We start from the raw sequence: 69,269 nt of genomic DNA, 5'->3' as shown, positions 1-69,269 counted from the left end.
TTATTTCCTGGTTTCTTCCGGAACAGTCATTAGTGGAAGCGCCACTAATTGTTGTCCGACTGCTCCCTTTCTCTGCATGCCGTCTCTCATGCACACAATTGGACATGACTATATGTTGATACATTTTAAGACACACGTACAATTTCCAACCACAGGAGACCGCACTTTTATTAATGGGGCGGTCTAGCCGCAATCTAACGGCACCACAAATTACATTGACTTCAAATAATTGATGATATCATAGCTCACTCAACTTATTCTTCTGGTATGTAGTTTCTACCACATTCTGTCAGTGGCGTGCCGTCAGGGCCTGCAAGGCCTTCTCTGCTGGCCTAAACAGAATCACAAAGCTATATCTATTTTATAATTTAATATTTTTTCTTAAATACACTACATGTATGTTACATGTAATTTATAAAAATATTTTTCCCATTATCTTGTTTTCTCATTGCACAGCTACTGTCTTCCTCAGTTGCTCTGCTTCCAGTGCAACTTGTTTTAAGTAGAGCTTTTATCCAATCAGATTTCACCTCTGTGTCTCTAGGTAAGAACAGAGGCCCAGGCCTGCAGAGTCTCGGGTGCATCCAGTGCAGTTTAAGTGAAATAAAAAATGCACAGTATATACAATAAAATAGAATGGTATAAGTTAACCAACTAGGTAAAAAACAGTAGTGCAAGGATCACCAACAGCAAACAACAACAACAGTTAGCAGTGTTATAGTCTTGTGTTAGATTTGGCCAGAGGTGATTTATTGTACAGTCTAATAGCAGAGGGCAGGAATGTTCTCCTGTATCGGTCCTTGTGACAGCGGAGCTGGATCAGTCTGTTGGAGAAAGTGCTCCGCTGTCTCTGCAGTAGGTGGTGGAGAGGGTGGTCCGGGTTATCCAATATGGATAATAGTTTCTTCAGTGTCCTCCTCTCCACCACCTCTTCCAGATAGTCTTGTTTACAACCAATGATGGAGCCGGCCTTCTTAACAAGTTTGTTCAGTCTGTTGGTGTCTCCGGCTCCAATGCTGCTCCCCCAGCAGACTATGGCGAAGTACAGTGCACTGGCCACAACAGACCAATGGAACATCTCCAACATCTTGCTGCACACGTTGAAGGATCGAAGTTTCCTCAAGAAAAAGAGTCGACTCATCCCCTTCTTGTACACAGCGTCGATGTTGGTTTTCCAGTTCAGTCTGCTGTCGATGGAGTCACCCAGGTACTTGTACTCCTCCACCATGTCCACATCCTCTCCCAGAACTCTCAGCGGTTGTGGAGTCGTCGTCTTCCTCCTGAAGTCGACCACCATCTCTCTGGTCTTGGCCACGTTCAGACGCAGGTGATTTCTACCCGCCCACTCCACAAAGTCATCCACTACTGCCCTGTACTCCTCCTCCCGTCCATCCCTTATACACCCGACCACTGCAGAGTCATCAGAGAACTTCTGCAGATGGCATGACCCAGAGTTGTATTGGAAGTCAGTGGTGTACAAGGTGAACAGGAAGGGAGACAGAACAGTTCCCTGTGGGGCTCCAATATCACTGACCACCACGTCAGACAGCACACGGCCCAGTCGGACAAACTGTGGTCTGCCCGTGAGGTAGTCAGTGATCCAGGAGACGGTGGACGCGTTAACCCCCACCACCCGCAGCTTCTCACTCAGCAGCACTGGTTGGATGGTGTTAAATGCACTGGAGAAATCGAAGAAAGTGATTCTCACAGAGCCACCGGTTCCATCCAGGTGCGACTGAGCTCGTTGCAGCAGGTAGATGATGGCGTCGTCCACCCCCACATGAGGCTGGTACGCAAATTGCAGAGGGTCCAGTGAGGATTTCACCTGCGGACGGAGGTGGGCCAAGACCAGCATCTTCATCACATGAGATGTGAGGGCAACTGGTCGGTAGTCATTGAGGCTAGATGGTGTCGTCTTTTTTGGTACAGGAACCAGGCACGACATCTTCCACACCACCGGGACTTCCTCCTGCTTCAGGCTCAGGTTGAAGAGGTGTTGCAGGACATCAGACAGCTGGATGGCACAGGTCTCCTTGGGCTGATGCCATCAGGTCCTTCAGCTTTGCCTTGGTGGAGTCTCTCCAGCTGTCTCCTAACCTGGCCAGTCGTCACAGAGAGGAGGGGGGGAGGGTGGAAGAGCCCTTTGATGTTGAGGGCTCTGTGTCCATGCAGCTCACCAGGGGGGACAGAGGGGACAGAGGGGGAGGTGTTTAGGACGTGTGGTGTGTGGAGGAGACAGATGAGGGCTCTGAGCTAAACCTATTGAAGAAAGAGTTTAGCTCGTTGGGCCTCTCCAGGGAGCCCCCTGGTTGTCTCCCTCCAACCTTGAAGCCAGTAATCTGCTTCATCCCCGTCCACACCTCCCTCACATTGTTCTGCTGGAGTTTGGCCTCCAGCTTCCTCCTGTAAGAGTCCTTGCACTCTCTGATCTTTATCTTCAGGTCGTGCTGGACTCTCCTTAGCTCGTCCCTGTCCCCAGACCTGAAAGCTGCTTTCTTCTTATTAAGAAGAGCTTTCAGGTCACTGGTGATCCATGGCTTGTTGGTATGACGGTTTGTTCACAGAATTAGATGTATTCTGTGATACAGTCCGTCATGCTGTTGATGTCCTCCCCGTGTGGTCCACAAAGCACATCCCAATCTGTCAACTCAAAGCAGTACTGCAGGGCATCATTAGCCTCCTGAGACCACCCCCTCACAGTCCTGGTGGTCACAGGCAGCCTCTGCACCAGAGGAACATACCTGGGTTTTAACAGGATCAGGTTGTGGTCGGACCTGCCAAGGGGGGGAAGGGCAGTGGCACTGTATGCATCATTTTCATTTGCATACAGAAGGTCCAGAGTGTTATTGTTCCTTGTGGGGCAGTCAACATACTGGTGAAAAGTTGGCAGGGCTTTATCCAGAGTGGTGTGGTTAAAGTCTCCAGTAATTGCCAGAAAAGCACCAGCATGTTGACTCAGCAGTCCAGATACAGTGGAGTGGATGGTGTCCACTGCTGCCTCAGCGTCCGCTGATGGGGGGACGTACACAGCCACAACAATGGCGGACGTGAACTCCCTCGGCAAATAATATGGACGCATCCCCACGGCCAACAGTTCAATGTCCGGGCTACAGAAGCGTTCCTTCACACACACATGGTCGGGATTGCACCACCTCTCGTTCACATACACTGCAATCCCGCCACCTCTCTTCTTACCGCTCAGTACAACGTCTCTGTCCACCCGAACGGTCCTGAAGCCGGACACCGACGCACTGTGGTCCGGGAAATCCGCGTGCAGCCATGTCTCCGTGAAACACATGACGCTACACTCACGGAAGTCCCTCTTAGTCTTTACCAGCGCGCCGAGCTCGTCCATCTAATTCGCCAAAGACCTCACGTTCCCCGTTATAATTGCCGGTACCGAGGGTTTGTACTTCCTCGCCTTCGCCCTCCGCTTAGCGCCCGACCTGCAGCCCCGAGCCCTTCTCCTTAGCTCCGCCGGGATCTCAGGCCTGGAGCCGGACAAAAGCCGCGGTTTGCTCAGCGCAATCAGCTGACCGCGGGAATAGACAATGGCCCCACTCATTGTGTGTGGCTCTCCGTACAAACAGGAAGAAAAGTAACAGAAAAGCCACGGGAAAAGTTGAGAAAAAGTTACGGTCTGTTGTCTGACCATAATTTAAACCAAACGTTAAGGAAAAAGAACAAAAGCAGAGAAGAAAAGTGAATAAAAAAAGACAAAAAATTAAAACACAGACAGGGAGCTGCTGCGACAGGCAGCCGCTGGCACGGCGCCATCTTGCAAGAATTAGAGTTAACCCCGTATCGGGCCCGTGAACCCCCGCATCTAACAATATGCAATACAAAAGATATGTTTTGTAGTAGTAATGGCTTCCTATGTATGTTTCTGACTTCAGGGCGTACAGAAACTCCCACCTCCACCAGGGATGCACCAGGGGAAGACGATCAGACAATTTGCTGCTTTGTTTGAACAAGAAAATGGATATGGAGAGGCTCAGGTTTGGTTCTTTTATTTGTGGACATTATAACAGTCAATTAATAAACTAAGATTGAAAAGAATATAATTGTCCTTAGTCTAGTCCTGGATATTGTTGAAAACAACAACTGAGATAAAGAGTTGAAAGATTCAAACAGAATTCAGGAATACATTTTACTAATTGTTGCTTATTTCTTATGTCCAGGTTGTTGAACTGGATGATGCCATTTACAATAACATCTCAAAACAAGACTTTGATTCAGGTAAGGGTACATCTGCTCTTAATTTTAAGATTGTTTTTTATGTTTTCAGTACTTTTGGTTGAAGCTCATTTGATTTAATCAACAGGTGAATGCCAAAGTCAGAACTTTCACTGTACTGTATTTCTTCTGTTGTTTCTATCATCCACACAGCCCTACAGACGGTGAAAGAACTTCAGGATCAGCAGAACTGTGGCCATGAACTCCCTTCAACCTCGGCTCTGTCTGGCGTTCAACCTGTGGACTCCTCAGTCACCCTTAATGCTCAACATGAGGTCTGTTTTATGAAGGACAACTTCCAGGTCAGTCGTTTTGGCATCAATTAATAATTAATAAAATCAGTCAGACTGCATGCTGAGCTTATGAAACGGAAAACAGGAAAATGCTGCATTTTGTTTTCTATGGCAGCTGAAAAATGAGCAGTCTGCTAAATATGGTTGTTTGATTTCCTTTCATAGGTGGTGAAGATGGAGACTGATGATTCAGAAGACTCTGAGGCACAGTCATCCTCAGTAACTACATCAATGTCTGTAATGACTGAAACCACCTCCAATGCATCCAAAGTCCCCACTGAATCAAATGAAGCCCATATCAAAGCCTCAAAGTCACCTGATCTGTCACTTAGTGAGGACAAAGCTGAGATCATTTCAAACACAACTGTGGGACCGTTAAAAATAGCAACCACTTCCAAAGAGGTGGGGAGATCTGAAACGGCAGCAACTTCCGACTCTACTGTAACCACAACCATCTCCAAGTTTACAACCAAATCTTCCAATTCTACTCCAGACACCACCACATCGACAGCACCTATCTCTAAACTCAAAGCCGCCACCTCCAGCTGTACTACAGCCAACAACAAATCGAGAGAAACTGCCAACAAATGTACAGCAACTATCTGCACTGCAACCACCTCCACCTCGAGTGCAACCATCTCAAGGACAACCTCCACCAAAACATCTGCAACGTTGCCCAAAACACTGGAAAGCAGAACTGGAGCTGCAGCTGACGTCAGAGCGGCTTCATATAAAGCTGCCACCCACTCGAAAACAGAATCCACAGTGGGGTGTGAAGCCGCCTGCAGAACTGCACCTGGCTTCAAAATGGAAAACGCATCCAAAAGTTCTGAGAGTGCATCCAAAACTGTGGTTGCATCTCAAACTATGGGGAGATCTGTTGCCTCTGCTAAAATGACTGACAGTCAAACATCAGTTGGCTGTGAAAATACTGGAGCCTCTGTTAAGACTGCACATGTGAAGAGTTCAGTGAGGTCACCTGCTGATGTTGCACCAAATATACCTAAGAGTAAGGCACCTGCAGCTCTCCACCTGACCATGCCCCAAAATCCACCTGCAGAGCCATCACAAATCTGCACAAGTGAGAAGAGGCCAAGTGTAAGCTCTCCTGAAGTTGGTACGTATTATTATTTACATCGGAAAATATCTCGGTATGTCTCTATCGATTGGTCTGTTTTTGATTTTAATCAGAGGTCTGCATTGTTTCTTTTCTTCATAGGCTTAAACCAGCTGATTAAAGTGTCCTGTGGACAAAGGAAACAAGTCTACTGTCAGCTGTGTTCAGTCAGGTTGCTAAAGTCCGACCACACATGCAGCGCTGACCACCAGCTTAACTATGTGGTGCGTGCTTTATAAGTCTCATTGTAAAACGAATGAAGTTTGTAAAGCAGGGCAGTGTTACAGATGGTGATGTGTGCTCTTGATGTTCTTACCAGAAAATAAAGTACCCAAAATGGACTTGCAAGGAGTCTGAGCTGGAGAGCAAATTGCATGAGATAGTGACCCACCTGGCTGCGGTTGAGAGAAATGTAGGAACCCCGTCCTTCCCGGTGAGCTGCTCGAGTCTCTTGCTGTGGTTTATTTTCAATGTCGATGATCAGCTTCTATGACTTTTATTAAAACTCAATACCTAAAGGCTGATTTGATAGCTGTTTGCTATCTGACTCGTGGTGAGATACCTCAGAAACTCAGCAACGAACACCCACAAAAGACAAGAGAGATTGGATTTTCTTCAGCTCACGCAGGTTTATTTGCATCACACAGAGTACAAGTAAACCGAGCTGTCCGGAATCAACTGACTAAAACAAAGAAATGTACCTTACTTTATTCCCCTCCTTCATGATCTTCCCCTCTTCACACACATCTGCTCTCCACTTTCCCCTAAATAGTCATCGTCTTCATCCTACATCCAGTTAAGATTCATGGTGTACTTTTGACCCATTACACACGGGACCTTTGGATTTTTTGAGACATGAGAAGTACCAGTTATCTGTTCATTGCACCATATTCCGATGTACACCTGGCTGTGGCTTGTCATGGAGACGGTTTAACAGCTTACATCTTTACATTGACAATTTCGGTGCGTGCGTTGTTTGGATTCAGCTGAACCGGTTCCAGGCTTCGTACTATTCAACCTCTCTTTATCACTGTGAATCTGCTACCCTCCTGACCTGAAATAGACCCGATATGACCCAAAACTGTCAATCGGTGTGTGGTTGTTAATCTGCTTTAACGTTGTGATGCAGTATGTACAACAATGACGTATACATGAGAGCATACATCAGCAAAGTAAGATGTCACAGACTTGAAAATGTGTTTAACCGAGTAGCTTGGTATAGTTTCTCATTACCAATGTTCGTTTCTTTTTGCCAGACGGTGAAAGTGACGATTGATGAGTACAAAGTGCTCGCTGATCTCTCACCAGAAAAAGGTAAAGATATCCTAATAACGCCGCAAAAATCAAATTCTATGTGACTTACATACTTAGGTTTTATTTTTGGCACAATTTGACACCAATTCACCTTGATACGTTTGATATGTTGTGTTATTGAGGTGTAAGCTTTGATGTATTTGGTTCAGGTGGGCGCTCACTTAAAGGTGCAGTGTGCAGGGTTTGGTGGCATGTTACGGAGATGTTGCAGATTGCAACAAACTGAAACTTCTCCCGAGTACCAAGCGTTGGCTGACGGTAAAACGCGAATGGAGCCAGTCTTTTCGTTTGTTCGTTCTGGGTGACTGTAGAAACATGACGGCCGACTTCATGAAGAGTGTAGATGTAAACGTCTCATCCGAGTGTAACAAAAACACAACAACTTTCCGGGAACATTCCTCACAGTGGAGATTATTCATTCTCATTGTTCTATGCATACTGTATGGTCATTGTCTTGGTTTCAATCAGTATGGTTGGCACTTTCACAATATTCTACAGATGTTGGTCCCCAAGGTTAGTTAAAAAAAGTGTACAAATGTGCTGCCCCCTCTTCCTGGAATAATGTACAGTCGGACCTGAAACTGTGAGATCTGATTACTATGGTGGAATTTAAGTCCATTTTAAAGGATCGAGGAAAAGGCTCTTTTGGTCAATGGGATTGGTCTTTCATTTTTCACTAAAATGTTTTTTGAATTTACCTGTTTTATGCATTATATCTTCTTTTTTTGTTGCATATAAACGGTATTTTGTGCTTATTCACTTGTAGTAAATTTTAACTGAATGAGAAGTGTACCTGGTTTAATAAAATGTATAAAATTCTCTCTGTTTATTCTCAGCTCTAGAAAGACTGAAAGCAATGCTGGCAAGAGGCTTAGGGGTCTCTTCACCCTCCACAGCCAGTCCTGCAGAGGTTTTGAGACAGCAGGTTTCCGGGGCCAGTCCACTTGAAGCTTCAAGCCCAGACGATGGTAAATTCTTGTCCATGTTTGAAATGTATCGGTGTGTAAATACATTGGAATGTTGCATGCACATACCTGAATGAGCAGAGGTATTTTCATTCTTGATAACTTGTGTGATGTTATTAGAAGACCTGTGAATGAGGCACAGAAGTATGGAATTATATTAAACCCATTACTCTTGTTTCTCAGGGATGTACATGCCACAGAATAAAGGACTTTCTCCAGATAACCAATCAGAGCAGGAGAACAAATATTTGCGGCAGTCATTGGTCCAGATCTCAGGCGAGAAGCCACACGCAAGATTTATTCCTGACTCTTTAGATCTGTCATGAGGTATCTATTCTCATAAAGGTCACTATTCTTATTTCAGAAATTGAATCCAGTTCAAAAGAGGAAGGATCCCTTGCTGTGGGCCAGTTCGACAGATCTCAGAGCGTGGAGAGTTCAGAGCCTGAAGCCGATGACCAGATTCTAGACCAGCTACATTCGATCTTGAATAAGAATGAGCCCGTCGCAAATCCTCGCATTCAAGACGCAGGCGTAGCAGGTACGTCTGTTGTCTGTCGTACACATTCACCAACAGAAAAGCAGGGTTCAGATATTTACAGCTGCACTAACAATGGATGGCTTTGTCAGTTAATATCAATATTTTTGTCAATAGAAGCCACTATTATATATGTGCTATTTGTGTATTGTTATTGTGTGAAATGATCGGAATGCAGAAATTTAAATCTTATCTTGGTCCTTGCAATGGTCTTATTGTTGGTATAAGTCTTTCTGCATCACCATTGTGGGAGAAAAATGTATGCATGTGCCATTATAGTCAATACTTAAAGAGTCAAGTTCATATTCTTTGCTTATATATCATTATAAGGTGGCATACAAATATTCCTAGTTCATGTATCAGTGTAATCCTGCAAACATAGGCTTTTGGGGTTAGTAATAGTTCATGTATCCTACGGACAGTCGTACATTCATAGAGCTAGGAGAGAACAAGTAGCCTCACACTCGCATGTTCAATTGCGGCCTTCTGCAGTGCCGCTGTGTCCAAAGAGAACAAATTGGCCTTTGTGCATTGGGTCAGCCTGACCTTAGACTCTGGCACAATGGGTCGTAAACAGCCGAATAAAGCTGTATTAGCAGAGAAATGAAATATCTAACACCACTCATTTACACAAATACACAATCTCTTTCATCCCTACCTCCCAGCAGCCAAAATGCAGAAACCTCAAACTCCCGATGGATGCAAAGAGACTCCCGAGTGGAGACCACAGCAGGAGAGAAGTCACCCAGAGATACAGGACACACGGAAGGTGTTTGAAGGCTCTCAGAAAACATCACCTGCACAATTCTTTAACCCGGAACAGCTCTCTTCTGCTGCCACAGTGAATACAGAACAACAGAATCAACCAAGACACAGCCAGAAAGCAGAACCTGTGTCAAGACACTCGGATGCACTTCCAAGGATTTCAATAGGTAGGGGTTAAGCGTTTATGTGTCAGTGTTTTTTGCCTTTATTTTGCCATAGCTGTTCAGTAGCTTAGCTCTTTAATTAATCAAGTAGTGAGGTAGTGTCAACACGACATGTACGTGTAGCCGACAGGAGCACGTCCATATGATGGTGAAGTCACGTACTAATACTCGGGCTGATGCCTACGACGTCTTTGCTACAATAATGCTGGAATACAGACATGCAAGCTTGTGTTTACTTGATGGAAAGGTGGCAGAGGATGAGGAAGGCGAGGAATTGATCCCCAGGAAGTTGCCACATACAGCCATACACACACTGTTTATTATATCAATATGCTACAGTGTAGTACACTATGTATTTGTACAAGGCCGGTGGATTTTGCTATGCTAGTAAGGTGCATGTTTGTCCACGTATGTTAGAATTGAGTGTGCATTGATAGTTGAATATACAATTATATTTATGTTAATTATATTTGTAAATAATTATAGATTTTAGATTATGGATATTTGTTGTATATATTTGTATATTAATAACATTTACTTAGAATGAAATTGCTTCATCTTTGATGTTAAACTACTTTTTCCATGTTGCTGTATCTAAGCTTGTGGGGGTAGCTTCAGTGCAGGAAAGCTTAATGAAGAGTAACTGGTAGCTAAGTTCACTACACTTTGCATTAGGTAGCTTGCCCATGATTGTTATTTTGTATGGTTGTCACAGGGGAAAGTGCTGAGGGCAGCAGTAATTTGTCCAGTTACTTGAAGGTGACGGGACACGACCAAGAACGAATCATAGGTGGGTGTGTCCATCCTTACACAGCAAACCCTTTTCACTCCCATTATTTCATTTCTTTTCACCAAAGCGCATGTTAAAGACGGCGTGTCGTCACCAGGTATGGGCTTTGTGTGGGAGTGTCGCTTTGTGTCGGAGGGTCCTGGGCCGAATAGGAGCGCATTCTACCTGTGTGAGAGCTGCAGCGTGAAGGTCTGCCTCATGGACATCTGTAAACACATGATCAGCGATGAACACCAGTTCAACGTCATTGTGAGTGTTGTCTCAATAATACATTAAGAACAAAAAAAGTATTTGACAATCGTTCCCACATTTGTATATCATAATGATGCATGTGTTTCAGATGAGTCAGCAACCTGAGCTTCTGTACTTCTGGCCGGAAAGTTATGTGCTTCATCCTCCGGATGTCTATCTAGAGTATTGGATGAAATTGGAAATACTAAATGGCATCGCCCAGAAGTTATCTATTGGGGAGCGTCGCTACAAGACGGATGCGCAGGTAAACTATAAGTGCCATGTAACAAGCATGTTTTGTCCAGGAAGTAAGTTGGACAAGATGTGGTTAATAATGTTTTCTTTTTGCAAATTACCAAAATATATTGTTTCATTTATGGTGGACTTTATGTTTAAGATTTCACAATTAAAGTAGGAATAGACATTCCACCCCTCCCTACTCTAACGTTTCCCAGTTAGTATTATTGTTGCCGCTGTCGCAGAGACAACTTAATAGCTTTAATTTTTTCTCAGATCATACCACTAGCAAAAAAATTACCAGTATTTTAGCGACTTTTGAAGCTAATGCTAGCTAGCTACTTTCATTGGAAAAAAGTTGGCCTCACTGCACAGGACACATTGCTTTTTGTCTTCCACAGTTACTTTGCTTGTTCCACCGTTCGCCCTTTCCGCTCCTGTGGATAGTAACTGCAAAGTACTTACACTGATACTGTTTATTAACTGGGGATAGACACTGATAGCCGATAGCTCCTGGGGAAAACAAAAACACTATCCTCTTCCTGTTTTAGTTGCTCAATGGTTGATTCACGTCCTTTGAGCTGTAAATCAAGCCTTCATTTTCCAGGTAGATCATAGCAGGAGGCAAACAGAATTGCACAGTGAAAAGCATTTACTGCATCATAATAAGTTAAAGCAAAAAAAACTTGTACATTGTGGAAATGCACATCCATTATGCTCATTGTTGCTCCGTTTGTGTTTTCTCTCACAAAGAGTATACTGCTGGGACTGGAGTTGTATGAAAGTGTTTTGGCCGCTTCGTTCAGTGAAGGTATCAATCAGTAAGCAAAGTAAACAGAGTCTATGGTACATGTGGGTATTTGGTATCAACTGTGTGATTTGCTTTTTGTAGCTTTAGAAATGGTTAAAAAAATCAAGAGAGAGCAGAAACTGAGCGTCTCCTTTACCATCTGTACTCCACAACGAAAGGGTGAGTCCCATTAGCCCAGCTACAGGGTCATTTCTTTCTTCTTCTTATACACAGCTTAACTAAAGTGACTAATACAGGCAAGTCATGGGTAAGAGCAATGCGTTTTGGTTTCTGTTGGACAGAGCAGCTGCCTGAGGGCCAACACAGTCCAGAGGAATCTCTCTGTATGGAGATGCAGCCAGCACAGGCACTTGAGACGGACCGGAGAAGTGACAACGGTAGGATTTATCATGTTGTTCACTACAGTGTTGAATAAGATCCTTACAAAGTGTAATAAGTTTACTTTTGCTTATTAGTCCTTTAAAAAGTAATAGTATTACTTTACCTTTTTTGGTATCAATAGTAATTGGTTACATTACTCGTTATAATACCACATTACTTTATTTCTACCTACTTTCTTTCTTACTTTAATGTGTTGCTCAGTAATGCGTCACTGCCAAAAACTAGTTCCCCCCCCCCCCCCACACTTTTTGAATCTGACACCACTGGAAATGATTTCTTAAGATTTATCGAGGATTCAGAAATGGGGGCTGATGATTTCTCTGAGCTGTAATAAATTTGAGCTTCTTTTTCTTGTGTTCTCTTATTCCTTCTCCGCTGTCTCTATTAGGACCAGGACAAACAACTGAGATACATCGTTTCCAAGAGACTGTTGGCGATTTGGATGGAGTCAAACCAAGAAGAGTTCTGAGTCCTCTGGGTGTGACCAGTGTCTCCTCAAAGGCTGATTCTGTTGTCTCTCCATGCTCCGGTGCTGCCACATGTCTTGGTCACCAAGAGCAACCGGATCCCAGACCCCCGGTCTCTCAGGACCAGAGGCCTATCGCAGAGTTGCCAGTGAAACAGGCAGAGGTGCACTCAGAATCCACATCTACCTCTGTTGTTTGTCCTCAAACCACTCAAACCCTGTCAGTGTTTTCCAGAGATCCACGCCCTCCAGCCCAGAAAAGACCAGCTGTTGAATCTATTGAAACATTGATCAGATCTTCCACCAATAACCCCAACCTCAAGGATCCCTTGCCAGCCAAACGCAAACGCACATACAATGAGCTGCAGCCTATCATTCAGCCAAACCCCCAATCAGTCTCTGAGTCCACTTTTGTGAACCCTGCTGCAACCTCCATCCCCCTGTCTCTTCAGGACAAAGACACTGGACCTGGATCTGATGAACAAGACCTGCCCGTTGTGGACCAGACAACATTTGATCACCTAATGGCTCTATACAGAGAGAGGAAGTCTAAGATAAATGTGTCCCCTTGCACCTCCGCTCCAGGTAATGGTGAGACTACTACCTGCTGCGCTAACAGTTTGTCCGAAAGTGGGGTGCAGAGAAGAAGATGGGATCAAAGGTTTATGCAGACTACATCTAAAATGGCCATGAATAACACTTACGCATTGGAGAAGTTCAACTCTTTTCTTGATAGCTCTACTTCAGCGAGGGGCGACCTTTTGTTCGGGGCGACTAAAGCCAAAGCAGTCTGTACGACATTACCTTATGCCAGCACCGCTGACCCCAGTGGCCCACAACACCAGAGAAGTATCGGCGCTCAGACCACCTTTGGAAACACTAGCCAGTCCAACCCTAGTCCCATTAACGGTGCAGTCATCAACAGTAACCCAGGTCACATACTACAGCCACCAGGTAACACAGAGAACAACAGCACTGGGGCTCATCAGTTGCCCATTAACGCCATCATAACTGTCAGGTCAAAGCAGTTTATAGGTGGCAATAATGAAGAGGACATCACCGAGGTGAACAGGGGCAATGTGGTCACTCACAGTTTATCCTCTGTTGCAGAAATAAGCCCCAGTGACACTTTAGGAAGGTATGGTCAGTACAACCAAATGGCTTATGTCACCAATGGACAGTCAGGTTATTTTTCTTCTGAGGCTGTTGGAAGTTGCTCAACACCAGGCAACCCTCCTGTACACACTGGGAGTTCATTTCATAGTGAAGGGTACCCTACTAGGGGGCTCTACTTCGCAAGCCGGATTCACCCGGAGCAGGAAACAACCCGCCAAAGTCTGCAATCATTTGGAAACAGTTTAGCAACTCAACTCCCCCCAGAATGGGTGACGCTGAGATTGCAGCAGCAGCAGCTTTTCCTACAGCAGCAGCAGCAACTCATACAGCAGCAACTCATACAGCAGCAACTCATACAGCAGCGTTGCTCCTCGTGGACAAGTACCTCCATGGCTGCTGGAAATGGAAACACGACCAATGAGGCGGCCTACGTAGGCGCCATGTCATTCACAACTGCCGCCAACATTTCACAAAATTCGTTTTACGATTACGATTACCGACTCGCTCTAACGCAGAACAGCAACGACATAACGACACAGAACAATCCTCAGGTTTACCACAACCCTCCAGGTATTTACTATCCCCCTGCCGCCAACACTCAAGTCATGTCCCAGGCATATGCAAACTCTTTTTTCGCCTCTGGCGGAGGGTTTTCAACTGTAGCTCCCTCTATGATCAATAGCTCTCCTCCATGAAAAACTACCTGTTAACTTGGTCTTGTTATTTACCTGGTTATCTCTGCAGTACACCCGTTAAATACTGCTCTGTGTCTCGAAGACATGATTAAGTTTAGATATGTGGAGTCACTGAAGTGTGTGCGTGTGTTCAGTTCACACACATTTATTTTAAATGAAGTTAAACTGATATTCTGTTGAAGTTGCAACAAGTTCAGGATATTTAAAATATTTCTTGCTTTACATATGAAGGATGACTTTGTAAACCTTTTCAAAAAAGCTAGTGTAGCTCTTGTTTTAACATTTCTAATGTAACATTTTCAGCAGACTGATTTTTGAAGTTTTTTATATTCATGTTTTGTTCATTTTAATAAAATCCCTGTAAAACAGTGTTGAATGTGAAATATATTTGAATATTTTCTCAATAAATTGTATTTTTTCTCTTTGTGCTTAACTTGTTTTGTGCTTGTTTTTTCATACACAAAATGTACTGTGGGAACAAGGATTGCATGTACCGGTAATTGGGTCACTTATCGACGTCCCAGAATTCTTGGTGCCATGTGCCGAGTACAACGCCCACAAAACATCTCTACCTTTCAAATGAGACCAAGGCACAAATGCACCAAGGCTTTCCTTGTTGGGGGAATGAGGGTTATGAAAACTCGGATGTAATCCAAAAACAATTTCAGCTAGACCAGGGCACCAAATTTGACATCTTAAATTTTTCCATGATGGTTCTTACCAGATAAAACGAGGTTATGTAACCTCACAGATTTGTCTCATTTCTTACCCACACACGAAATCCCCCTGAGACATTGACAAATCATAAACCTCTGAGTCCACTTAGAACGGTGGAAACTTCACAGTTCCTCATTTGGCTGGAACATCTCTGGTTTCAAAATAGATCGGACATATTTTGAAAGAAAAACATTGTCTGTGCGGTTAACTTCTTTTAATAAAAGCTAATACTTATCTAAGAAGGTTGGCCACCTGTAGTCTTTCTCCCACGCTGAACCAATGACTCTAAAACACTTGATTTAAACGTAGTTGTTGCTCTCTTTCTTAACTGTTAATCTATGAAGATGAAGACTTCCCAAATGTACGTCTCGGTAATAAACCAATCTCCTTATTCCTGTATGGCCCTTAATCTCAGTCGCCACAGTCATTGCATTGTCAACATTCCACACTTTTTTCACTATTTTTATGTTTTTTGTGACATTTGAACTATATGTATCAATACATTTTGATCTTGAGCAAAATGAACCCAAAGTGTGATTCATTATTTTTTCCATCGTGAAATAATAATAATTCAAGCAAGTCACAATACTTCTTGAATTGTTTTTCAAGGTGTCGTATCTTTCATGCGACAGTGCTGTTGAAGTGATGAGGAAGGATGCTCCGTGGACACTGTTCTTGCTGGTATAATAAAGTTTATTACAAACAAGCAACACATGCCATTACGGACGTCTAGATCGCCCGGAGGTCTCAAGTCGAATCTGAAAGTCCTCCCTTTAGGGCTCTCGCTTCATCTTTATATAGGATACATGTTATGTAACATCTGGGCGGAACGTAAGAGAATGTATGTGGCCTCATCATTCCACACATCCACCCTTCTGCCCCTGGTATCCTGCACATCTGGTTTTCATCTAAGACAAATACACTTGGGGTCTTCGCTGTATCGTGCAAGACCTGAAAATATACCACAAAGGTTTTAACGATTTTCTCCAAATCAAGTCGAGCTGTTCATTGAGACTTGGAAGGTCTAACCTCTGCGTGTAGTATAGTCAAGAGACTATACGATAAATAGATTTGGTGTATTCACTGTTCACCTGTGGTCTTAGTTAACATTCTGTGAATATACGTGAATGTTGACTATCCATGTTTGGTATTTGCAGGAGCTTCAAGAAATGTCATCAAGGCCAGACCTCTGTGGGAAATGAATGGCAACTGATGTGAGGGAAATTCTTCTACCGTAAAGAGAGGAGAAAGACTCCATGTACATGCTGTGAATCAGGCCTTTATTAAAAACCTCCTGGTTTCCTAATCCGTCATAGTTACAGAATATTGTTTGCCAATGTGTTGGAAAAACTACATAATAGTACCGAGTGAGTCCTAAAATACTGAATACTGAAATAGGGAACATTGAGAAAAGAAGTTTGTCTTTTGTAGTATTTATTCTCTGCGCAGAGAAGGTTTGATCATCCCACTGAGTGCCTGTGTGCAGTCTAAGGGACATCTTATGAAGGATTAGTGCAAAGGGAAAAGGGGAGTAAGATGAGTCCCCACAAAGACATCCGTTTCTGTGATTAACTGTCCCTGACCTACACATTCTGTGAGTTACTAGTGAACATTCTGTCGGTTATCACCTCTAAGTGAACAATCTGTCATGCATAAACATTATATATAGTCTTGTTATTGAGTAAGGCACATAAGATATATAGTCTTGTTATTGATTAAGACATAGGATAAGTCACAGTAGAAAAGTACTTAGCACAGGGGGATTTTCGATCACACCAATTGCAAAAATTCACTTCAATTTGTACCGTTAGGATCTATGCCCAAACTTCCACTCAGGACTATTTTTAACTTGTGTGCATTGGCTACAACCTGTGGCTTGCTTAACCAATTTTAACAATCACTGAATGTGTGATTCACTGAATGGATTATAGATGTAGACTAATAATTACAGAATGAGACCAAAAAGTCTCCACATTAAGTGTGAATGTTGATGACCGGTGGGAAAAATACAAGTATAAACATCCGTTACAGAAGATTATAAGAGAATAATTTAAGGCTGACTGTTTTGTGCTGTTTTAGTTTGTGAGATGTGAAAGTACACTGTTCTCACCAAGACTGAGTAATCTTTGTGGGTGAAGTGCAGAACAGCAATGTAACAAACCCGAGATAACCATAATATTCAGACCATTTGTCGGCCTTCTGTAGATAACATGTATCACATTGAATGTATCCTTGAGCTGAAATCCGGAAACCTGATGTGGAATTGTGAGATGATGGTAATGAAATACCCAAACACACTTTTATCTAGTTCCTGAGAATTCTCTATTGTTTGTAACCAAGAGTCACCCCATATGCTTACCGAGGTCACTGACTAAAACTACAAATCTATACAGTACACAATCCAGTGACTCCTTTACCTTGGACATCCCTCATGTACGTGTGGTATATTTTCAGGTCTTGCACAAAACAGCGAAGACCCCAAGTGTATTTGTCTTAGATGAAAACCAGATGTGCAGGAGACCAGGGGCAGAAGGGGGGATGTGTAGAATGAGGAGGCCACATACATTCTCTTACGTTCCGCCCAGATGTAAACATAACATGTATCCTATATAAAGATGAAGCGAGAGCCCTAGAAGCAGGGACTTTCAGATTCAACTTGAGACCTCCGGGCGATCTAGACGTCCGTAATGGCATGTGTTGCTTGTTTGTAATAAACTTTATTATACCAGCAAGAACAGTGTCCACGGAGCATCCTTCCTCATCACTTCAACAGCACTGTCGCATGAAAGATACGACATACGCACTAATGTTGGCAGAGCTGGTTTCAGGTACTATATGCACCTTTTTAAATGAAATGAAACTGCTCAAACTATAGTCTGTCTGTCATCGGGATTTTCTGGTCTGACTTCAGCTGTGAAAACGAGACATAAAACAGCTTAACCAGGTAAAGTACAGGGTGGATATAATCACTAATCAACAAAAACGTAGCAATCTCCCTCCAAAGAATGTCCCTGTGTGAGTCTCTAATATTCACCATTGTCTCAGACGATGATCAAAGGGTTTTTCTTGTGCCAGGTGGGCAGGAGCTTAGTGCTTTAATTTACGATAGGACTGCTTTCACAGACCAGCACCCGTCTGATAGCGCCGACACCCACACATTCCAGGGTGCAGCTGCGACCTTCACCGGGACCCAGGGAACAAAGTGTGGTGGGAAAATGAAGTAGGCAGCGTAAATCATAAGGGCTCTGATACTAACTCCCTTGATGGTCTCCTTTGTTCACATTGCAGAGATATTTACTGCTTTATATCATTCATTCATTCATTGCCCAGGATAACCGTGACATGAAATGTTCACGTGTCCCATGCCTAGTAGGGGATGTGATGGAAATCTTGTGAGCAGATTAACTTTCGATGTCTTAAAGCTGAAGGTTTATTGAAGCCTCAATTTAAGGAGAGACCGAGTTCCAGCAATACAAGTGATAAAGAATGTAGTCACAATGCAAAGCCACCCTCAATTCGGAAGTGTTGTGGTGTTTTCTACGTCGATGTTCGGTGGCTTGGACTTTAAAGTTGATTTAACCTCAATATCTAAAAGCTGGCTTAATATGTATTTGCTATCTGACTCGTGGTGAGATACCACAGGATCCTCACTGACCAGGAACTCAGTAACGAACACCCACAGAACACAAGAGAGATTGAAGTTGCTTCAGTTCACGCAGGTTTATTTGCATCACACAGAGTACAAGTAAACCGAGTTGTCCAGATTCAACTCTCCCCAACAAAGAAATGTGCCTTACTTTATAACACCGTCCCCCTATTCATGATCGCCCCCTCCTCTTACTCATCAGCTCTCAACTTCCCTCTAAACAGTCATTTCGTTCATCGTGCATACAGTAAGGATTCATAACGGTTTTCAGATCTGGTTCTCTTGGGGCGTTTTGGACATCTGGGCACATGAGATGTACTGTTGGTCTACTAATTAATCAATATCAGGAGAGAGACACAGTCATATGTGTGTCACAGTGACCAGAGATGCGCCGGACATTCTGATCCAGCCGCCCATACACAAAGGGCATCCTGTTTGGACATTGTGTGTGTGTGTGTGTGACATTGCTGGACGTACAGAGATAGGATATATAAAAACATATGGTATTTTTCCTGCCAGGCTATACTTCTCAATTGTCACTAAGTTGTAGATGCGTACATAACTAATCAGCGGTCATGATGCAAACGCTCCAGGTCACAAGCAGAACAGTGAGTCAACAGCCTCTGATGTCTGCGGCTCAAGGCTTCGCTTATCTACCGTGACAGAGTGTTGTTCCTTCAACAAGCCTCCCAATGTGTATGCATGTTATGATTTAGGCGTTAAACTCTCTCTCCCTCTTTCCTAGATGAAGGATTTTAAGAAGAGAGACAGTGGAGCTACTATCACTCTATAGTCTTAGAGTCAGTCAGCCTTGAAGGAGAGTCCTCCTCCTCCTCTCTACTTTAAGTACTTGTTTTTGCAAAGCAACAGTACTTTTACTATACAGTTTGTGTATAGCTTCAGAAAATGTATAAAGAGAGAGAACTGCTCTCTTAGTCTGAGTAGTCTAAGGATGATTGAGCCCGCTTGCAAGTGCGACAAAGACTCAGAAAGACACCGTCTTGTTTGTGAGATTGCAGAATCCCTCCCACAGTGCTCAGTTCCAAATTCAGATTGTGTTGATGGATTGCCTCCACACGGCTCTCAACATGGCGACATTAAATCAAAGCTGAATACTTGCTCAGGTTAAATTGTTCACTTTGATTTGACTTGCTAAATGGAGTTAGCTCAGCTTGTTTGACGTTCTACTGGCTTGGTGTTGCTTATGACATCAAGGGTTAAACAAAGCTGTGGTGTTAAGGTGGTCGGTGATTGATTGGCATCTAAATTAGGGGAGATAGGTTCAGGGCTACGAAGCTGTCCTTCAGAGCAGAGCGAGGTTCCCGACCGACATGAGGTTCCTCCTGCAGTGTTTTGTCCTGAAGAAGGTTTTATCCACTGTGTGGAGAGAGAAGGTCACAGCAAAGCTGCAGATATCTCTCTGTACCTCTGTACAGCGTTACAAGACATAACATACGGCTAAACAAAATGTGTGAGCTCTTATTTCTGAGAAAGATAAAGAGAGATTGAAGCTTCTGTGTCAGTCCCAGTGGATTTACTGAGGCTGAATATATGAGTCTGTTTCATAAAGCAAAAAGGTGATTGGATTAGTTTATGTGTGACTTCTCACATATTCTCTTCTTAAGACACAACAAAGGCTTCACTAACAGAGATCTGTAAATCAATGTAAAATAGTTCCTCTAAACTAAGCAGAACTAAGTCAGGATACTGTCGTATCTTTCATGCGACAGTGCTGTTGAAGTGATGAGGAAGGATGCTCCGTGGACACTGTTCTTGCTGGTATAATAAAGTTTATTACAAACAAGCAACACATGCCATTACGGACGTCTAGATCGCCCGGAGGTCTCAAGTCGAATCTGAAAGTCCTCCCTTTAGGGCTCTCGCTTCATCTTTATATAGGATACATGTTATGTAACATCTGGGCGGAACGTAAGAGAATGTATGTGGCCTCATCATTCCACACATCCACCCTTCTGCCCCTGGTATCCTGCACATCTGGTTTTCATCTAAGACAACTACACTTGGGGTCTTCGCTGTATTGTGCAAGACCTGAAAATATACCACAATACAAAAAGACAATATCAAGATTTAATTGAAAAGACTAAAACTATTTTTATCCACACATCGTAAGTCTGTGGTGGATTTGCATGGGCTCAATCCAGGTCTGATTACAAAGCAAAAAAAGGTGATTGATGTATTGAGGTGTGACCTCTCACAGGTCTGGTCTGGACTCTCTTCACACTACACCATAATGTTTCACTCACAGAGGTTTGTTAATTATTGTAATTATTGTTTCCGTCTGCACAGAGGTTACTGAGAAAAACAGCACTGGAAGGAATACACAAATACACTGTGAACAGAATAGAAAGTAAAATGAAAAGGTATCATTTCTTCTTCTACACTGGTATTTGCAAGTCATGCAGCAACTGAGAGGAGACAGCTGGAGAAATACTCTTCTTTTTACTCTTCTGCATTTAAGTTACTCCGCAGATTCTGATATAATCAACAAATAAATGATTGTGTTTTAATATAAGTTAAGATACGACTTAATTGAAAGATAGCCCATTTACCAGGTACAATCTGAAATGGGCCATTCTGCATCATGAGTACTTTTACTTTTTGCACTTTTGGGATATTTGATTTTAGAACTTTTGTTCTTTTACTTAAGTAAAACCATCTGAGTACTTCTTCCATCACTGACCTCAACCATCACAGCTCTATGCCTAACAACTGTGGTGGGAAATGATTTCACCCGCTGTTGAGTCTTTTTAAGCTGAAATATAGAATATCGTCAAACAGAACTTATCTTTAAAAGTATTTATTCTTGCAAGAAGAGGCACAGTTATACAGAGTCACAAAGAGTCTGTAGAAGTGTGCGCTACAGAGTTAAAGTCACACAGAGTTATAAAGAGAGTGATCAAGGGTGGGGGCCTGTGTACTACTGGAACGTCCTGCTCCAGGCCGTGGCAGTTAAAGAAGTAAAATAACAACAGACACACAGACCTCAAGATATATGTTTTATCCTTAAGGCATAAACATGTGAATAATAGGTACTTGTTATCCAAAACAGAGAAGAAGAGTATATGTGTGCAGGCTGTCAGCTGCATGGATCACAAGTTACATGTTGCAAGCTTATAATGGTTGGTTTCACAACAATTTATAAAAAAGTTCTGCTTATAAGAATATAAAATACTCATAAGAATATAACAGCAAGATACATTTGAGCATAACACAAAGGATGAAGGTCTACTGAGTTCAGTACAAGCACTTAAGCATTTACACAATATACTAAGTAGAAATATATGCTAAGTAGACATTTTCCATTACACAACCCTAACCATAATTCTTTAAACCAAGTCTTAGCATTCAAAGAGTCATCGGAAGTAAGATGTCCTCACAGTGCAGAAATACCCTTACTATGATGGTATGTTATCCTCACACACACACACACACATAGACACAGCAAGACTTGTTGATTTGATTGGACACAGAAGAGGACTTTGCGCCGCTGCTCACTCCCTGCTGGTACAACCGAGGACGAACAGTTGCATAATTGTATCCACGTTGTTCTTGAATGCTACTTCACGGATTTCAGACTTCCTCGAGCTAGCACCAAAGAGACGGACACACTCACTTTGTAACGGTAAGCTACCAACTCGCTACCTAGTCTGTGTCTTTACCTTGTTAACAAGTTGACTAGAATAGTTTCGATGACAAATTGAACTCAAGCGTGTTAGTTTTGGTTGTTTAACGTCATCACAGCTCTACACGTGTCGGGTTAAATTACGACAGTAGGTGTAACGTATGTTAATTGTGGCGAAGTTTAGTTAAAATGATGGATAGGTAACCTCGTGGTTTAGATTTAATTATTAGCCTAAATGGTGACTAACTTTTCTTATCTTAGGTTGTTCGCTACTGACTGGGAGTGTTGTGTACAGCGGTTAACTCTGTGACACTGAAACAATAGTGAGCCACAATAATTAGATAGGTCGCCAGATATCTGTTCATTGTTGGCGTTATTAAATGTTAGATTTAAACTTTTTTTTTTAAATCACTTTTGCAACCTAATCGCGAGGAAATCATCCTCCATGTATTGTGATGTCGCAGCGACATCTAGTGGTCGGTTTAATTTAGACACTTTACGGTAATGGTGTCAGTCGTCCTTTTTATTTGAATACAAGACGAACCTAACGTCCAGCAGATACAAGTAGGATTGGACACAAACTAAATATTTTAAACAAATGGTCACAAGTTCATTGTAGACATTTTCATTGCCATTCTGTTGCTCGGGCATCAGCTTTGGTCCAAGTTTACTTCCGGTCAGCTGTCTGCTTTAACAAAGTTCAAAGTTCAAAGTTTGCTTTATTGTCAATTCCACAATATGTACCGAACATACAGAGGAGTTGAAAAGACCTTTCTCTCCAGTCCCACATACATATATATATATATATATATATATAGACTTTGAAAAGGTAAATAGATGGCTATATGCACACGACATTGGCTGTTTCTCATCATGAATGATACTACTAGCTAGTAACATTAATTAGTTGTAATTGTCTTAACTCATTATGTGAAAGCCGGCAGTGTTGCCTTCGTTGTATACTAACCATACAAGTTTGTAATGTGACCATTTATGTTTTATCTTTTACAGTTTTATTTTGCAAAAATTGTGGAATTCTGTAATCTTACGGTAAGCTTTGGTAAAGGGAATAGACTTTACATGATAATATAAGTATTTTGTATGACGTGAAGTGAAGGAGACTGATGTAGTTATGATGGTGGTGTCATTGCTGACCCTAAATTAATCTCATACTCTCTTCTCTTATCTTTTCATTATTCAACTATGTGTCAGGAGGTTTTTATATATTCCTGTCCGTTTCCGATTTTGCTTCACTTTTTCATGCTATTTTAGAGGGAAAACTAAAACAGTCAAGGCATCTGGACACAAGCACACTCAAATTACATTGACTTACTGTAAACTCCAACTTCACCTGTATGCAGGTGGTGATTCTACATCTGCAGCATGCAGCCGGGTGAAGCACAAAAAGGTATGTCTTTCGCTATCTGCATGTGGGCTACCATGCTAACTCCACTCTTTACTAGCTGTGACAGCTACTATTGTACAGTATTGTTTTGACCTTGCGAGTCATGTGTGTGTGTGTGTAAATGTGGTTTGGGAGACACCAACTGCGGGAACTACTGCAGAAGCGTTTTTTGAGTACTTTACCAGGTGTTTACATTACTGTCTGCAAGATGCTATTGTGAAGCTTTACAGGTGTGTGATTGAGATCAAAATGAAGGCAGAGTTTGAAGATGGTTTGGGACGAGCACGGTGCCAGAAGTTGGAGTAGGAAGTAGAGAAGGGGGCCATTGCCCCCCCCCCCCCCGCTTTATCCCCCTGGACCGATTTAGAGTTGCTATCTTACCTCTAGTTGGTTTCTAGTCTGTACCTAAGTTTGTCAGATGCATTCTCTGTTTGTAGGATTCTCTACCAGAAGCCAGCTGTTCAATTCTCTGAGGGTGTATCTGAACAACAAGAACAGACTGCAACCCATTATTGGTCTGTTGAAACAACTCCCTATATTTGTGTGTGTGTGTGTGTGTATGCTGTATGTGTCGTGTGTGTATTGAAATGATTTGTCATTCTATGTACCTTCAGGCCTGGGCAGCATTATAGAATGCGTGAAGGCGGGTACACAGCACAGAGAAGTGTTATACCTGTGTGAAGTGTGTGTGTGTCGACTTAGTAAAGCCGACATGCGGAACCACATCATGGGAAGCCTCCACAGATACAACTACATCGTGAGTAGTACTGTAAAATAAGTCCCGATGGCACGTTTTTGTGCTGCCTTGGATTGTAGTTTATTCACAGGTGTTGTTTTTGCTTAACAGAAAGCCTGGCACCCCCACTTAGTGTCTGAATGGAAGGAGATGTCGGACCTGTCTAAACTGGCCTGGCCCCTGATGGAGATGGCCACGGTACTTGAGGGGAAAGAGGGACCTGGAGAAGTCCAGGTATGATCGTTTAACTGTGCATGTTTTGGTTTGTAGTTCCAAACAGTACAGGTGTACTCATATCTCTTTACACCTTTTTATATTCAGTGCTTAGAGGTTGACGATGCTGTATACCAGAAGATGGCAACACACAGTGAGAGTGCGGGTCAGTGACTATTCACTTGTTTAGAACAGTGGTTCTCTATTCCTCTCCACCCCTTCAATCCCACCCTCTGTCTTCTCATTTCCTGTCTTTTTTTTTTTTTTTTTTGTAAAATTATTTCATCAGTCGCTTTCTCTTTTTAAACACGACAGCAGTAACTCTGATAACACTCTTAAAAGATGGACAGGGTCAGGGTGAACCTGGGAGACGTTCAGAGACCACATCTGTGCAGCTGGAGCACTATCCCATCCAAACGCAGAGGATGGTATTGGTCTCCCAGAACCCAGAAAGACGGTCCAAGAACTCCCTCAAGACCTCAGCGGAGACAAACACGACTTTTATCGAGTCGGAAGGCTGGTTAATGGACACATCGCCTGAACCCTCGGTTCTGTCGGAGAACGGCAACAGCTTTCTTGACGGCTACACTGGAACCGAGCCTCTCATTGGTGAGCACAGATAAAGAACAGCAACAGGTGCTAGAAAATGCAGAAACTTATTTTACCACGATTTTAAAAGTACGCATTTATAATCGGTTGTAGGATAAGACATTTCTGCACATGTGGATTTTTGTAATGCACTGAAGCTGTTGTCGTTACTTGCACCATAAGCAAAAATAACTGCTAGACATCAGTAATTCACAGTGGTGAGAATTCAAGTGATGAGTGTTACTGCATATGTTATGGTTTTAGATTATTGTTCATATTCTAGATGAGACGATCAATACCAACTTCATGTCTGTATGATTAATATGTAGTTTAGTATATCTTATTTCTTGACTGGGACTAGAGTCGTACATGAGTCTGCATTAACTATTCAATATGTTTTATCCCCATAAAATAGCGAATTTACATTTTTACACCGATATGTTTGTATGGATTGAACAAATCAAAGAGATATAACATGTTTTGTAGTTCGCTTTAGTGATGCTGGTCGGGGATTTTGTTACTTTTGTGGACAGAGCCATGCGGTTTGTTTCCAGTCTTTGTGCTAAGCTAACCAGCCTAAGGCTCCATATTTATTGTACAGCCCTGAGATTGGTGTTGATCATATCTAACTCGTAGCGAGAGCGCAAAATCCAACTGTTGCTTTAAGAGAAGCTGCTTATACATGTTTGCAACAGGTCTTTTCCGCGTGGTTGAATGTAGAAGTGAAGATGGCCACACGTACTGTTTCTTATGTCACTGCTGCCGCATCCGATCCAACAAAAAGGACATCATTGATCACCTAACCAAATCTTCCCATCTTGTGAACTACTTGGTCAGTTTTGTTTTTGAATCAGTAATTGAAATCATCAAGAACAATAATAACAATACGTCACCACTCCGCATCCAAAGGCTGTAGAGAACATGCAAGGGTTTACTTTTAAGTTCCCTGAAAACGTCTGTGTTTAGATGGAAATTCATCCTGAGGAGGTGGAGGTAATGATGGCAGATATTAATGACAACTATCCGCTCCTCCGATCACTGGCCGAGAGAGTGGAGCGAGAGGAGGGCAGAGGAGAGCTGAAGGTATCCGATTTACTTTAAAGTACAGATCATCCTGCTCACCTGCGTGTAAGTGAGGAGTTCACTTGCTCTCATCTGTCCGTCAAAACAAATGTTCAAACGTCTCATGTTTCCAGGTGGTAACCGCACCAGAATCCCTGTGTAGACTACTGACGGGCAAAAGTTACCACTGGTGTAAGTACCAATGCATGCCCATCCACTGTCATAAACCAATTCACCTCTTTAGCTGCAGCTCTCTGCTCACGATGAGTGATTTGTGATGTAAGTACAACACGTCATTGAGACTCCGCCCTGCAGTAATCACCCAAATCCAAGGTGACCACAGCCTCTGTTCTCCACCACGGAGCAAAGTAGAAACTTTTACGGACATCTTTTATAGTATAGGGAGGAGTGAGTTTTGAGAGCAATTTATACTTTGTTAAACTTTTTAACTTGCATTAACAACTGTTGTGTTATTCTCTGTCTTCTGTCTTCTCCATTCTTTGTAGTTCTCTTTATGCCGCTGTAGTCTCTTATTTTACCTGTGTTCAACCACATCAATGTTTCTTTTTCAGCATTTAAACACATTTTTCTGAACTCCTTACTTATTCTTTCATCCATTGCATTTTTAGTGCAAAGACTTGTGCGTGTTTTGTATACCCTTTGAATTGTTTTCTTCTTTCACAGGCATAAAGATGCTGTGTAATAGATGGGCACATACTGACATCCAAAAGCGGAAAATAGCCGTCAAAGGTTTGTGTCTTCGGAAGCAACAGTTCACTCGAAGGGGATGAAAACTCTGTTCTGTCTCTCAGCAATTCAACATTTTTTTTTTTTTGTAATTTCTTGTTGTTTTTCAAGTTCTGCGGGTCGAATTTACACTTTGTCTTTAAAGGGCCAAGTGTGAACAAGACTTCAAATGAAGTCATGCCAGAAAAATGTGCCGCGCCGCTGTCACAGTGGCCAAAAACGTTGCCGGCTAAGAGGAAAAAGAGGAAAGGGACTAATCCTGTGTTCAATGTAAGCCTGCCTCTCACCAGAGGTGCAATGCTGCTGGAGAGGACCTCTTTCAGCATGGACCGCCTCCCCGTGTCTCCTGCTTACTCCGACTTAGATCTCACTCCCTTGCCAGAGTCCCCGTCAGAGGGCTGTGAGTTGGACTATGACGCGGGATCGTTTGAAACTGACCACGCCGAACACACCTCACAACATCAGCACGGCCTCTATGGTGGAGATGCAGATGCCGGTCAATACGTGGAACCAGAAAGAAACGTCACGGTCACTCTGAATCAAGAGGCGGATGCTTATTTCAATGACAATACACACTTCAACCAGTCAGAAGACTCGACTGCAATGAAACACCAAAAGGTTTATGGGGAAAATAGCTGTGCCGGACAACATGGTTATCAAGAAAGATCAAGTGAGAGGTTTTACAACGAAGGCCCACAGACACAAACGGAGTGGCGGCCACCTGCTGTCTCCTACGCTCAGGACTTGTCCTCTTATTACTCTCACTACGGAGGAGAGACGAGCTGCACCGACCAGTGGTACAATTCAGCTTCACAGGGGAAAGTCGGCACAAGAGCGTCAGGAGAAGGACACGAGATGAACTCTGATGTTATGGCGCAACATTATTACTACCAACAGCTCCAACAAAATCCGTCCATGGCACAAGGCCATGCAGGTCTTCTGGCCGGCGGTGCGGGACAGCACGGATATTCTGGTGAATATGCTGCTCAGTCAGGTGCTGCTTGGGTCAACAGTCATCCTTGCTTAGGAGGTCCCTTCGCTCACTGGGGCGGCGTTGCACCGCAGCCTGCCGCACCGTTTCATGAGATTGAACAGAGACGATGGCCAACGTACACGGGAGTTCACCATTGGTCATGATTTGATGATTTCTGGAAGCTCAAAATTGAGCAAATCCCATTGATGTCTGGAGAGCCCACGTTTAATTCTGCTTATGTTGCCACACTGAAGGCACTGCCTTGTGCCGTGGCATATTTTTATGTTCCTCTAAAAGAAATGGTCTCTGTCAGACATGGGAACCTCCTAATGGACGGATGTTTCTCCTGTAGTGATACAACCTTCATAGCCTCTGAGATCTGTGTGCTTTGGCCCCTTTCATTCTCAACGTTATTCATATGACAAAGTATTGTTTTGTTTTGTTTTGTGTTAAACTTATGTTGATTTAGCATTTTCTTTCATCCACTTTTAAAATCGGATACGAATGTGTACATCCAAACTGAAACGAGCCTAGATTGTGACATATTTTCTTGGATGTGTTTGACCATTTAGGTTTTAAGCAAAAGTGTATCTGTCAAAGTTAAGGATATTGATGATGATGATAGCCGATGTTTTTGTTGTGTGAGATTAATATTGTATAGGTTCAGAGCAACAACAGAGAAAATCTAAAGGTTTCAGATCACACTGAGGTTCTGGTTTATAGTTGTCACTAAATTAACTATATATGTTAAATTACAAATGATACTAATATCTACATTTTCTATTTCTTTTACACCATCGTGTCAATGTGAAGGCATTATGTTCAAGCTGTGTCTGAATAACTTTAAATTCATTAAAGCGTTGATGGCCTACTTTAGGTTTGTGCTTGAGTGTATTTTTTCAGTTTGTTTTGGATGACCGTTTTTTTTGCGGTCATCAGTTGACATCATACGGTTAGGTAACATATAAATACATATATGTACATATTATATAAGTATGTACTGTATGCTTAAGATAGCAGCAGCTACTGTAACAATGCACATGTCCAGAGCTGTGGTGCAAAACATGTTTTGTGAACGTCTGATGTTTAAATGTAAGATTTTAAATCAAACTTCACATTATGAAGGGTGGGGAAAGTTAACTGTAGGATAGATTTAAGCCTCTGCAAAATCTCAACGCAGTCAAATTCAACAAATAATTTCGTTGTCAGATATGAGTGGGAACCACACGTGTACACCCAGTAACCAGTGGTCTGTGTGCTGCAAACCAGTAGTAAACCACGACCTTTTAACAACGCTCATTCATATTATAAATAGCTGCCAGTTGGATTATCATCATTACATCTGTAAATTCCATCGGACTTGAACGCAGCGTGCGGAAGCAGCTCCTGCAGGCTGCGTTCAAGTGCTGTGGTTTGTCTCTAGCTAAACCCGAAAGGCAGCTCCACCTCAACTCTAACTAGTTAGCATTAACAAACCAGTCTTTGCATAGGGAAGGCAGCGTTTTACATTTAATTTGGATGGGGCTAAAATGCATGTAACGTTAGTGACTGGCTAACTGGCTGTAGATAACACATCTGGGAGAAACAGTAAAGCCGTAAAACCTCTCCCAGTGTCGTAGATCTAATCTACTCGTCAAGATGTCAGCTTTCTCTGAGGCGGCTCTAGAAAAGAAACTGTCCGAGCTCAGCAACTCGCAGCAAAGTGTGCAGACGTTGTCGTTGTGGCTCATTCATCACAGAAAACACTCGAGGACCATTGTCGGTGTTTGGATCAACGAACTGAAGAAAGGTAAGGTCGACAAAAGCTAACAGTTTAGCTAGTTCCCCCACAATAAAGAACCACACTAATAAGTTAAGTTGAGTGTAGCCTCTGGCTGCAGGAGCTGGATAGCTGTGAGGCTAAAGCGTTATTGTTCATGTCCAGCTAATGTTATCATAGCTCACTTTAAAGCTGTTGGGCATGGTGTCGGTGTTAGCTCAGTTACTGCTAACGCTAGCCACGTTAGCACTGGTAAACAAGATGACAGCACACATAGTTTAGCCCTGACACAAGGCCTCCATAAGATGCCTCGCGGTCACAGGTGACCTTTAATTCAGATATTAAAAGCCCTTAATTCTGTTATTGCGGCACCACGTGGCAGACTGATAATGTTAGTGATTAGCTGGTGAACATGGTGGAGCATTTAGCAGCTGAAGAGCTCAAAGAGGCAAAGAGTTGGGAGACCAAATCAGAGCATCCAGGTGTTCAGTACCAAGACTCCACGTTAATGCTGCTCCACATCTGTGGGATGTGTAAGTATCTTTTGAAAGGTGATAATATGTCAATGTTGTGTTTACAACTTGTTCTACAGCCACCAAGTGTACAACAAATCAATTCATGCAGCTTAAAGGTTATAATTGATTTATTTTATGCAAGAAAATAAGACAGTTTGTGAACAACTTCACGAATTTGAAAGGTGATTGCTTGTAGTGATGCACCTGCTGAGAATCAGCTCCCCTCAACTCTATGAATCTTTCTAGCGAGTTTCGGCTCATTGTTTTGCTATAATAGCACTGTTGTTGGACGCAGCAGTCAGCTGTTATAAATGAAAAGTCTCTAAAAGTCCCACTGTACACCTCACAGCAGACAGACACAGCTGGGGGCTCGCTGGTGAACACGATGGAGCAGTTAACAGATGAGGTAGATTTCTCTCAGGACTAAAAGAGAGTGCTTATATTTGCTAGACTCCAAATGAAAGATAACGTTGCCCTGTAACCGCTGGATGTGTGAACATTTTGCCATATCAACTTAGACGTGGTTATACGTCAATGCTCAAGATCACAACTTGTTTCTGATGCTCCCAAGTGGCCCAAAAACATCAGTTGTTGCATTATTAGGTCCATGTTCACCCTACATTGATATCATTCATCTGTGAGTTAAACACTGAACACCAGAAATAGGTCAGTCAATCAATGACATCAACCTCAAATTCATGTGGCCAATGATGCTCCCTCTACTTAGTAACGTATTCTAGCTGCTGCTGTTTGTCGCTGCTGGGATGTAAGAAAACTTAAGCGAGACCAAAAGGCGGTTTCTCAATAATTTTGTTTCCTAATTTCTTTCTCACTCGTTCTACTCTCAAGCACTGACGCACACATTTGACTAAAGTTCAACTTTGGATCCCCCGAAGGCTTCAAGTGTTCCACCGACGCTGTAAAGGATACAAGATACACTGAAGTTCAGTCAGTGTGATACTCAAAGGCTTAGCCAGCAGTTAGCGTAAATGAAAATAAAATAATTTTTATTCATTGATTGCTGTTGGGATGTGAAGAGATATTCAACAGAAATATCAAAAATGTTTTTTACGATGACCAACCCTACCTTTTAAGGCAGCAACACGCTTTATTTTTGTTATTTCTTTGAGAGTCACTGAATAATAAACTCCTGTGTCAATTCAACATATAATTTTATTTTTGGCTTATTGTCACTATAATAGTTTATCAAACATCACAGACTTGAAAACACTTCTTTCACTGCAGAAAACAATGATCCTGAATGTGTTGAACATTGCTGTGTAACTGTAATGTTATGGTGTCCTATGGATTTAAAACACGTTATTATTATTATTATTATTATTATTTTGCATCAAGGTGCCATTCAAAGCGATTACTGTAATCAGACTCATCCACATCGGATCATTACGGTTGAAGTTAGCGGGTTCACAAATGTATTTAGTTGATGCAGTTACAGTAAAAGTACATAGTAGATTTTTTGTGAATATTCTTTAAAATTAGTTTGAAGAAGCATACTGTCTGGCTGTGTGGTATTACTGTAGTGGTAGCTATTACTGGCCCACTTTTCCTTTAGGGTGCTGTTCACCAGCCTAATGATATCTCAGGAGCTTGTTGTATTTTCGGAGCGTGTCTGAGGACCTGAAGGAGTGTGCCGTGTTAACAGCAACGGGGACAGTGACGGCACATTCCTCTTGAGCTTTACTCTCGGCTCAGTGTTGACTTGTCACCGTTCCAAAAACAACAAAGAGATATATGCACCATGATAACGTGACTGTGCCATGAGGAACATGTTGGTGGATAAAACACAAACGCAACAAGCCGCGTGGTTAGAGTGAAGAAAAGACAAATTACATGTGGAATTGAATTCTTTCAAAACCTGTGTGAGTTAACGGTTGTTGCCGGACAAATTTAGTTCTTAGCTGTGACTGATCGCTGTGAGTGTGATGTGCTGGGTTTGATACATGGAAGAGTAACTTAAATACACAATAGTCTGGCTTGGTGGGAAAAACATGGCGTTGGATTTACAATTTGGTATTTTTCTTCTTGTAATCATTTCATGAAGAATGAAATCGATAATCTGTAGTATAATCTTTAGCAGGGTAATTGACCTACCGCTGGGCTTAACGTTCAGTGGTGTAAATCATTACCAAAGGCCTCACTTTAATGTGTGTGTGTGTGTGTGTGTGTGTGTGTGTTCATTTGAATGTATGCAGCTCAGGTGTCACGCAAGCTGACCTTCGTTTACTTGGCCAATGACGTCATTCAGAACAGCAAGAAGAAAGGACCGGAGTTCACACAGGACTTTGCACCGGTCATCGTCGATGCGTTCAAACATGTGTACAGGTCAGATTTTCTACGTCATTTAGGACTGTGTAATGTGTGTTTTTCTATTGTTTGTCTGTTTAAGTACAGGGTCATAGTACGTGTTGTAGTCAGTAACCTAATCCAAGTATCACAATGGTAAAGGGAAATCACTTGATTACTTACCTCAATACCAAACATGCAAATTAAGACGAGAGAAAAGAAAAATGCAGAAATATCGCCAACATTTTGATAAGCAGAATATAATATACAACATCACTTTGTGATAGCTTGCGCTGTACTCTGATGATGTTTTCCTTTTCTGCTTTACATACAAAATAACGGCAACATTTCCACCCAATGAAAGCATTGTTTTTCACTAAGTTGGAGTCCATTCTGTGAGACTAGTGTTGTGAAGTGTTGTAATGTGTGCGCATGGTACTTGTACAATGTTCTGTATTTTAAGATGTTTTGAAATTGTAATCCTGTTTATAATCCCTGTTTTGCTAAATGTATCGGTAATCTGATCAAACTTTGTTTCCTAATCACGTAATGCCGTTCCATGTATTCTGTTACTCCCCAAGCCTGATTAAGTAGTGACTGATTTTAATATATTGATGCACAACTTTGACTTCAAAATTAACACCACAAGAACTTGTAGTCAGATTTATGCAAGAGGGATTTTGTAAACACTCGAGAGTTGCAGCTTAATATGTGATTATTATCTCTGGGACCACCGGATGGGAATAACCTAAACACACTGTAAATTAAGAAGAATTTATCTTTTTTTCTTCCTGTATTGTCCAGCCCAAATGTCAGCTGTATGTCCTGTCTTGTGTTTTCCTGTCCAGAGATGGCGAGGAGGGCTATAAGAAGCAGCTGGGTCGGGTTTTGTCTATCTGGCAGGAGAGAGCTGTGTACGAGAGCAACCTGCTGGATCAGCTCTCACAAGTCCTTTGTAAGTTCACCCAACGCTAACGCTACTTAATACCAGCGTTGGGCGCGTTACTGAAGTGCTGAAGGGATTTCAGTTATTAATCCAAGTAATGCTGCTTTACTGCGTTAACAGAACGCAAATTAGTTTTTTTGTGCCGGGTGAGTTCATGTTACGATGACGTGAAAGCAGGTTGGTTTGCATCTTCGCATCGCGTCAAAACTTCGGTGAACTTTCAGGCAAATGTGAGGCTGAGCCGTAGCCTACGTTTTCCTCATATGACATCGGCCTGTGCCCCCCCCCCCCTCCTCGGCAGGAACACAACAGTTTAGCTGAGCGTGCACGTGCCACTGATACATATGGCACGGTTCTCCTCCATCATACTCTCATTGTTTTAAGTGGATGCTGGTGGTCGTAAGAAGTACATGCTTAGTGTTTTATTATTAATAAAAAACGATCTTATTAGAATCAAAAGTGAATATAATAAAGTACCTGGCTGTTTGGCTGGCAGCTGACGCTCATGGAAAGCTCTGTTTGTCTTTTATTCTAAACCCTAGATGGAGAAAAGAAGGCGAAGAAGAGGGCGTATGAGGAGATCCGACCAGACGATGAGGACTTTGCTTCCCAGAGTTCCCCAGCTGAGCCCCCACAGGTGATTCCCTAAAAAAACGGCGTCGCCATCAATACAGGGTGTTAATGAAATGCACTGCGAACCTTTAGAGGCCCTTTTTAATGATGCAGCTGCCTCTGGATGTATTTGTATCGCAGTACTTCCTTTCTCTGTTGCCTCTAATATTGCTCATACTTGACGCATACTCATGTTCACTCCTAAATCTACCATACTTCCTTAACATCTCTCCTTCCTTTGCTCCCCTGCTTCTCATCCTCCCGCTACCTCAGACAGCGGAGTTAATCCGAGCTCTTCAGGAGCTGGAAAATGCCGCCTCTGGCGACTCAGTGCTGCGTCAGCGCATCTCATCCCTTCCTGCTGAGGTGCAAGACACGTCGCTGCTTCACAGGATCACAGGTAGGAGGCAGGACACTATTGTACACACACACACACACGTATGTTCCACCGCTCATTAACACGGACCAGTGGTCAACAAATACCTGCCCTGCCTAAGTGTCCCTCCCAGAGAGTTTTAACGATATGATATAGCGGAGCAATAATTTGGTCGACATTTGACTCCCCCCCCCCCCCCCTTTTTGCCTTTCTCATACCTCATTTGTTCTCATTGCCCAACTATCCCTCAACAATAGATGATTTTTCTAAATATTCCAAAATGGTTCACCGGACCTTTTTAAAAGTGTTGCAATGATCTGTATGGAAACCCGTATCTTCTGGAGGCTGAGACAACACGTCTACATCATTGAACCACTTTGACACACTGTTCATTAAAGAGCATACCGGGCGTAGCGGCCTAGCCTTCACTCCAAAAAAACAAACGTTACAAACAAACCGAAGTGCCCTTGAGCAGGACACGGACAAAGATAAAAATGGACAAAGAAAAAAATGGCTACCATCTAGCACAGGAAACCATGTTTGATTTGCCAGTGGGTGCACAGTAGCTCTTAACGTTGTACCAGTATTGACGGATGACTGAATGGCCTCCAGCTGAACCCTCTAGGCTGGTTATGCTCTCTTTGTGCTCTCTGTGCTTCAGATAAGGAGTCGGGGGAGCGTCTCTCCCGGCTGGTGGAGGAGGCCTGCATGGTGCTAGCGGACTACAGCGGTCGCCTGGCGGCAGAGATCGATGATCGGAGGCAACTCACACGCACACTTACGGTCTTCCTGCAAAGCCAGAAGGACGGGCTGACCCAGAACGAGCAGAAACTAGAAGTGCGTAAATCACTTTTCTTTCTTTGGATTACTGTGTGTCTGTTGTCCACCTCACCTTTGTGCCACATCATTATTGTTTCTGGTGTTCATCTGTCTTGCGTAGCTGTGTGCTCAGGCTTCTTTTGAATAACCGTTTGTTTTCATGTATTTCAGCATGTTGCATACTTCTGCAGAGTGCCTGTCATGTTGCTGAGTCAGACTCTAGGTTTCAGACTGTAGATTCTAATGTGATTGTCAGGCCTTACAAACAGGAGAGATACACTTGGAGTCACTGTAATATTTTCCCCTCTCACAAGGAGGTACTTCTTCTTTTAGCCTCTGTCATTTAACCCGGTTCAATCTTTACTCAATGTATACTTCCTTCTCTTAAGGTAAGTATCAACCAAAACACTTGATCTTGGAGAAACTCAACGACATATTTTCTTTTTTTTCTCTCTTAGCAATATTCTTTTTTTGTGGTGACAATAACTGTCCAGCCTTTTATCCACAGGATACCAAGAGGATAAAGCATTTCATATTTGTATCTTCACTCGGTCAAGTCTTTTGTAATAAAAAAACAACAAAAAAACTGAAAATAAAAAATAAAACTGATTTTGTGAGTGCTTTTATTTTGCGGTTACATGTGCAGCTCCTGGTGGAGATGGTCTATAATAACAGTATTTGTTGTTTTTCTAGTATTGACACAGTAAATGTTAACTTCACACTCTAGCTTAAATTGAGCTCGATTCAATAAGAAATCCAATCGCTCAAATAGAGGAAAACTTACGACGTTATTACAGGTCAAACCAAAACAAAGAAGGTTTTTAGGAATCTTGTTACAGGGCAGGATTATTTTTGCCTGTTTTTGTGTGACTCACTAAATTTGGTGAGGAAATGTGTTTTCAAGCACAACACACCTACATGCATCAGCTGTAAACGTACACAATAAACATGCAATGCAGCAGATATGACACCTTTGAGTGACACTACATGTTACTGTGTCTTTAAGGAGTAAAACACAATATATAGGTGGCTTTGCTGGCTGACCTTCTGTTACGTCACAGCCATGAATTCTCTTATAGTCTAATCGGCCACTATGGCTTCCCTGCAGATTTGTTGGTTGTCTTGAACAGAGAGTCAAATAAACCTAAACACTTGAACCCTCTTTGCTTTGTGTATTGGGGGGAAGAAAGTTAATCTCTATTTTGATGATCTTACATAAGTTTCATAGATGGAGGTGAAAGTAAACCGGGTAGCAAGTTAGTCATGAAGCTGTGGCAAAATTAGTAATACATCTTTCTTTTTTCTTTTTTAAAATCTCATAATAAATGCAGGTGTTTAGAAAGAGTTAAATGGGTTGCAGGCTTAATGGCTAAAAAAAATGTGTTTAACATGCTCGCACAACTTTTTGTGTTTTCAAATTCAACTTAACTGTGAGTGACGACACAACATGTTTGATGTATTTGGCCAGAAATCCAAACTTTGTGTCATTAAACTACGTTAGACCTTTAACTACCACCACATTCTGTTTTACACAATGCAATACAAAGTTATCATATCAATGACATAACCTTACTTCTATTTTTTTTTAACGGTCTTCATATCTTTTTATTCACATTTTATAATTACATGATGTCAATTCCTTGCAACTGTCCACTTGCCACAAGCTGTGGCTTTTGGGAATTTGAAAAATTCAAAAATCACAATGTCACTCATTCAAGCTATGAGATATTTGAGCGCTGATGAACCTTTTTCTGCTGTGCACATTTTCAGGAATACAAACGCAAACTGGCGAGGGTGACCCAGGTCCGGAAGGAGCTGCGTGCGCGTCTGAACAATCTTCCAGGAGGACTCTACAACTCTTCCAAATGACTCAAGTTTCACCTCCTGACCGGATAACCTGACCCTCCTGCTTCTGCAACATCTCAACCTGTCTCTTAGACATTTGATCAGTGACTTTGCCATATTCTTGGTTTTGGGAAGTGTCTGTGGTGACCTGTCGTTCTCATTCTGTCTTTAACATATTATTTATCCACATGGCTTTCATGAACAGAGTGTCTTCTTTTTCTGTCTGTGAGTTCATATCTTTGTGCTGTATGTTATCAGTACATTGAAAATTAAGATTCGTACTCGTCAGACAACAAGCCCCTCTTGGTTTGGTCCCTTTAAAGTGGCATCGGTGATGCTGGTGTGATATTTTTGTATTCATAGTGACTTAAGATAATGCACCAGAGAATACCCCCCCCCCCCCCCCCCCCCCCTAGTGTGATCATTTATAATATTTTCGGTGTTTTGGATTGTTTTCACAAGTTTATTGTACTAGTCTATATCTGTAAATTAATCTGTCTAACTCTTGGCTGTATATCGTTGTTTTTATGCAGTGTGATAATGGCCTCTGAAGAGAATGTACAATTTAAGAAACCATATTCTGAAGCTGAGCTGTAAGCCATGTCCCTGAAAGCAAACCAAAATGTGTAATCATCATTTACGTAAAGCCTCTTTCTGCGAGGGGTTTGTAAGTTATGGTTCTATGTACATATTGAAATTTGCATGTAAATATGATGGGAGTTATACCTGTAAATGATTTGTATCATTGTCGACGGGGCGTGTGGTGAAATGGTCATTCAGACAAATTACTGAGCTATCTCTCTGTAGTCTAAAGCTGCTCAGACCTCCACTGTACTGACATAATGACCGAAGGAGCCGGTTGTCTTGTTTACTGTATCACACACTGCTTCATAGATTTATCCTTAACTCTACTGAATGCTGTGCAGACGCCTCACACAGCTTGATAGGTGCCCCTCGTTTCCAAAGCCAGACTTAAGCTGTTGTTTTTGTACATTTAAAAGCAAATTCTTCTTAGAACCAAATAAACAGAAAATGTACAAATCTTTGCAGTCTTGTCTGCAGTGTACAGTATCTAGCCACTCAATTTGATCGCATGTGTTGGTCCTGGCCAGCAGGGGGCGTGAACGGACGTCCATCAACAGTCACGGAACTAAAACGACGTCGCTCATGTTTCCGACTTAGAGATGTGCACAAACACAGGAAGTAGCCATCAGCAGCAGCATTTTTTTTTTTATCAATTTCGTCGCTTGATGAATACAGAAACAGCTGAAGATCATATAATATATGCAGTACAAACCACATAAACGCCAATTTGCAAGTGTTGGCAAGATTAAACTGCGCGGATTGCTAGCTAGCTCCCAGTAACGTCACGTTAGCTAAGCTACTAGCTAGCGTTAGCTTGGTTATGATAAACGTTTGCTAAGCTAACGAAGACAACGTTAACACTAGCCGTAAAACATCCAACAATGGACAATTTCGAAACACCATACGAAGACGAATCCTCATTTGTTCAATGCACGGTAAGCTAGCATTACGTTACTCTCAGGTCTACCTAGGTTAGCTGTAGCTAATGCAGCAGATTCACCTTAGTGGTTACTGTTGTGGCTGTAGTTTGTGTTGCTATTGACTTTGTATAAACTAATATATTTATAATATTGTATTCGCCTCATTTACAGCTATAAAGATGGACTAATGTCTGCTTTAGTTGGGCTATATGTATGGTATGATACAACTGGCTGTATATCATACCACCATACGCAGCTGTGATACTGATTGATTTATGTTTTCTTTCTTTGAATCCAGGTCTGTGATAAATTCATGAAGGGTGAAACCTTGTACAAGATACACCTGACTACACCGGGACATAGAAAGGTACACAGCACAGTTTACTGGTGCAGAGAGCTGCGCTGTCTGTGAAAGTCTTGTTGATTTGAATGCAGCTTAAACACCCAGTGATAAACTAATAAGTTAATGGGCAGTAAGCACCTTTTCTGTGACTTGTGTTTGTTCCATGGCCTCTTTTTATTCAGTCACAGGTCTTCCACAGGTCCAAGATAAAACTCCCAGCAGGAAACAAGGAGCATTCAAAAGTGATATTACACTGTCTTTCCAAGCCATCAGCAACATCTGGGGACTTCTTTTTTTCAAGACAGTGTTGTATTTGTCGTGTATTGCCTGCTGGTTTATCCCGTGACCTTACTTACTTCACAGGGAAAGTGAATGCTTACCAATGCTTGTCTTTGACCATTATGAAGACTTTGTCCAGGTCATTTTGGAGGAGTGCGATGTCTTTGTAGAGTGCACCTTGCAGTAAGTTATTGGCACATGAGAAAGCAGTCAGACTGACTTATACGACTTGATCTGCATTTCTGTTATTTTGTCTCAAATCATCACATGTGGACGATTGTGATGGATACAACTTTTTTGTTTTTTACAAAAGCAGCAGGTTTCCTGTTTTTGAAAGACATGCTTTGCATCACAAAATGTCTCCTGTTTTTTGGAGGTCATCACCTATAAATCCACCTGCATTTCTCTTGGTCTGAGTTGGACAGTAAACACAACTCATAGCCATGGATCCATCTCTCAAGCCACACCACTGGAATGGTTTCGATGGTTTGCACATGGCAAACCATGAAGCCTGAACACTGGATTGATTTGAGCTTGATAACTATCTTCAGTGGAGCCTGGTCAAATGGTCTTCGTCTTCTTGTGAGAGACCTGTTGGCAAATGTCCTTTTCCGTGGTGTCACATGGAGGATGTGCTTAATCCTCTGTCTCACTGCACTGTAATACAAACATGTTCTGGCAATTTTCTTTGCCTGCTTTGTATAGAAAAACTCACTCCAGAAACTTACCAGCCCGAGGACTTTGTGTAAATCTTCTTCTATGGCTTTTAATTCACCAAAAGCTGCAGCACTCCCAGGCAAAACAAGTGGAAATGCCATAATGTGTCTGCGTTAGACGGTTTTATGTTGCGCGAGTGGAGCCAATCACAAGCGACTCTGAAGATTAATGTGTTGGGAAGCTTCGATAGCTGACCTCCGACTCAATTCTTTCCCACTGCTCACTGATGGAGTCAGGCCTGGAGTACAAATAGGAAATACAGAACAATATTTTGACAACAGATGCGAACTAATTGTCCACACACTATCTAGCTACAGTAGCTTGTCAGCAACTTCAGTCCTTTGTCGGTGTCTACTGTCTCCACTGGATGCATTCAGACTAGAAGCTGACATTCTTTTCAAGAGTTCTGCGGGACGTCAGTTAATTTCACGATTCATCTCATGCCTGGGACGTGAAAAAAGTCATCTGCGCCGCCGGGAACGGAATCATCATAATAACAATACAGCAATAACGCTGGGATTTCTTTACTCTGTCATGGGATTGAGACGGGACTGCGTTTTTTTTTTTTCCCGCGGGAGTGGGATGGGAGTGAAAGTTCCCTTGTCACCCTTTAGTTCAGACACAGTACTGGCGTGTGGTCAGCTCCGTTTTGGCAGAGCTCACTGCCAAATACGCAATCACTTACGCTCGTAAGCAAAAGTTACTTGAACATTGGTCAAGCATGTGTTTTGGTCGTGTTGACGAAAACTGGATACTGCTTCTCCGCATATAGATATCCATCTTCACGAGGATACGTAGGCCTACCTTTACTGCGCCTCAAGTGAGCCGTGGTTTTAATTGTTCGAGAATATATTCATCCAATGATATAACCCTTTCTCTGTTTGTAGCAGTGGTGAACCAGTGTCCTGTTTACCCAGCACTGATTGACTTAATTTTGTTGCTCTCCTTTCGTCCCCGGCAGAAAGAGGATGTCCTTGTTGCTTCGGGTAAGTAGACTTCATCTTCAGCATTGTCATTTTTTTCCAATCTGGCTTTGAGTATATTTGCTGTTCTATTACGGCACAAAGGTAACCGAGGTCGCTCTGATCGTTGCCTCGTTGTAATGGAGACTATTTTGGTCTAGATCCATCAACGGCTGTGATCCTCTAAGAATGACTATGAACTCAAAACAAATCAAAGGACATGTCCTTGGTTGGACTGTATCCTACTGTGAGAATGTGTCCAAGCGCTTTACTGTCAGATATAGAAACTTGAAAGTCTGGTTTTTGAATTTGTATGCTGTGCAGCCAAAAGAATGTCTACACGACTTGATGTGTGCTTTTTGCACTCGGCTGTTTTCATGCTTTGGCTTAATTCCTGTTAAGGGGAATCTTGACTAACCTGCACAAAGCCCTGATCGTACCCCAGTGAACACCTCCAGGATGAAAGGGAACGCAGACTACGAGCCAGGCCGCATTGCCAAGCACATCAGCGGCCGACCTCACTTATGCTCTCGTGGCTGAATTGGGGGGAAAAAAATGTTATGGAGCGCCAGATTAATGCCGATGGTTTTGGAATAAGGTGTTCCACAAGTGTTAGATTGTCCATGTACATGCCATGTGTATGTTCGGCCGTTGTTCAGCACAGTTAGGTTGTGCAGCCACAGATGTAGAGGCGTCAGGGACTCGGATTGCAGGAGAGCCGAGCTTTGGCCGCTTTGAGCTGAGCTAGGGAGAGGCTTCTTCTGCGGTGTGGTCTGGTTTGGAGTCAGTGGGCACAACTGGTTGGCTCTGAGAATGCTCCTCACTTTCTTAAGTGGGCCTCTTGAGAAAATATATGAAGACCCCCGTAGCTGAGAGTGTGCCCTCTGCTGGTGTCCTTTGAGTCAACAGAAATGGAGCTTGCATGCTACCTCCGTGGTTCAACGCACAGAAGGGTGTTACAGGTTAACTGTAGGTCGCAGAGGCCTGCAGTGAAGCCTACACACCTAACAAGCTGATTGTTGAATCCAACTTTCGATTGGAGGTGGTTTCAAAATGGAAAAGAAAAAGTACGTTCATGCTCGTTGCATGTATAAGAGACACGGCCACAAAAAGGTTTCCAATACGACTCCTGTGCACGTTTGCTAGTGTGCCGCCTGTGGAGGCATGTTCCACTCTCAGCTGTGTGAGAATGTGGTTTATGCTCAAATACACAAAGGCGGACTTCTGTTTGTTTAGACCGAGCAAAGAGCTGTGGCATGCTCATGCTTGAGCTAAATACACATTTTCCTGCCACTATTTTTGGAGGTAGGAAAAATAATTTTTCCTTTTTAATGTTGGTTATGTCGGTAACATCAGCATCTATCAGCTTTTGTCTTTAAGATGTCACAGTAGGTCAAGGAAGTAATGCCTCCTCAGGCATTTTTCTTTTCCTGCAAAGTAAGCGTTTCTATACCTTTTAAAAAAACAAACAAAAAAAAAACAACATCTTGGTCAACATGAACCTGAAGACATTCGCACAGCAACACCAAAGAGTCATGAGAGACGACCTCTCTGCTGATGTAAGTAGAGCAGAAGACCGAAGTGTTCAAAGGTGAAGCGTTGGAGATCATACAAAAAACTCCATGTATGGTTACTCTGTTGCAGCATTCAGATTTCTGACGTCAGTATGCGGAGTGGAGAATTCAACACTTTGTGGCTGCAGCTGCAGTGAAACTGCATTTGCTTAGTTCCTCTTTTACTCCTCTTGGCCTGTTGTATTCTGCAAACTCGATACTCTGTTCTCAACAAATCCCATTTGACTCGGCCTCCGTCTCCTCAAGGCTGCGGTGGTCTGGAACAAGGTGAACACGAAAGACGGTTAGAACTGAAATACAGTGACGGTGTTGCTACATCTTAAACAACTCAATTACATGAAAGATGATGGAAGCAGTCCACTGGTGTTTGTACAGTTCTGTGAGCCAACTGATAAAGTAAGTTCATCTCACAAATGATGTGACGTCAGATAAACAACACCTAAAACGCTTTTTACACTTAAAGCTGCTACAAGGAACTTTCGTTTTGGGTTGAATTTGGCGGCCCCTGTGGACAGAAGTTGCAGTGCACCAGATTCCCTTTCTAAAACCTGCCAAATTACTGCAGCAGAATCTGCCACCGCTCAGTCCTGGTTCGCCCCTCACCCCAGTGGGCCCAGCTGTACGGCCTGGTTCTCTAGTAGTGTGGTGTCTCTGCTCCTGGTCGGAGGAGGAGGAGGCGCTGCTGCAGTGCGCTGAGCTCTCCTCCTCCCGCCGGCGTTCCGACTGCAGGTCGAAGGCGGCAGCGAAGAAGGATCTGGGTCTGTCCACAGCGGCCTGGTCGCTGCTGGAGGCCGAGATCAAGGACTCTCCGGCAAAATTGTCACGATTTCACACGGATGACGAGCATTGCAAATAACTAAACGGATAAAAGCCAATCTTCTCGCTGATGGTCTCGGTTAATTATGAAGGTCATATTGAAGCACCACTGTTAAATAGAGACGGTTTCATTATCAGTCAAAAGTTCCTCACAGTTACCTTAAAGTAGACCATGCACTGTGCATATATTGTATTATCTTTAAAAGAAACACTCTTTGTTGTCACGTTTTCTTTTGCTAACTACACGTGTTTGGGTTTCTCAGGGTTTGCTGTCCGACGTCCCCGCATACCGGAAATTGAGGACATAGTACAATATCTGGATTACATGAAGCTTGATGAGCCCATCATTGGTGAATAACTTGATAACATTTAAGTCCAATATTTTATTTGTTCATTTAAATCCTATTTACCTTTTTCTGCTTTTATTTCTTAGGTTTGAACTATTTGGAGGAACTGCCTTGTGATGACCAACAGGCAAGCCCCAAATACACATGTAAGCTCTGTCACCAGAAGGCAAACCTACTGGAAATGGTCCATCATGTGATTGGACGTAAACACCGGCAGAAATATGTGGTAAAGCATTGTGAATATTTTCCAAACATGCCAGTGTTTGCTTTTACTTTTTCATTAAAAAAGGCGAAACATATTGAGGAATGCTTTACCTTTTGTGTTTTTGTAGGAACTGAAACGGCCAGACTTGGTGACCTGGAATTCACAATCCATAATAACCCACGGAGGAAAGATCGTACGAGCCAGGGCAGAGATAATAGAGAGACAGGACGGACGAGGAACTCCAGTGGTGGGACACACAGATCTCGGCAACCAGACATGTTGAATATTATTATGTTATATGTACTTTTTTGAGGGTAACGTGTTTTTTGTGTTTCAGCTAATGGCGAAAAAGGGGATAGAGGGCAGATTGAACACCTCAAGAGGTACATTCTTACTGTGAATTCTGTGTAATAATTTAACACGATAAATGTACTGAGCAGGGTGTTTTACAGAATTTCATTCAGTGCTAAACTGTGTGACTTGGGAGTTATTTTTGTTGTAATATGCTTTTAATCCTTTTCAGAGAATCTGATGTAATACATCAAAGTCACATAATAAAACAACAGCTCATACCAGCAATACTGTACCTGATATTTTTACTTTAACTGTATGTTTACTCTTCTTCCCTAGTTCCCCCAAGGCAGAAGCAAAATAGGGATCGGAACATTTTACAGAGTTTGACCCAACGAAATGTGCCGTCACTCCTGCCAGGCCTCATGGACTATCGGGATGAGCACTCTCACCCAGGGAGGTGTCCCCCAGATACAACTCCATTCCGTCCAGAAGACACCTACATGTTGGACAGAGACAGACCGATGTACCCACAGGAGGACACTCTGGAAGAGGAGCTGCAGAGGGCAGATCACAGGGAAAGTCATATGTACAGACGAGAGTATAGGGACCCAGATTATCGTACGGAGTATAAAGAGGAATACGTTGAAGATCCACAAAGAAGAGCCGCACCAGAGCCAGGTGGTGATCGCAGGTACGAGTCAAGGCAGGAGATGCCCCATGGCCAGGCCCAGCATGTAGAGTATTACCCAGACAAGTCTCCCCCGTACAGAAAGCCCTTCCCAGAAAGAGATCCACTGAAGGAGTTCTACACTGAGGAAGTGAGGAGGCGTGGGCGAGCTCGTTCTGAGTACTCGCCCTCGCAGCCGGTGCACCCCGAAGATGATGAGCGGCGGTGTTCTCTGGACCGGGAGTCTGGCAGACGTGAAAGTATGAATGGAGCAGGCAGGCAGGGGTCGAGTGAACCCGAGGCCAAGAGAAGGAGCTTTCCCACAACTATGGAGAGTGACCAGACGCCTGAAGGCCGCTTGTTTCATTTCGTCAGAGATTATCGTCACGAAATGAGAGAACCATATCAAGAGGAGGCGGTTGCCAAACCTGGGCAGAGCAGAACAGGAACCCTTACCTCCCAGAGGCAAGTGGAAGCTACCAGGGCCATGTCTGACATCCCGGAGCCATTCAGGCGTTTCCTGAAAGGGACCGCTAACGATGAGGGACACGGTAAAAGAAAAAGAAAGAGTCGCTTCTCTGATGCCACTGCAGAGGAGGCGGAAACAACGAAGGAGATGTGAGTGATAATGTACCTCGTAGTTTTTCTGTAAAGATTGCTCTCCATGAACCCGGCTGGCTGATACCTTTTTTTTTTTAAATGTTTTATATTGTTTGACTGAATGCTTTGTGTCTTACATTATTTTTCTGGACATGTTTTGATTTATGTTTGCAGGTTCAGCGATGAGTATGGACCTCCAAATCCAAAGTTTGGCGGTCGTCCTAGACCCGTCCATGGAACACAACATCCTGACCGATACATGGAATCGCAGGTAGTCACATTAGGCTATTTGTTTTGATAAACTAGTAACCTGCCCAAATGTTACAATGCTCACTAATCTAGAAAATGTACTAATTTATGTAGTTTAACTGCTGTAATGATGTCAAACCTGTTGTATTTTTTTAGAGCCTGCGTCATACTGAAAGCTCCCAAAGAGACGGCTCTGAGTCAGGGGATGTCTTCGATATGCTGGTAAGATTTTATATTTGTATCTGCAACGTAGCAATGACATCACAAATCATGTGTTTGTTGTGCAGCCATTCATTAACGGGGGGCATCTTAACTGTCTTTTTCACTTGTCACCAGAAAAACATTGAAATCGAAAATACAGATGAGGCGGACTTCCTGAAGAACAAACTTTGCGACCTTCTGAAAGAATTCAAGACCAAAAAATCTGAGAAAGCTGTGGTATGCGTCTCTTTCTAACTAAATGTGTCGTTTAATTCTCTGCCTGCAAAGCACTACACATGAATTAAAGCTAGGGCTGGTATTGTTGAGAAACTAGCAAGAGTAAACTGGATTAAAAGCTTTAAAGAAACATGTTTTTGTTGCTCCAGCAAAATAGCCACGGTCGAGTAGCCATCTCCAAAAACTACAACAGCTTTAGCCCGGACCCTGAGCTGTCTCCAAAACATCAGTACGACACAACCCACAGAGAAGACTCGGACCTTAGACGACCAGAAGACATGTACTTTAAAGAAGATCACAGAGGAAGAGGCTGGCGACAGCATGAGCCTACACCGGAAAAGCAGCTAAATGAATACCACCACCCTGTACGCGGGGAGCCCGGACAGTCCAACAGAAGACGCTATGAAGGTATACATTTATATATAAGTCATTTGAAGCATAGGAAGGAAGAACTTCATGTTGTGTAATAACTTATTATCAATAAACTATGTTTTCTGGTTCCCTCTGTCAAAATAGGTCTGCATTTTTACACTTACTTTCATCCAAGTTATTTTCCTATTGTTTTTCTTTCAGAGGTTTTTGGGTGGCCCAGGACGCAACATGCTAGCCATCCAGATGAGCCAGCACGGTATCCTGATAGATTTGAGGAACCCATGCACCCGCTAGACTACCCACATGCTCCCGAGGAGTTTAGGGACTCCCAATCCTCTCCACCTCCGCTCCGCATGGAACGAGGACACGGGATGGACATGGGCCTTCGGTACTCCAAGAACCTGGACAAAATCACCTCCACCCTCCTGGAACTTGTGGCAAGGAAATAATTTCCATAGAAGTTATGTAGACATAGATATCTATAGATTTGATGAGGTGCTTTGGTTTGAAAATCTAATTTCCCTCTTCCTTGCAGTTTTTTTAAGTGTTCTTTGCTTTAGACATTTATAACGTTGGTTCTTGAAAATGTTTTTAAGTTAAGTGTGAACATTAAAACATTTATCTACTGCGGCTGTCATGTCTTTAAATTCTTTATATTACTCTTACACCAGCAACAAGTTAGAATATTGTTATTGTAATATTAGTCTATGACTGCAGCAAATTTGATTAAATTCAACTTTCTTTAACTGAACCCAGCTGGTGTTTTAATGTCCTGCAGACGTTTGTGAATTTCTGGTCCAATGTAGGAGTTTAATGAAAACTTTTAATTATTTTGATAATTCAGTCAAAGCTGTTCTAGTTATTATTATTATTAGCAGCAGTGGTATTCATGTTTTATTTTATCATTGTTACACACAGGTCATATGGTGTAATTGGAGTATTACTCAACTGGCTGATGTAGAAATTAGTCATTTTATTTTTTTACTAGTTCACTTATGTTTCACTTTGACTAATAATACTTTACTATAATGCTTTACTTTAAAGCCCATATCCCTTTCAATTTAGCACATTTAATGAAGTGCGGTAGGTGACTGACGCCATTAACCAAGGGAACGTAACTTCTACGTCATCACGTTCGTGCGTCCAACTATTTCCGGTTCGAGTTGCAGCCATCTTGTTTCCCCCTGCTAGCTAAATAAAATAAATAATACGCTGAGCCCGGACTTCACTTCGAACCCGTAAAACAAAGTGAGTAAGAAATTAAAATTCGTTTGTGCGTAGGACGTTTACAAGAAAAGGAGCCCGGCTGGTGGAAGTTTGAGCCATTACTCGGCTTCTTTATCGTGTGCTGTTCTTGACCAATAGACGATTGTTTTGGAAGATGAACATAGGCGCCATTTCCCTCCCCGCTCTCTGAGGCGCTTATTGGTGGCCCGCTGAAAGGGATCACGGGTGCTCAGGAAACTGATGTTTTGTGTCCGCCATGTTGGCTCCTGTCTACGTTCTTATCAGACGGATTGGCCATTTCAACTGGAGCCCGAATGGCGTCAGTTGCAGAACGAACTTAGCCCTAAAAACCTTGATTGGTGGAATCTAGTCCGAGGTTTGATTGGTCTGAAGGACAGATCCAAACGTTGCCTTTATTGGTTAGACCGCTTCTTCCTAGCATCGGAAAGCCTTGCAAACTTTCACTTGATGGCAGGACTCGTTGTCCAGTGGTTATTATAATTAAACACCTAGGCTGTACAACAATCACACGTGTGCATCTCCAACAAGCTAACATAAACTTCACTAACGTTATCATACCGTTAGCTGCTAGTGCTAAATGTCGAGCGTTGATGTGCTGGTGTTTTAGCAGCCGATATGTCACAGTTTAGCTCTACAGTGTATTTTAACTTTCTAGTTTATTGTAACGTGCTTATTAGTCTTATTGGTAATTAACTCCTGTATTCGGTCTGCTGCCCTATGATGTAACATCGGTTAATGTCTCCTGCTAGCCGCTTTGTTCGTCCTCACCGGCTAATGTCTGCTGTAGCGACCCAGTTTAAGTGCAACATCATGAGAGAAGCTAAGGCGTTAAAGAGCAATGGTGCTCTACTCCCAGTGTAAATGCAAAGTGCAATCTATATGCAAATATCAAGTGTGTCTTTACTGTTAATCAGATCGGTCCTGTTCTACGGTCCTGTTCTTGATGAAAATTTATTTACAATCCCTTTTATAATGCTTAAATAATGAAAGAATTGTTTTAAATTACGCCACAATGTTAATAAACTAAATCACCCATCATGCACTTTTTCATCAATGATAATTCAATAAATGCTTTTAGCATACCAGCAATTTGTTTTATGTTAAAGATTAAGAAGACAGTACCACCTCTGCTATATCCTCAGTTATTATAATTATTTCTAAGGTACGTCAGCATTTCCTATAAATTTTTAGCGGAATAGACAAATACTGTGTACAGATTACAGTTTTGTAAATGTATTCATCTGTTGCGTTCTTACTTCTAGCAGGCACATTATATTTAACATGACTGGATGAGGGAGAGTCACCTGTGAGAAAGTCAGTCAGTTTACCATTTATTCATGCAGGTGTTTTTGCCTCTTAATGGGTGAATGCATGGCTTGGCCTGGCTACCCTCAGGGTGCTGTGTGTTTATGAAACCTATGATCTGGCTGGTGGTGTATGTTTATCTCTAAACAGCGTCAGAGAGAGCAAATATGTCCCCGCTACGGGCAGCACAGGTCATGGAAAGGTCTCATTTGCTCGGTGACCTTGCCAGGTGTCATCACTGAGGCATTTTGGGTAGTCAGAATACATCTACAGAGAAAACCGCTGAAGAGATTAATCTGTGCGGCTCTGCTCTAATCATTAACCGGATGGCTGTAGTACCTGCTCTAGTCCCCATGCTCCTCACAAAAATAGTAAAGGGAACATTTGGCTTTGTTTCTCTTGAGTCTCTATCTTGTTCTATCGCCCTCTCTCCACTTGTTCTACCCCTCCCATCCTAGAACAACTCTCCTCTCTGTCCTTCTCCATCCTTCCGGTTCCCCTCCCCCTCTAGGTTTTTCATTGATGGGGCAGGTTTGCTCTCTTTTTCTCTCTCTTAAGCTCGTTGTGTTCCTCACTACAGTCGGGATTTGCAGTAAACTGCAGCATAAAGCTTCAGGTCATACCTCTATCCTTCGCACGAGTTTTCAGTAAAAAGCACTCTGGCCCCAGTTTTATTACCATCACACCTGCAATTTCTGTCACTTCTCAACGCTTTGTGTCTAACATTTATGTGTCTTAATGAGTTTGCATACTCGATGTGCAATTACTGATGCAGTTGATGAGTTGGCCAAATGAGCAGCAGTGTCATGCTTTGGCGCTCTAAAGTAAAGGTTACGGTGTTGAAGAAACTACGCAGCGGTGAGTTAACAAGAAGGGCATTGTGTGACATTGCTGACGTGGTTTTTTGATGACGTCTAAATTGTGGACGTTGCTGTGAGTGTAGTTTTTTTTTTTTTTGGGGTCAAGACAACAATGTCTTTGTTGACAGACTTTCACCCCTATCTTATTCTTGTTTATCCACAAATAGGACGGGAATCAAATGCTATCTTTTTTTTCCTCCACCGTGGCTGCTCGCTCACCAGTCAGCGGATTCTTCTTCATCTTGTACAAAGGCTCGACAATGATCTTTTTTGCCCTAATTAGTATTTGTGTAAATTTGACTGACACCATAATTAAAGTTTCATTGTATTAATGTTGTGGCTGCAATTTTACTAATTGTTCCCGTGAGTCATGAGCATTTGTTGAATATAGTCAATTCTATTCAACTAATTCATATTCTAAACGAATAATGACGAGTGGCCATAGAGTGCCTTTAACTGATAACTTGTGCAAATGATGGTGGTGTGACCTGAATGTACAATGAATCTCATAACACGTTGGCTGGTTATAGGCTAGATGTTTGCGTTATGTGTACCTGTGACTGTGAGCAAGGATGAATGAGAAAGCAAGGACAAAGTGTGCGTGTGTGTGCGCATGTACACCTGTGCACACGTATGAGACGGAGAGTCTGCCTAGTATGCTTTTGTATTTTAAATCATGTGGATGCAACATGCGGCATCCGTTCTGGCACTTGCTTTAGCCAGTGAGGACTAGCGTGGCTGCCTGCATCACGGCGCTGTCAGCCTGTAGCGGCAGAGAGGAGGCGGGGCGGAGGGAGACATTTAGTTTGACATTGTAAATAAGCAGAGAGCAGTTGTCAGAGAGCAGCCCGCGGAACCTTTCTCATCCGTCCAGCAGCAGGAGAGGCAAGGACCGCCCGAGGACAAACAATGCCGAGGCAAGCCACCACGAGCACACCCTCACACAATTCCCGAAGAGCTTTCCACAACTTTAAATAGTCTTTTCCCCCCCCTATTCTCTTCTCTGCTCTCTCTTCCTCTTTTATTTTCCCTGACCCCTATCCTGCAGCTCAAGGTAACTTAGAGCAGGAAGTTGGCTGTCGGTAAAAGGGGGTTGAGCGGAGGAAAGGGGAGGAGCAGGGGATGTGCCGGAGCCGTTTGATGTGTGCAGCATCCAATGGCATAAGAGGATCTTGTCTTCTCATTGGTTGCAAGTGTGAGAGTGAGGCGGGAGCCGGGTGTGAGGCGGGATTTGAGTATCAAGTAGCATGCTAGATTGATTACTCTCGAACGTTAAAGGGGAAGGAGGCTAGAGATTTTTGTCTGAGAGTCAGGAGTGCCGCTGTACTGTTTGCCTGCTGTTGCGTTGTTGCCTGCTGCTGTGCTGTGCTTTCTATTCCCTCTCGCCCCCTCTTCTCTGCGCCGGGCCAGGGGTCAGCTCAAAGACAAATGCACGGGTCACGACTAGAGAGGGGGAGAGGGGTGAGAGAGTGCAAAGGAAAGAGAGAAGGTCAGCTAGTTGAGTGGACTTGGTCCGAAGAGAAACAGGACAGACGGGGCTGCATGTTTAGGCAGGAGGAGGAGGACGTTGGGGGGGCTGCTGAAGGATACGGGGCAATGTGTAAAGGGAGAGTGGGAGAGAGAAGGGGGAGGGGTAGAATAAGGGGGGGGGGGGCTTGCTCGTCTCTGTCCAGGCTGAGAGCCTTTTTTTTTTTTTTTTTTTTTTAGACCCGTCCAGTGGAACCAGAGTGCCTTTTGTCTGTTGATACGATCAGGGGACCGGAGGAAGTGAAGGAGCTTGAGAGAGTTTTTTTTTTTCTGTCAACCTCTGTGCTTCTTCTTCCTGCTGCTGCTGTTGATCTCAAGGAGACTTGAACAGGGTTATCTGTTTCCATGTATTCTGCTCCGCTCCAGCACGGCAGACCGTTCAACATGAAGGGCACAGGGGTAAGTTTGACTGCTGAAAACACTCCGACTGAGAGAAGACCTGTCAAGTTGGTTAGGCTTTGAGTTGCTGAATACATTTTTCACATCTGTTCACTTTCTGATATCTCTCTCTGCTCTGCAGTGTTGAGAGACCGTCTGTCCTGTACAGCCATCCTCAACCCCCTCCCTTTCCTGTCCTGTAGTACTCTCCTTGGAACATTGGAGTTGTGTGTGTGTGTGTGTCTCTCATCCATGTCCTTCAGTTGTCACTTCAGCAAAGCAGTGATGCTTTTTACTGAAAAGTATGTTTATTGTATTCTTTTTAATTCTGAAAGTAGAGAGTTAAGTCTGTCTGCCTTTGGCTGCCACTAGTTTTGACTTTTGACTCACGTCAACACTTACTTAAGTGCGTTGCTGCGAGATGCTGACTCTGTGCTCAGATGTCCTTCACTGTCTTGGTGGTGTTGATGTCCTGGGGGCCTGTGGCTGCAGTGCTCACAGTGTTGGTCCGGACTCTGTTTTTTTTTTTTCCCCCTCGCTGACGTCCTTGTTTACACGCCAGCGCCAGACAGTGACGCAGAGCTAGGAGCCAAAGATGGCATCCACGTTGAAAGGCGATGTTGTGCATTGTAGAACTCTGTGAGCATATCTCTCAGTGTTGTTGTTGGTGCCGCGGGTCCCCGGGGGTGGAGGTGCAGCTGGTTTCAGTGACCTCGGGACCCCCCCCCCCCCCTCCCCTCTGACAGTGCCAGATGCCCAGATGGGACAAACTGTCAGCTTCATGGACAGCGGAGGCTAATCGTTTGATCTGATCTCTTCTGATGGAGTCTTTGGAGGGTGACTCTTCTCTCACTTGCTGCTTTGACTGGCTTTGTCTCCCCTTACTCGCTCCCTCATTGAAAGTTTCCATTGGTGCCTTTGACAAAACAAAGTCCCAATGGGGAAAGAGAGAGAGAGAGCGTGAAAGATTGAGAGAGGGGAAACTAAAAATAACTCTTAAGTTGAAGCCACTACTGCCAAATCCCAGGGTTGGCTGCTGTCTGCATTCGATTTGAATATTTGTACCACATTCTGTATCGTAGGCACGCCGGGGGGGGAAGGAAAAGTTAATAAAACATGCAAACCACTTAGACAATGCTAGGCCTTTGAGCTTATCACTAAGGTGACCACTACCACCGTGCATTCGCTCTTTTGCCCTTGCCGCCTTTTTGTTTTTACTTGTGTACACTGTCACTAAAGACGGTGTGGGCAGCCAGGGGGGAGTCAGCTGTGTTTCAGCGTGTACTCTGCAGGTAGCTTTAGCCCGGCCTACTTTGACGCCACAGACCGGGCCTAGCATTGGATGAAGGTCACAGGAATGTGAGCTTGGCTCCTGCAGCCTCTCTGTCGGCAATGACAAGGAAACAAGAAGAGGGAGATGAGAGGAAGCGAAACCCAAAGGGAGATACCGAAACAAAACTAATATGTACAGTATGTGATGTTTTTATTAAGCTTCTTAGAAAGTGCATAGCCCGAACCACTGGGGTCACTTAAGTGCTGCAGTGAAAGTTGAAAAGCCTGTCCTTTTTCTATCCTCCCCCTCTCCCTCCCCCTCTCTCTTTCATCTCTCTCTCTCTCTCTCTCTCTCTCCCCCTCTCTCTCCCTCCTCCCTCTCTGGTTTCTCTCTCCCCTCTGTTGAATGACCTTGGGAGATCAGTGACTAGCACTTCCTGGAGTTGGCTTGAAGCAGAACCAAGGGCAAAGTTTGCAAGGCTCGTTTGGTTGGCTGGTTCGGTCCGGCCATGCCGAAGGGATGTTGCATCGCAGGTCACAGCGAGCGCATCCACCATGATAATAACCCTGTCTGTTCTCTTTTAATCACAAAGCATTTGCACCAACATCTGTGAAAATGTTACAGGCGTGTGTGTGCGTGTGGTTAATCTGTAATTCCTGGCCCGGGAACTTCTTGTTTTTTTTGTTTTGCCTGAGTAGATCATTTACCCTGCATGCTGTAACCGTGCCAGTTTCTTTCTTTCATCAAGGTGAACGCTGTAATAGTTCAGGATTTGTAACCCCCCTTTTGATTTATAGCCGCCATTTGCGTTTGTCAGTATGACATTTGTCACCTATGCTGTATTTATTCCATCTATTCAGGTATAGTAAATCACAATAAAACTGACTTACTGAGTGTTAAACATTAGGTAAAGACTGTGAAGTGGTCCAACGATACGTCCTGGTTTATAGTCACGTACGTTATGTAACTCTCTGCTCGGTCCACTTAAAACCTAGCAGACGTAAACCTTGAGTGACCTTCCCGCAGAACTGCCCGTTCTGCTTCATTGACGGTTTCACGCAGCAGCATGTGGAAGGTTGACCTCTTGCTAGACATGTCGGTGTAGCAACACTCATCCAATAGCACTATGTTACACAAAAAACATGCCTTTTGATTGGTTGATTTCATCGGTTATAGTGACCATGTGACAGATGAGACAGTCCATGTGGTTACATGTTTGCTCTTTGTCCAGCCTGATGTGTTTTGACTGTTGGCAACCTTTAAATAGTCACGATGTGTAAGGTCATAGCAGTGCTTTAGGGTCATCGTATGGAAAAATAAATCCTTTCACTTTTTGGCTCCTCCTCTTTGTCGTCCCCTTCTTCGCGCCATCTGTCTTTTCTCAACACAATTTATCTTAACTTGCCTATATACGTGTTCTGTACCAACAGCCATATTGAATTGAAAGCGCGGTGCAAAAAAAATCAAATTACTTTTTATTATGAATTATCTGGGACGACCTGAACTATACTCCCAGCTTTTCACACTGGTAGATTAATACACTAATCAAATAAAGCAGACGTGTTGACAAAATGAGGTGAACAAATCCACACTTATTTCAGATTACTTGCCACACATTATTTTGGTACAGTACATGCCCCCTTTTTATTTCTGTGTGGGTCAGGTCCTCTCAGTGCACATCTGCTCCAATGTGAAGTGTCAGCGCTGCTTCAGGGAAAGATCTGGGATGAGATGAGTTCTTCAGTACAATGACAACGTGATACCGAAACACCTCAGGGAAAGGTTCGCCTCAAATAGGCCTTCAGTTTGTCCTAAACTGCCTCGCCTCATTACCGATCAACTACACTCTCACACCAACCGCCAGGTCATTATGAGGGCAATTACCCGCAGAACCATTTCACCTTAATCAGAGACCAATTAATTAGCTCAACTGCACTGTCTCTCTCTTTTACAACAATGCCTATGTCTGAGTTTTGACACTGAAAATGTTAAGCTTTCATTTTGTCTTTTAGTAATCTAAAAGAGCAACTGAGTAGGCATAAGGCTAAGTGACGCTATCTCGATGTGGTTTTTTTCTCCGGTCTTCCGTCGGGTTTATTTGGACAGGAATTTGACGTCTTTTGTAAAGTGGTGTGATGTCAGAGTTGGAGCGAGTCGCTGATGCTGCTGTGAGTGGCCACTTGATGTGACGTGCCAGTTAGTGAGGGAGGGAGGGAGGAAGGACTGTGCTGGCAGAACAACGTTAGCGCTGATTCAGCTGCAGCAAGCGGAGCAGCATTGACTTTCTCAGAGAAGTTGTGGAAGAAGGGGAATCAGGTGACAGTAAGTAAGACAAGAACAAGCGAGAGAAACCCTCACCCACGAGTGACAGAGAGAGATAGGAAGTACTGGAGAAGAGACGGGAAGAGAGACGCAGAGCCGCTGAAGGAGGAAGAGCAAGTTGCTGTGTTGTCGACAAAGTACAGACATCACATTTGTCCTCAACGAAACAAACACACACGCAGCAGAGTTGGTAGGAAACCCAACACCGGCATCTCTGTGTCTCAATGACCTGATGAAGGACAACAGAGCCGCAGGGAAGAGGAAGAGGAGCGATGCACAATGTACAATAATATAGCATACAGGAGCAGAACAACACAGCAGGGATGCTCGTCAGGTTCATTACAACAGAATGATACACGAATAACAAACGCATCAAAGTATAAAACATTCATTACATTTGGACCTACAATGCTGACTATGACAGAGTGAAAAGAGCTTAAAAGCTTTAACAGATTCTTACGTACAGATTTCCATTTAAGGAATACTTTAAGCTTACTATAGATTAGAGAGCTGATATGAAGAAGCAAAAAGTACAGATAGAATAATCAATCTCGTCTGCGTCGACCTCCAGACCTTTTACAACTTTCATAACGTTGGCATTTATTAGCTTTCACTGAGTTTCAAAATTGATTTTTCTTTGTGCGGTGGATACTCGGAGTGTTTGTTTGACTAGACTGGACCCAGACCATAGAAGGTGTTGCAGAACTCAGCAGAAGACATCGTGCTCTGCACATCAGCGAGGCTCCCACGCAAACTTTCCATTGATGCAAAGCCCTGGGACATATATCGGTGTACTGTAGAGCTCACTTTGCTATAGCTGGAGGAGCAACCTTAAGACATGTTGATACCTAGCCCTTCTCTTCATACGCACGTTGTTCTGTTTCCTGCCTCCCTCTTGTCACACTTGCTTTCTCATTTCATTTCACATACTGACTTCCCCTCTGCTCCCCCCCCCTCCCCTCCTCCTCTTCCTCCTCCTCCTGCTGTGGTTAGTGCATGGCTGTGTATTTAGATTGACGGTCACAGGGTCAGAGAGAGGGGGTTGGGGTGTATGTGTGACTTAATAACAGCTCTCTCTCTCTCTCTCTCTCTCTCTCTCTCTCTCTCTCCACAAGTGTTTGAAAGAAGTGTGTTATGTGTGAGAGCAGAAGGTGCTGGGGTGGCCTGTGTGTCCTTTTGTTTAACCAATTGAATCATTTGCTATTTCAACACAGCATTGTCACCATACCATTACCATGTAATGCTGTTAAGTGAATTGCCTAATTATTATTTCTTATGGGGCTACCAGTCGGAGAGAACCACAGGAGCTGGCAGGCAGTAGTACACAAACGGATACACAAGGTTGTCTTGTTCAAACTTATCACAAGATCAAGGGCTGATACTGGCGCTCAAATGCTGTTTAGCATTTAGCTGGAGAAGCTTTTTTTTTTTTTTTTTCTCCACCCTATCAGCATGGTCATAGTGCTGCAAAGTACACAGAGGCCATGAAAGAGCTGGCAGAGGTCAGTGTACCCATCAGGCAGAGGAGAAGAAAAAAAGAAACTACAATTCCCATCAGTCGTTCCTGCCGCGTGGAATGCTGGGATTGTTCGAGTGACTGCAGGATTTCAATCAACCTTGAAATGCAACTGGACACTGGAGCGTCAGACAGAGAAGGGGAGACATTGTCAAGGGCAATCACTAGCCTGGCATGCCATAGCTACAAGCTGCCCGATTGATTTATATAAAGCCCCCCCCCCCTGCTGCCATGCTGCCTCATTGATTTAGGCTACTCTCTGTCGAAAAACTGAATGACAGAACAGGATGCACCAGTGCTTCTTATATTATTCAGTAACTCCCACCACCGTCTTTCCTGTCGAAAATCATGTATTCTGGATTAGTGATTGGTCGGGGGTAAAATATTTTACAACTGCACTTAAGTGGTGTGAATAAAGGAACCGACGTGGAACCAAAGAGTCAAAACAATCTGGCACACCACCGCTGTAACAGGGGAGACACTAGATGGAGTGCTTGAAAGTCTTTTGTTTTGTATTGGTCCGTCAGCTGGACCGGAGCTGGAGCCGTTCATGCTTGTTGGCCCAGAGTTAGAAAAGAAAGAGGTGACCCCCCTTTCTCCTAACACTCTTTTTCTTTGTTCTGTCATGTCTCTCTCTCTCTCTCTCTCTCTCTTTCTCTCTCTCTCTCTTTCTCTCTCTGTGTCTGCGTCTCCCTCTTTCCGTCTTGTTTGACCCACATAGCTAGTTTGCACAGCAGTCCAACTGTGGGCCTGTTTCTCTCTTACCTCCCCCTGTTAAAGCCTCTGGCACTTTGTCTTAGCGCTGGATTAAAGCTGGACTGGACAAGGCACTACCCCTCCCTCAGCAACACACAAACACCCCCCCCATCTCTCTTGAGTAGCTCCACACACTCATCTCTTCTTCTGTCTCCCCCACCCCCCTGTTTGTTTTTCTCTCCCTCCTGGCAAATATTTTTTACTGAGGTCGAGGGAAAAGGGAGAGAGTGAAGGGAGTGCGATCCAGACACTCCAAGCTCTGCGTGTTCAGACAGGCGGGCCAATATTCCCCCAGCAGATTCCTGGCATGCCATAGTAACCTGCTGGATCCTCTTTCAAACCGTCAGACCCCCTCGTAGAAGCACTGGCTTTTATGTCTACATGCGCGTGTGTGTGTGTGTGTGTGTGTGTGTGTGTGTGTGTGTGTGTGTGTGTGTGTGTGTGTGTGTGTGTGTGTGTGTGTGTGTGTGTGTGTGTGTGTGTGTGTGTGTGTGTGTGTGTGTGTGTGTGTGTGTGTGTGTGTGTGTGTGTGTATGTAACAGTTGGTTTAGTTCACTTTACAGCTCTTGGTTTGTTTGCGTCTTGAATGCAGTTGTCAGGAGACAACACACGTGTGTCTTCCTGATGTGTGGCTTCAGCAGCGGTCGACTTGCACATGACACGCTTTGCGTTTGCAGAGGAGCTGCAGCTTTGTGCTAAAGGTGGGCCATTCATAATCAGGGAGTGTGCAGCCAGTCCGGTGGTGTGTTCCCGGGCATGTCAACGTCCCACAAGGACGAGAATAGAAGCCCGTTGGGACCCTATTTTAGAGTTCACTGTATTATAATGATAGGCCCCGATGGGGTGTGTGGTTCTGACACACGAGAAGAGCCCAGGCTTGGCCTGGACTGACACTGTATTTTGTGTGCTGGTGCCCTTTTAGCGAATGACCTGTCTTCAGTGTCTGAATCATCACAATAAGTCTTTTGTGTTTTGTCATAATTAACCTTTTGCTTGCACCTCTCTCCTCCCGTCTTTCCTTGATGAAGCAGATTAGAGGATGTCTGCCGACGCATTCGGAGCCGGGGGCAGCGATGCCCAGCAAACCCTGCAGTCCTTCTGGCCTCGAGTCATGGAGGAGATCAGGAACCTGACTGTGGTACGCTACTCGCTGCGACAGACAGACGCACGCGTATCAGCCAAATTAATACCAACATGCAAATAGTAAAGCACCGCTTTCTTGTGCTTTACTCTGTACCTCTAACCGACCACCTATCCATTATTTCTAGAAGGATTTCCGCGTGCAGGAGTTACCTCTGGCTCGAATCAAAAAAATCATGAAGCTGGATGAGGATGTCAAGGTAAGAAGACCTTTATAGCACCAATTCACAATAACTACTATTGTAAGACCATAAGACACTTTTGTGAATCCCTAATAGTTTCTTTTTTTATCACGATATTTCTATGTTATGGTTAAAATTGGTAAAGTCTTCCATTCATATTTAGTACATTGGTGATTTTGAATAACTTGGAGATTGCAATGTATAGCTTGAACTAGTTCTTTGAAATACATTTTTGATTTTACTGTCATTTGAGACAAAAGTTTGATTATTTGAAAGCCTTAGAGAGCTTTATGGATAATGGTCGCTAATGTGGTTCCTGTCAAATGTTTGGTTTGTGTTCTGTTGTTGTCGGACCACTCAGTGCCTGTTGGACTTATTTTATAATGGAAAGTATTATCAGCTCTTACGCATTCAGCAGTGTCTGTTGATAAGAAGTCTATTATTTATATCAAACGGGTTTACATCCAAACATATCAGCAGTGTGCATACAGCATTAAGTGAAATTACAAAACTGATTTTATAGCAAGCAGCTGTTAAGACCACGTTGTGAAACACTGGTATTGTATTTAAAAGAGGTAGCTGCTTTTATTTTTAATTTGGCTCCACTTTGCAGAGATTTTAAGCTGCTAGTTGACTTTTTAAAACATTCCACGTTGCTGCACGTTGTGGTTTATGTTGCACATCAATTGGGTCAAAATAAACTACCAATGTGAACTTAATTGGTCTTATCATAACAAATATAAATCACTTAAATTTCAACTTGATACTAATACCGATCTCTCAGATCGGCTAATGATGCACCGTAGCTTTAAGGCCACATGTCCACAAACTTTATTCAGAGAAATCCACTCATCACCCAGCATTTGTCAGTTGCATTGAACTCTTCAGGCACAAGGAGTGATTATTTTACCCCCCGTTACACCAGATTATAATCCAGGACTGTCCCTAGTCTCTAAAGAGAAAGCCTGTGTGTGTTTGGCTTGAATGTGACGTGTCGGGAGCACTATCCCGTTTGTTAAGCTGTAGCTTAAAGCGGTAAAGAGATCAGGAGATCAGTAACGTATCTGGAGACCGCACTCTGCTGTCCGCTCTGACACAGCAGCTTTCACTGCATGTGTACATGTGAGTGGTGTTATTACAGTCCATCTTGTACATTTAAGCCTCACATCTATGTCAATGTACTTAACCAATTACCGCATGGCTTGACCTGAGAGTTCAATGCCACTCGATATGAAGAAGTGGAGTGAGAAGCTAAGCAATTAGCCACGAGAGGCCCGCGGAGCTGACGCGGCATTGTTAGTGACAAACAAAGGCTCAAAGGTAACTCACTGCTATGGAAAGAAAAGACGCGAATAATGACGAGCTAAGCAATATATTCCTGATTGAGTAATGTTTTTGAGATGACACATTAGCTCTGAACTAATTATTATCTCGTCGTTTCAATCAAATGAATGCATTTATTGCTTATTTTGCAGCACGTTTGTCCCTTCGGTCCTGCGTGAGTCACGTTATAGCTGCTGTGTGATTGATGTTAACTGGTCTGTGGGTGTATCGGAGCAGGCGTAACGGCATCTCTTCCGTACAGATGATCAGTGCAGAGGCTCCGGTCCTGTTCGCCAAGGCCGCTCAGATCTTCATCACAGAGCTCACCCTCAGAGCGTGGATCCACACCGAGGACAACAAGAGACGCACGCTGCAGGTCAGAGACGCTCATAGAGACGTATGAACCACGTATGACACACGTATGTAGGACACATGTTTCACCTCGAACAGATTAGGCTTCAGTTGAGGAAACCAAATGTCAACCTGTGTCCTCTTTGTCTTCTTCCATCTCTATCTATTGTAATGATTACATAACCTCTGTCTTTCTTTCATACATTTCTTTTTTAACTCCTGTCCCACAGCCTTGCATCATTTGAGTGTCTCTTTGGTTTGTTGCTTTCTATTCACCGGGTGCCCGTGTCTGTGTGCGTATACAAGCAGAGGCCCCCTTACCAGCGTCCCCTTGAACACTTTTCCTCTGTGTAGTTCTTTCTCCCTCCACTGACTTTGAAAGCAAAGCCAGGCGGGTGTCCGTGACCCACTTTTCCCCTGCGGTGCCTTTTTGGCTGCTCTGCTGTCCCAAAGTTGAATAAGATGGACTCTGGAATGATGTGAGGGAGGAGAAAATGTGAGAACGCTGATGAGAACAGTTGGAGAAGATCAAGACGAGAGTCTCACCTGGATGTCGAAAGGGGAGAACGCTGGAGCAGAACACGAAAGCCCTTAAGTCTCCTTTATCCATTCACATACCTCTGAGAGATTAGCAGCCCGTGTGTGTGTGTGTGTGTGTGTGTGTGTGTGTGTGTGTGTGTGTGTGTGTGTGTGTGTGTGTGTGTGTGTGTGTGTGTGTGTGTGTGTGTGTGTGTGTGTGTGTGTGTGTGTGTGTGTGTGTGTGTGCGCCAACGCAGGTAGAAAAGGAGACGGTGTAATCGTAGCTGAGTCTTAAATTGAAGACCTACTTTGGAAGTGTGTTCACTTTGCTGTTGTTTTGGCTAATCTTCGTCCCGGAGTCCTTTTTTTAGCATGAAACTCTCAGGTGTAAGAACTCCTCACTGCATGCTTTAAATAGAAACCTAATTTACTGTGCAGGTTTACATGTTAACTACATTTTACACCACGGATAACGCATTAGCTACGTGTGACGGTTGAACCTCGTAGATGTGATTTTCTTGTCTCTAAATGAGATGCCGTCAAAAAACGGCATCCTCCATTTAAACACGCACGCAGAGCCTTAATCCTATTGTTAAGAGGGCCGCCAATAGGTCACCATAGCAGCGCTCATCAATAGAACAAGTGTAGATGTGACCCGGTGTTACCAGATATTAATCAAGCTTCTATTAATAGCCTCTAGTGAAGGGAGGGCCACAATGGGGGGTCCTGACAGCCAATATCCTGTGGAAAATTCCACAGAGACAGCACACTGCTGCTGTTACAGGGAAGCGTATCGCCGCAGAGCCTCGGCTCATGAGGGCAGGAAAGCGTCATTCCTGTTCATTTCTGCCCATCACACATTGTTTTTTATGAATCCATTTACCTTTTTAATGAAAAACTAACTTGTTGAACAACAAATGCTCACACTTCAGGAGCTGGAACAGGCAGGTGTTTGGCATCTTTACATGAAAGTGACAAATAATGAATCGATTTATCAAAATAGTTGGTAGTGGATTTAGCTGTAAACTCATCCTCTCTTCCTTTGAGCTCAGTTATCTCAGCTCATACCTGTTAGAATACTACCGGGAGCTTGATTTCAATTCCACAGAAGCCTCTTGTGTGGCTATTTTGGGGGAGTTGACCTTAGGCCCTGAGGCATGTTTATATATATATATATAGCTCGCTGCATGTATTGAATTAGCATAATGTAAGTCTGACCTCATCGCTTGACCCTCTGTGTCTGTTATGTTTTCAGAGGAATGACATTGCCATGGCAATAACAAAGTTCGACCAGTTTGACTTCCTGATTGACATCGTGCCCCGGGACGACCTGAAGCCCCCTAAACGACAGGTACGAAATCACACGCGGCACAAAAGCAGACGTCTCCGAAGGTGTTCGGAGTTGTAAAGATGGCAGATCTTCATCTCAGGTGCTTTTCCATTGTTGGCAACCTGGAGGTGCTGTAAACATCCTTGACTGGAAGCTGGGGTTTGGACTGCAGAGGCTTTCAGTCGGATGTTTGCAGCATCTTATTGCCTCTGACAGCCAACCGTAACTCCAGCGATGGCAGTGGTTTGTAACAGAAAACTTCATCAACGCTTGAATATGTCCTCTACCTGAGGGACCGATTCAGTAAGGATCAAATCAATTGCAATCTCTGACAGAAAACGGCACGTTGCACTGACGTTTTGCTCAAGCAAGAGATGAATGTACAGGATGCAAATGTAGGATACCAGATGGAGGAGTGAGATATTTAAATGAGTTGTGAAGTAGACTGTCTCCAGGCATGTAAACATCCTACACTCTCAGCTGTGTTATTATGGAGCTGGGAGGAGGGTGTTTACTCTCCTGGTGATGGAGAAACCTCATCGAGATGAAGCCCTGCTCATTGGTCAGGTATCGCGCAGAATGACACAGGTCGGTGTCTACTGATAATTTCATTCATAATTGTTAAAACTGGGTCCAAGCCCCCATGTCAGCGAGCATCTAACCCGCTGAACTGTGCTAAAAATGAATGGCTGACCCAGGAAGAAGACAGTGTTCACATATATAAATCTGTCACAGTCACATCATTAGTCCTACTAAACCAATAGTACAGTCGAGTCACAGACGGTTAAAGGTTGTTTTTGTTGGTGTAAATAGTTCTGGCCGATGCCTCCGGGCCTTCAGTCAATGGTATCGACCAGTGTGATGCTCGTAATGGATCTCACGTCCGGATTACGTTACTCTTCTCCAGCCACATCCCATCAGTTATTAATCAGACCTCTACCGTTACACCTGCAAAAATAATTCATAGAGATGTAATGGACTGATAGGCCTTCTTCGTGTGTGTGTGTGTGTGTGTGTGTGTGTGTGTGTGTGTGTGTGTGTGTGTGTGTGTGTGTGTGTGTGTGTGTGTGTGTGTGTGTGTGTGTGTGTGTGTGTGTGTGGTTGTTTCATCATCAGGAGGAGATGCGTCAGTCGGTAGCTCCAGCAGAGCCGGTGCAGTACTACTTCACTTTGGCCCAGCAGCCTGGAGCCGTACAGGTGCAGAGCACACAACAGGGCCAGCAGCAAGGCGCACAAACAGCCACCACCATCCAGCCCGGACAGATCATCATCGCTCAGCCGCAGCAAGGACAGGTAGTACTAACGCCTTGTTTGAGGAGCTTAGAACGGAGTTTGCCTTTTAAGTACTCGCACACCAAGATTTAAATAAGCTGCAACACCTAAATGACACCACAGCCGGGTGTGAGGATGTTAAGCAATAATAATGGCGATGTGGAGAAGCCCACTGACTACAGCTGAGCGGCTTAACTGCTGCCACAGACACGGAAAATACCAGCTAATGAAGCCTTCCCTGAACTTTAAGAAAGTGTGTGTGTTTTTCTGAGGACGTGTAACACATGAAGGATTATGTAGCAAGTTCTAAACTCCACCTCGTCTTTGTAATCATGCTGCAAAAGGCTTGTTTCTCAAGTCGTTACACCTGGCTTTATCATACCATTATACCATTAGTCTGAGCTCGCATTCAGCGGCTGACCGCCAGCAGGATTATCTGAACCTCAGAACACGCCCAGGCCACATCACTAACGGCACACATCCTCTGAAAGCCTGCAGAGGAAACTGAACAGTTATTTACTGATATGAATTACGATGAAAATCAAATGAAATGTTTCTAAATGTTCTGTAACTGATTAATTGAAATTTGTTTATTTGTGTTCCTTGTCTATTTTTGCAATATCATAACTTTACACACATCATACGTACGTAGTGAGAATCATGGTTGACTTTCTGAAATCATAGAGTTAGTAGTGTACGCTTTGCTTTTATAAGTGAAGCACACAGCAGAAAAAGAGAAAAATAACTTGTAAACCATTGAAAAGTACATATCAAAGGCACATTTTTACAGTTTTTCTTCGGTGTTTCTCATCCTAACTAGTGCCATTTGTATTGGCTACAGAGAAATGAGCTAAAAGAAACAAAAACTGGGAATCAGATGTTTCTTACGACGGCCTAATAGGTCTACTGTAGGTTGAAAACATTACAGAGCTTGATGGGGGTTAATATTCTGAGAATAAAATCGGAATTTACGAGAAAGAAAGAAAGAACTTGTTTTTGTATCTTTTGGGACCTTCACCTCGCCCAGAGGCCCTCCGTTAGAGAGGATTTAAAATACAATGTCCACCATGGCTGGTGTTTCTACGATTTTGCCCAATTTCTTGTGTTTTTTTCTTGCAAATATATGACCTAATAATCTCAGATAATCAAGTTTCTTCTCGTAAATCAACGACTTTAATCCTGGGATTGTTTTCTCTGAATATTACCACCCTTTTTTTACAATCTACAACGGCTCTAAAACGCCGTCGTAGTTCGTTAATGGTCTCTAGAGCACACACATACAAAATCACACCCACACACATACTCACTCAGACACGTGCTTATGAGTATTGGGGGGAGTGTGTTTCCAACTCTGGATCACATTTTCTCATTCTATTCTGTCGGGCCATCAGATGCTGCAAGGTGCCACCATGCAGCAGTTACAGCAATTGCAGGTGCAGTCACAGGGTACACCAATCACACCCATTGTCAACAGTCAGTAAGAGAATAAACATGCATATTTGGGGACAACTTTCAATTGTCTCTCTATCTAATTACCGTATTCCTACTTTTGCTGCTGAGCGCTCTCTCTCGCTCTCTCTCTCTCCTCTCTCTCTCCAGCTTTGTCGCTGCATGTCATGTAGCCGTGCTGCTTCATGCTGCTTCAGCAGACTGCCTTTAGCTGAGCTGTCGCGCTCGTTTAGACCTGGCCTGATTCACTGGCACTGCTCCTGCTGCAGTCTGAGAGCAGCGAGGTCACAGTGTGACACTCGCCTTACGTAGACTCCACTGTAGGCTATTTACAAGGTAGCACTTTAAAAGGTGGGCCTTGAGTGAATAAGTGAAAGTTGAACATTTGACTCCCCCAAAAAGGGTATTTGGTTTGTTGATGTGCTTAAAAACGTCTCTTTGAAGCTTCATCACAATCCCTCTGCCATTGCAACCTGCTTATTTTCAATTATTTCCCCCAGTTTTGTGTCTAATGTGTAGCGTATATGTTTTGTTGTACACCACCTCTCCCTCTCGGCGGTTAGGGTTTGACGGACACAAACAGAGCTGGTTAGATTTTCACTACCTACCAGGCACAGATGCAACGGATTTGGTCTATGGAGTAAATTGTTAGAGGCATAAATAAAGAAAATATGAATTGTTAAGTATTTCCTGCTGTGTGTCTGTGTGCAGAGCTTTCGATGTCACTAGTTGTCTCTGTTGTACCACTTCTCTTTTCTTAGGTCACTAACCCTCTCATAATTTGCTTATGAAACCACAGCTGACATTACTTAAGCTGCTGTAAATGTCACTGTGCTGTATATGCATTTTTCTAAATCTGTCCAAACTTCCCCCCCGTTATTTTTTTTTTTCTTCCCCGTTTCTCACTTTCACCTCAGCTTCTTTATCATTCATAAGCATGCCATTAAATGTCATTTTCCACTTGTATGTCACTGTTTGCTGCTCTTAACATTCAAAGCGTTCGACGCACACACACACTCCACACATGCCTACAGCCACGTGTTAAGTTGTTGCAATCGCTGCTTTTCTCACTGTGTGTCTTTCTCTCATTTTCTCATTCTATTCTGTCGGGCCATCAGATGCTGCAAGGTGCGACCATGCAGCAGTTACAGCATGTGCAGGTGCAGTCACAGGGCACACCCATCACGGTAAACACACATTCACATTTGCATTTCTATGTTTCACACACACACACACACACACACACACACACACAGAGGCCACTACTCGTGCCCTGTAGGTGACTGCTGTCTACAAGCTCCGTCCTGCTCGGGTGACTGAGGCCTGTAGGGGTGAGATCAGGTGGCCTCTCCTAGATTGTGTGACAGACGGAGGACAAAAGGAGGTCTGCGTTGTCGCCTCACGTCCCCACATCTTTTGTGCTTGCCTGATAATCTTTTACAGACTTTTTTTTATTTTTATTCAAGAATACACAAGCTTCATGGTGCTGGTTAAAGTCTTATTCCAGGGAAGTTAGTGATTTCCTGGTACTTTGCTTTGTGTCAATCATAAACAACATGCCCGTAATGCGTTACTTCTATCCCCTTCTGTCCGTGTCTTCTCTTCTTTCCTCTTTGTTAAGAGTGCACCCGTGGCGATGCAGGTGGGTGAGGGCCAACAGTTACAAATTGTCCAGACTTCATCTGCCCAGGGTCAAGCTCAGCAAGCCCAAGGCCAGACCATGCAGGTCATGCAGCAGATCATCACCAACACAGGAGAGATCCAGCAAATCCCGGTAAGGAAGAAGGTTAAACGGGGAATCGGTGGAGGGAGTTGTGACGGAGCAAAGAAGCTAAAACAGGGAATGAAATTTGCTGCATGTTTGACATTGTGGTACTGCACAAACACGGTGTTCTAGTGAGTTATCCATCCGTCACTGTTTGATGGAAATCACGTTTTACAAAGTTAACAATCCATCAGAGGAACGTGAATGATTCTCACTGCGGTTCTCCAGAGAAGTAAAATGGCTGTGACCTCTGGGTTTGAATAACCTTTGCTCCAAACCAAACGTTGTCTCCCCCTTGTGTTGGATGAGTGTAGGTGCAGCTAAACACGGGCCAGCTCCAATACATCCGTCTAGCCCAGCCTGTGTCTGGAGCTCAAGTGGTCCAGGGACAGATCCAGACTCTTGCCAACGCTCAGCAGGTGAGCATATTAGCAACAGAAATAAATGATGTAATTCCCAAGAATTTCAATTCTTTATCTGTTTCTTTAATTTAACTTTCAGATCACACAGGCAGACGTACAGCAAGGACAGCAGCAATTCAACCAGTTTACTGACGGACAGGTAACAAATGCAATGAATGTGTCCAATCCTTATTTCTAGCTTGTCAGCATTGTTAAACTGCACACATTTTGCTATGAACCAGCTGACAACAAATTAATTTAACCTCAAATTAAACCAGATAAGCCTTATTTAGTTAAAAATGTCTTTTTCAAGACTGTACCGGCCAAGAAAGGCAGAAATAACAGTGAGTTACAGATCAGGCAGAAAACACAAAATCTGTCATAAGTCATAAATAAAAGTTTAAAACGGTCAGATATTTCATTTTAAAAACAACCCAACTAGCACCTTGTAACAACCCTGTGTACACTCATGTAGTTAGATGTCATTGCACTTAAATCCAACTACCCGCAGACCTTCAGCCTCTCTCTCTCTCGTCTCTCTGTTTCAGCAGTTGTATCAGATTCAGCAGGTGACGATGCCAGCAGGACAGGAGCTGACCCAGCCCATGTTCATTCAGTCCACCAACCAGACAGTCGACGCACAGGTCACGCAGGTCAGCACCGAGTGAGCCCGACAAGGAACCCTTTCTCCACACACGCGCAACACGCATACCAGCCCAACAGATGCCACCAACCACGACAAAGGACAAACTTCAGTTATAAGCACTGCTCATCTAGACGAGGGACCTGAAATCTCAGAACACTCTTTGTAACCAATTTAGTACACCGGATTAAAAAAACAACGACAACAAAGGGACCCGGATTGACTCTCTCTCAAAATCACACGTTAAGTTGCATCCATGCTTTTTGTACTTCTGTCACCGACCATTTGTAGAGAAAATATGCATCCACTGCCACCACGGCAGTCTTTCCACAGGCCGACTCAACTATACTTCCATCTTAAAACTTCTAAGGTTTTTCACACTTAAGTGTTTTATTCCTGGCGCCTTCCTTTCTGTCTCTCTCTACACACGACGTGCTCCTGGTGCATCTGTGGTTGAAGGTAGCCGTGAGATCCTCCACCTCCTCAATCATACCCTCGTTATTGTTTTCCATATCGCTGATGTATGAAGTGAAGCCATATACCTCAGATATCACTTTTTAAAGAACGTCAATCTAAGGGATCACGAGGAAGAGGTTGTAATGATTTCATGTAGTTTCTCTCTTGTTGTTTTTCCACATTGTCGATGGAGCATGACTTTATGTTGTACGGGGGCTTCAAACTGTAGAGGTTAACTGTGTGTGACGGTCGTCTTTACTCTTCCACGTTGTTCCTTTCATTCGCTCTTCTCTGCCTCTATACAGCTTCACTCAACCCTCTCTTGAGCCTTGTGTCCTGGTTTAAGTCTCATGTTCAAAACATCTGGAGCAAAAAAAAAAAAAAAAAAACCTTTCATAGAACTCCCTTTTTTAAATTAAATTGTTTTTCTTTTGGTTTTGAGATGTTTGGCCTCATATCCTCTCGCTCATTTTTTGTACAGTAATGATTATTGTCAATGTTCTTATTATTGTTGTTTTTGCATGTAGTTCAAACTGCCAGCATGACATGCAATAGATAGGTACACTTTTTATTTTTGATGTTCCTTTTTGTAAACAAACTTTGTTTGTGAGAAAAAAATAAAAAAAACATAACTTGTCTAAGAGTCCTGTTTTTATAGTGTTTTTCTGATTGTCTGTCCTCAAGTACTAATCTGTGTTTGTATTTGTTTTATTTTAGGTGAATTAAGCACTTTACTAGTGTGTGGACAGTAGACAGAGAGACAGGAGAGAAATGCAACAGCACGCCGAGAGATAAGACTTGAACCAACCAGTCAGCATCCTACTGTGTTTCCAGGTAGACACAACTCTCCGCAAGAGCCA

At 43.3% G+C, this 69,269-nt stretch overlaps 5 protein-coding genes across 26 annotated transcripts in view; all 5 read left to right on the top strand.

Annotated features, from left to right (window-relative positions):
- The window catches only part of LOC142965140 (uncharacterized), a 282,605-nt gene extending 268,053 nt beyond the window's left edge, over positions 1-14,552 (top strand). Inside the window, exons 19-36 of the mRNA XM_076105910.1 lie at positions 3,897-3,998; positions 4,182-4,239; positions 4,390-4,538; positions 4,695-5,646; positions 5,749-5,870; positions 5,966-6,079; positions 6,903-6,960; positions 7,797-7,928; positions 8,109-8,201; positions 8,290-8,466; positions 9,129-9,395; positions 10,108-10,182; positions 10,280-10,431; positions 10,523-10,678; positions 11,404-11,461; positions 11,543-11,620; positions 11,743-11,838; positions 12,231-14,552. Coding sequence (XP_075962025.1) covers positions 3,897-3,998; positions 4,182-4,239; positions 4,390-4,538; positions 4,695-5,646; positions 5,749-5,870; positions 5,966-6,079; positions 6,903-6,960; positions 7,797-7,928; positions 8,109-8,201; positions 8,290-8,466; positions 9,129-9,395; positions 10,108-10,182; positions 10,280-10,431; positions 10,523-10,678; positions 11,404-11,461; positions 11,543-11,620; positions 11,743-11,838; positions 12,231-14,119 — 4,728 coding nt within the window. The 3' untranslated portion in view covers positions 14,120-14,552. The remainder of the gene's footprint in view (positions 1-3,896; positions 3,999-4,181; positions 4,240-4,389; positions 4,539-4,694; positions 5,647-5,748; positions 5,871-5,965; positions 6,080-6,902; positions 6,961-7,796; positions 7,929-8,108; positions 8,202-8,289; positions 8,467-9,128; positions 9,396-10,107; positions 10,183-10,279; positions 10,432-10,522; positions 10,679-11,403; positions 11,462-11,542; positions 11,621-11,742; positions 11,839-12,230) is intronic.
- A 7,432-nt stretch (positions 14,553-21,984) lies between these two features.
- Positions 21,985-27,104, top strand: LOC142965078 (uncharacterized). Of its 5 annotated transcripts, none has more exons than XR_012957628.1 (11): positions 21,985-22,125; positions 23,487-23,533; positions 23,968-24,045; positions 24,145-24,287; positions 24,378-24,500; positions 24,588-24,645; positions 24,795-25,088; positions 25,763-25,899; positions 26,034-26,150; positions 26,264-26,879; positions 27,022-27,104. XR_012957628.1 is itself a non-coding variant. In XM_076105795.1 (11 exons), the coding sequence occupies exons 2-11, from the start codon at positions 23,509-23,511 to the stop codon at positions 26,918-26,920; spliced, it is 1,140 nt and encodes a 379-aa protein (XP_075961910.1). In that variant the 5' UTR covers positions 21,985-22,125; positions 23,487-23,508; the 3' UTR covers positions 26,921-27,104. The 5 variants fall into 5 exon arrangements, 3 of the variants coding, with proteins under 3 accessions (XP_075961910.1, XP_075961913.1, XP_075961912.1); XM_076105795.1 differs by having other exon boundaries at positions 26,264-26,321; positions 26,814-27,104; XR_012957629.1 differs by lacking the exons at positions 25,763-25,899; positions 26,034-26,150 and having other exon boundaries at positions 26,264-26,321; positions 26,814-26,879.
- A 2,146-nt stretch (positions 27,105-29,250) lies between these two features.
- On the top strand, positions 29,251-37,421 carry LOC142965307 (regulation of nuclear pre-mRNA domain-containing protein 1A-like). 2 transcript variants are annotated; one of them, XM_076106200.1, is made up of 7 exons: positions 29,251-29,638; positions 32,337-32,466; positions 33,276-33,382; positions 33,916-34,010; positions 34,259-34,385; positions 35,023-35,198; positions 36,951-37,421. In XM_076106200.1, the coding sequence occupies exons 1-7, from the start codon at positions 29,488-29,490 to the stop codon at positions 37,047-37,049; spliced, it is 885 nt and encodes a 294-aa protein (XP_075962315.1). In that variant the 5' UTR covers positions 29,251-29,487; the 3' UTR covers positions 37,050-37,421. The 2 variants fall into 2 exon arrangements, with proteins under 2 accessions (XP_075962315.1, XP_075962314.1); XM_076106199.1 differs by lacking the exon at positions 36,951-37,421 and having other exon boundaries at positions 35,023-35,789.
- Positions 37,422-38,208: 787 nt separating this feature from the next.
- On the top strand, positions 38,209-47,023 carry LOC142965305 (uncharacterized). 2 transcript variants are annotated; one of them, XM_076106178.1, is made up of 13 exons: positions 38,209-38,545; positions 38,829-38,897; positions 40,831-40,855; positions 43,485-43,571; positions 43,655-43,794; positions 43,901-44,020; positions 44,111-44,156; positions 44,404-45,352; positions 45,509-45,605; positions 45,740-45,805; positions 45,920-46,021; positions 46,171-46,429; positions 46,595-47,023. In XM_076106178.1, the coding sequence occupies exons 1-13, from the start codon at positions 38,492-38,494 to the stop codon at positions 46,840-46,842; spliced, it is 2,262 nt and encodes a 753-aa protein (XP_075962293.1). In that variant the 5' UTR covers positions 38,209-38,491; the 3' UTR covers positions 46,843-47,023. The 2 variants fall into 2 exon arrangements, with proteins under 2 accessions (XP_075962293.1, XP_075962294.1); XM_076106179.1 differs by lacking the exon at positions 40,831-40,855 and having other exon boundaries at positions 38,476-38,545.
- Positions 47,024-47,537: 514 nt separating this feature from the next.
- On the top strand, positions 47,538-69,045 carry nfyc (nuclear transcription factor Y, gamma). 16 transcript variants are annotated; one of them, XM_076106181.1, is made up of 13 exons: positions 47,543-47,641; positions 51,514-51,732; positions 58,610-58,716; positions 58,847-58,918; positions 60,486-60,599; positions 62,349-62,444; positions 63,540-63,716; positions 65,087-65,128; positions 66,263-66,331; positions 66,766-66,918; positions 67,224-67,328; positions 67,411-67,470; positions 67,859-69,045. In XM_076106181.1, the coding sequence occupies exons 3-13, from the start codon at positions 58,618-58,620 to the stop codon at positions 67,976-67,978; spliced, it is 1,107 nt and encodes a 368-aa protein (XP_075962296.1). In that variant the 5' UTR covers positions 47,543-47,641; positions 51,514-51,732; positions 58,610-58,617; the 3' UTR covers positions 67,979-69,045. The 16 variants fall into 16 exon arrangements, with proteins under 16 accessions (XP_075962305.1, XP_075962299.1, XP_075962296.1 ...); XM_076106187.1 differs by lacking the exon at positions 47,543-47,641 and adding an exon at positions 47,648-50,723 and having other exon boundaries at positions 58,850-58,918; XM_076106194.1 differs by lacking the exon at positions 47,543-47,641 and adding an exon at positions 47,648-50,723 and having other exon boundaries at positions 66,787-66,918.
- Positions 69,046-69,269: the final 224 nt, after the last annotated feature.

Source organism: Anarhichas minor, unplaced genomic scaffold (genome assembly GCF_050575085.1).
Source record: "Anarhichas minor isolate MPS153535 unplaced genomic scaffold, ASM5057508v1 ptg000033l, whole genome shotgun sequence".
Classification (NCBI taxonomy): Eukaryota; Metazoa; Chordata; class Actinopteri; order Perciformes; family Anarhichadidae; genus Anarhichas; species Anarhichas minor.
This window is presented reverse-complemented; position numbering and strand designations above follow the sequence as displayed.

Excerpts from the sequence above, each read along its gene's own strand:
- LOC142965078 (XM_076105795.1), top strand. The coding sequence starts at position 23,509 with ATGCAGCCGGGTGAAGCACAAAAAG. Across the intron at positions 23,534-23,967 it reads GCCGGGTGAAGCACAAAAAG|GATTCTCTACCAGAAGCCAG; the intron begins GTATGTCTTTCG and ends CTCTGTTTGTAG. Across the intron at positions 25,900-26,033 it reads CCCATCTTGTGAACTACTTG|ATGGAAATTCATCCTGAGGA; the intron begins GTCAGTTTTGTT and ends GTCTGTGTTTAG.
- nfyc (XM_076106184.1), top strand. The coding sequence starts at position 58,618 with ATGTCTGCCGACGCATTCGGAGCCGGGGGCAGCGATGCCCAGCAAACC. Across the intron at positions 63,717-65,086 it reads CTCAGCCGCAGCAAGGACAG|ATGCTGCAAGGTGCCACCAT; the intron begins GTAGTACTAACG and ends TCGGGCCATCAG. Across the intron at positions 66,919-67,223 it reads GAGAGATCCAGCAAATCCCG|GTGCAGCTAAACACGGGCCA; the intron begins GTAAGGAAGAAG and ends GGATGAGTGTAG.
- LOC142965307 (XM_076106199.1), top strand. The coding sequence starts at position 29,488 with ATGTCAGCTTTCTCTGAGGCGGCTCTAGAAAAGAAACTGTCCGAGCTC. Across the intron at positions 32,467-33,275 it reads GCGTTCAAACATGTGTACAG|AGATGGCGAGGAGGGCTATA; the intron begins GTCAGATTTTCT and ends TTTCCTGTCCAG. Across the intron at positions 33,383-33,915 it reads TCAGCTCTCACAAGTCCTTT|ATGGAGAAAAGAAGGCGAAG; the intron begins GTAAGTTCACCC and ends TCTAAACCCTAG.
- LOC142965305 (XM_076106178.1), top strand. The coding sequence starts at position 38,492 with ATGGACAATTTCGAAACACCATACGAAGACGAATCCTCATTTGTTCAA. Across the intron at positions 44,021-44,110 it reads ACGGACGAGGAACTCCAGTG|CTAATGGCGAAAAAGGGGAT; the intron begins GTGGGACACACA and ends TTTGTGTTTCAG. Across the intron at positions 45,353-45,508 it reads GCGGAAACAACGAAGGAGAT|GTTCAGCGATGAGTATGGAC; the intron begins GTGAGTGATAAT and ends TTATGTTTGCAG.